Consider the following 72,089-nt stretch of genomic DNA (forward strand, 5'->3'; position numbering starts at 1 on the left):
TGTGACCAGTCGGCAGAGGATGCTCACTCCTCCATGGCACCTGATCATAAGTAATTGGTGATAAATATGGTAACCTTATAATAAGTAATAGTTCCTGTTCTTTAGATTCCTTCGTAGTCCCTTTTGATCGTAAGGTTGTGAATTCGAACAACGGCTGTGACTTACCTAAATCGATTTAAAAAATAAGTATTGCTACTTTTCCTTCGCAGAGTATTTCAAAGTCAAAGTTGCGGGACATCTTGACGAAATCTTAAATTCCGAGATCCAGTGTTCGTTGGCACGAAAATGAACCTTTCCTGCTCAATGGTTCTGAGCCTTAGTCAAATTTCCCGGCCGGTGGCATAGACCGATGGTTATCGGTGGCAATCTGTGGTGTGAGCGATGCCCCAATCGGCCTAGTAGTCCTAAAACTATCAGTTACATTAGCCATCGGTGGGGTATACGATGGGCGACCAATGCGTTTTTTGATAAAAATGGCGTGGTTGCCGACCGGACTTACAAAGGACGAGCGATGTATTGCTCATCATAAAAAGATGTTCCAGGGTAATCGGCCGATGTATATTACATCGCTAATACATTGGCGAACATCGGTCGTACGTCGAACTACTATGAGCCAATGTTTGGTCAAACATCGATCGATGATCGGCCGAGGTCTGTTGCCCACCAATCAACCCCCCGATGACCTCAGATTCAATGGACACTTGACGATGCCATATAACGGCCAATCCCTGAAAGATGTGTTAATGATGGGTTGCCGGTTTGGATCGATGTGGGGCATCGGTGGAGATATTGGTGATTTTTAATTACAACTTATTTACTACCGATGACCCCCACCGATTCGCCAAGTGGCCTCAGTCACCGTCCGATTACTATAGGTGCCCGGCCGGTAACCACGTCATTTTTATCAAAACCCGCATTGGTTTCTCATCGTATACCCCATCGCTGGATAATGTGACTGATGGTTTATAAAGTATCAGTCACAGTATCCAGCGATTGGGGTATACTTTTTTTGATTTGACGAATCGGTGGGGGTCATCAGTAGAAAATAAGTCGTAGTCAAAAAAAAAAACAACGATGTCTCCACCGATGCCCCGGATCTCTCCTCATCGGCAACCCATCATTAACACATCTTTCGAGGATTGCTCGATGTATGGCCGAACATCGTGTCCCTTGAATCTGAAGTCATCGGGGGATCGGCCGATTATCGGTCGGTGTTCGACCAAACATTGACCCATAGTCGACCGACCTAGGAACGATGTTCACCAATGTACGAGGGGTGTTAGAAAAGTTCGCGGACAAGTTCTATTGTGAGCGCGCTATTTCCATGAAACCGGTCAAACTTTCCAGATATAATCTTGACATTTTTTCCAATAAATATACAAGAATTTGGTGCTCTCCGGTCATTATTGAAAAATATACGGCATTTTTATTTTGATAAATCTTGCTTCACGGAGCATGCTGCATTGTGGCACGTTTACATCACAAAGACTCTATATTAAAATTAAAAATTGCACAATTGTAGTGCTAAGAGATTTATGATATTTTACCTGCCGCTAAAGTATGCAGGAAACGTCATTGGGAAAAATGTTGAACTAAATTGGAGGGTATATGGCTATTTTATAGCTGTTTATAAATGATCAACGCGTAAGAACACAGCCAAAAATCGGAACGTCATTGAGCGTCATGGAGCAGTGCACTACGTAAAAATTATGTGTGCAGACAGGAAAATGTCTAAAAAGAGACTAAAATGTTTAAGATGCTGCCGGGAATATCCTACACATACAAAGAACAAGTTTTCAAGTGGTTGTAGCTTCATAAGAAAAGGAGAAACATTTTAAATGATTAACTACATCGATACTTCAATACCCCTCTATCGCATGGACGTTGCGTTGCGCCTATGTTTTGCATAGTTTCCATACCTGATCGATTGAATGCATAGCCTTTTTATTTTTTATTTTTTAAGATCTCAATAATATCCGAAACAGATAAAAAGACATTATAGTTGAAAAGTAACATGTCTTGATATAGATATTCAATTTTAAAGTAGAAAAAATATGAGAAAAATATAAAGAAATTAAAGATCCATAGAACTGCGACAAAGCTTAAAGGGTTGAAATCTGGTTGTCACGTCGCCTTACGTCAAGTGATTGCTCCGTGAATCCCATGACCCCATAGTAAAAATAGTTGTAAAATTTTAAGATTTTATTATATTGACCTGATTTTTTACATACCAATAAACAAAATGTAGGAATTCATTCAGTCATAGGTCATACTTCACAGTAAACAATAGATTTTCTGTAATTCAATGTGTCCGCGAACTTTTCTAACAACCCTCGTATGAGCGGTGTATTATTCATCGGCCGATTACCCTGAAACATCTTTTTATGATTAACAATGGATCGCCAGGCCTTTGTAAGTCCGGCCGGCAAGCACGCCATTTTTATCAAAAAACGCATTGGTTGCCCATCGTTACCCCATCGCTGGATAATGTGACTGATACTTTAAAGGACTTCTAGACCAAAGTTTGGGCATCGCTCACACCACGGATTACCACCGATTACCACCGGTCTACGGCCACCGACCGGGGAATGTGACTAAGGCATAAAGGTCTAAATTTAAAGCTCTTCAACGGTATATGGTGACTCTATTTCAGTGAAAAACTTTGAACGGGACAAAAAACAACATACAATCCATTCATCATCAATTGTAATCCCTTTGAACATTAATCATTTTAAGATGAAAGATTATTCTTTTACTGCTTTTAATTTATAAAGTTAACATTCAAAGACATAATCCATAAAAAAAATTTTTGAATGTACTTTGTATCTATGTATATCAACAGCATGTATATTCTACAATGAGACTGAAGTGTCCATTTCATATCTAAAAGCATAGACGTAAAATTTGACCTTTAATAAATAAATAAATAGCAATAATTAATAAATAGAATGATTTAAAGTAGTAAAAAAAAGAAGTAATTAGGAAGTTGATTTTGTTCTGAAACAACAAATCTTTCGCTCTTCTACTACAGTTACAGGAATAGATTTACAGAAATCTGATTTTTACTGATTCAGAAGAAAAAAAAGACTTTCCTTATCTTTTCTTTAGATTTTAACAAATCTTATGTGGAAATAAAAAAGGTCTAAAGGTATCAACCAGCATTGCACAAAAGAGTCATTTTTAGCCTGGCTGTTTTGTAGAACAAAATCTTGATTTCGTGATATTTCTTCAACGTTGGGTCTCATTTATTCTATTAAAAAGATCATGTTTTTGAGTTGATTCTTCTAAGGTGATTCAATTTATCTATATTTGTCTTAAGTTTTGAAGATGGAAATAAATGGCTCTGCTGAGTATAATCCATTACGTACTCTTTGTGCGATTCCTCACAATTATAAAGATTTTCCCACACATTTCAAATTCCCACACGTTCTATCGATGGCTTATAATGACAAATCGACGCTTACGTTCACAAACCTCACATTTTATGACATTCATTCTCTTTTCTAACTTCAGATCTTTTAGCATTGTTTCTCTTCATTTTGTATGACTACACATGCGTATCATCATCTTCCTCAATGTCCGTAATGAAGTACATGGGGTTCTCTTTCGTGACTCCAGAGTTCTGGTCAAACGCTTCATCCATTGTCAGGTATTGATCTTTAATGTTAGGTTCCTTACTGTGGCGGGCGTTACCTCTCCTACAATATTAACACAGACTTAAAAAGTTATGGACTGTAACTAAATGCAGACAGCTATTTTTCAAGAAGAGGTTGAAAAGTTTGTCATTTATCTCTTTGAATAAGAAATATATGTAGATCTACCATTTATAGTATAATTATTATCTATATTATACTTGAGATGTTGCAGATAACACGCCAAATTTGTTATGTCTAGTTCAGTAAAATTTTGTTTGAAAAGTTTGAATAAATACAGGTGTACAGAAGAACTCAGGGCATTTTCTTGGATTGGTCAGACTTTCTTTATCAGTAAGTGTAGATGTAATTCAAGAGCGAAGAATGTCGGTGAAAAGATTCGTGATATTCGTAGGGGTTCTAAAGTTGGTGATGAACTCCATTAAATTTAAACAAACCCTGTAATTAATGCAGAAATACTGCAGATCTTTATTCATACGTACTTACTTCAGTTTTACCACGATAATAATGATGATAACCAGTACGAGAAAGCCACCTCCCGCCCCGGCAAGTATAGGAATATTTTGTTTTATCCAGCTCTAAAAGATTAAAGAAATTAATGAAAGGCGTGTAAGACCTTTTATTTTGTATTCTATTTCAGCCCGATTTCACTTTTAATAATGCAACAGTTAACATAAGACTGCTGTGTTTCTTTTTTTGTTTGAAAGTCAATATAAAAAAGGTATCATGACAAAAACTTGAAAGACAAAGCATTCTTATAATTGTCTTTGTTATCATTCTCAATGCATTTCTTTATTTTCAATACATTTCTTTCATTTCTCAGATTATTTTTGGGATACATTGTGTTTCTATTAAATAGAATATAGCTCCAATGAAATGTTCTTTTCAAAACGCTTTCATGTCTTAAGCATGTTTTTCATTGCAGTCTTTATACAGACTACAGAAGTGTAGGGTTTGAATGTGCTCTGATTTAATTCTAACAGATATTGTTGAAATAAATGATTAAAACAGTTCAATGTCATGGTTCTTTTGAACTGCTCACATGCTTATGTGAGTGAAAATCATTAAATCTGAATTTGTCCAGATTAAGTGGAAAAAATATTAAGCGAAAAAAAAAAATGATAAAACCTTATTATTTGCATCATCTTTGGCTTTCAATCTTGATAGCTCAAAAGGAAAAGCAGCCTTCAGTTGCGTGTTTGACATCTCTTTAAATTTTGTTTCTAGTCGGTCCCGTGTGAGGGGTTTTCCATCACAAATGACTGGAACTTGAAAGTCCGTATTCCCGTTGCTTATTGGAAAGAAACAGAATTTATGGTAAAAGAATAGAATTCTGTTAATATACGATAAAGATTTACACATGTCTTAGATAGAATATTTATATACTAGTAACTATGCTAAATATAACTTGAATGTAAATGCATTTACATTTTACGATATTTGTGGGATATCATAAATATAAACATAGAATATTGACTAATTTTAATTTTACCTGTATGACAAGGTATGATCCTTTGACAAAACGCTGACGTCATGACATAAAGAGGAACATAAGACCTGTAAGGAGCTTTCTATTTTATTAAGATCTTGGTCTGTGATATGTCCTGTAAACTCTAGCATTATCTTCTCCACTCCGATTAACCCTATAAGAATAGAACAATATTTATAATTTAAAACACTTTTTATAATAATAAAACTCGGTATTTATATATTTCTGCAATGAAAGCATCGTATAAATGGAATAGCAAAACAAAGAAAGATAATTTTTTGTATATAATAATTTTTCTTTCTGCATGTAACTGTTTCCAAGAACGTCTGAAATAGTTCTTTGGGAGTGATTGATCTCCTTTCTGTCCTATCCAAACCTAATTTTTACAATGAGGAAAGCAATAGTCTTTGAAAAAAAATAACATATACATGTAGTTCAGTTTAAAACTTTGAACCATTTCTCGTGACCCCGTTTCTGTTCTCGGGATCACAATTAACCTGATAACTGCAAAACATGAGACCAGATTTGCATATGTATATTTGGAGTTTATGGTATTTGAGAGGTTTAAACAGGTTTTTGTATGCATTTCCTGCCGACTTTGGGTGAATAATTTTGGTTTCAATTTCGCCACAGGAGAATCTGGGTGAAGAAATCAGACTTATCTTTAAGATATTTGAATAGAAAAGGACAAACTATGGCTTTGCCTCTCAAAAGATCTTTTTGTTCTTTTTACAGTTCTTTTTACAGGATGTTCTTTTTTCTTATAAGAAACTTTGCACCATTGTATGAGTTTTTGGTACTACCATAAGACAGTTTTGATACATTCAAAATATATACGTATTAATCTAAAAGTTTAAAAGTTAAATATAATTAACTGAATCAAGAAAAAATAGGATGCATGCCTACTGTAGGTTTTCCATTCAATATTTCACAAGTTCTTCCCGAATGTCCTTCTTGGCAGTTGCACCTAAATGACCCAATAGTGTTAACACATATTCCGAATCCGGAGCATTTTTGTACTTCGCATTCATCTATATCTTCATCGCATTCTTCTCCTTTCCATCCATCTAAACACACACACTGGAATGATCCCGGCAGATTCCGACACGATTTAATATGTTTACACCGGTTCTCTTCGCATTCGTTTACGTCATTATTACATTGCTTTCCCCTCCATCCACGTAGACAGGTACAGTTATATCCACCAACGAAATTACGACATGTTGATCCGTGAAAACAAACATCATTGTTGCATTCATTTACGTCATTCTCACAATGTTTGCCCGTCCAAGAAGACGGACAGTTACAGTGAGCACTACCACGCGTATCTATGCAAGTTCCACCATGTTCACAAGAAAGAATATTGTTTTCGCATTCTTTTATATCTTCTGTGCAAGCTGTACCACCCCAACCTTGTCTGCAGTGGCAGGAATAACTGCCATCAGTATTAGTGCAGTTATAACTATTTCTCGTCGAACAAAAGTTATCAAACGTACACTCGTTTAGGTCTCTGTCACATGCCTCTCCTACCCAACCTTTCTGACAAGTGCAACTGAAGGATCCTGGAAAGTTAACGCACTGAGAGGCATGTTTACAGTCTCCTGTTGAACATTCATTTACGTCTTTCTCACAGGCAGGACCCGTCCAATATGGAGGGCAGATACAATGATAGCTACCGATGTTATCTACGCATGTTCCTCCATTACCACAGATATTATTATTTTTACACTCATCAACATTTATTTCGCAGTCCACACCAGTCCATCCAGGAAAACAATCACAAAGAAATCCGCCAACTTGATTTGTACAGTTTCCTTTATTATGGCATATATTTTGATCACATTCATTCACATCATTGGCACATTTAGGACCCGTCCAATTTGGGGGACATATACAAGAAAAGGAACCAAATATATTTTGACAAGTACCGCCATTCAGGCAGGAGTCACCGCCAAGGCATTCATTAACATCGGCCTGACACCTATCTCCCTGGTATCCTAAATCACACACGCACTGGAAACTCCCTGCCGTATTTGAACAGTTACCATGATCATTGCAGATACTTGGCTTCAAACATTCATTGACATCTTCTTGACAGTTTTGACCAGTCCAGTTCGAGGAACACAGACAGGTATAAGATCCTACATTATTCTGACAAGATCCTTCATGACGACAGGGACTGTACGCCGTACACTCGTCTACATCTACATTGCAAGTAGTCCCGTTCCATCCAGGATGACAGGAGCATGTAAAAGCTCCTGGGATATTTGAACAGTTTCCATGACTATTGCATGCATTCAGGAGACATTCATTTACATCATCTGTACAGTTTTTACCCTTCCAATTTTTGGGACAGTTACATTCATAACCACCTTTGACATTATTACATGTACCCTGATTTTTACAAGGCTGATAGTTTGAGCATTCATCTATGTCTGCATCACAATTTATACCGAACCATCCGCTTGCACAACTGCATTGATATGTACCATTAAGATTAGTGCACGTCCCATTGTTTTTGCAAACGTTTAAAAGGCATTCGTTAACGTCTTCTTGGCATCGTTTTCCCTGCCAACCTAAACTACAATTACAGTTATATGAATTGTCTGCCAAGTCCGTGCACGTGCCTCCGTGTTCGCATGGTGCTTTCGTGCATTCGGGAATCCTGCTTTCACAGTCTTGTCCAGTATATCCTGTAAAGTATTTTATGTATTACAGTCAAATTTTTTAGAGGAACAAAATCCAGCATAGATAATGATCACTACACTCTCAATTGTGTAATTTGATTTGTTAACATTTAAAGAATGTTGCCTATATTTGGCATTATATAATATTCCATGACCTTCAATATCTAAATAAAATTCGACAATTTTTGCTTACCATCCTGGCATTGTAAATATCCTTGATTAGTACAGTTTCCGTGGCTAGTGTCAACACAATACCTGGAACACTCATTGCCAAAGAAATGGGTGTTACAGATTAATTCTCCATAATCATTACATGTTCCATTGTTCGTGTCAACACAGTGTATATTACATTTTGGTCCGAAATAGTTGTCATCACAGATCATGGTGCCCGTCATATTACATCGGCCGTGGCTCCCAGAGACGTGAGAGGAACATCTGCCGGAACAGTCGACTCCATAGAATTCCACATCACACTGGACAGAAATAATCATACTCACCCTGAATTTGGAAGAAAAAAAAATAAATATTTCTATCTTTATTTACGTCAAAAACCATGTATACGACCACTTATTTTTAATACCGTATTTTAGAGGGTTGAATCGGCACCTGTAGCGACAGGAATGAAAAAATAATCATAACATTACTCATCAAGAATATTTTCTGTAAGGTTAGTGTACGTTCCCACTCTATCACGATTGAACTACTGAAATAATAAAAAGCCTTAATAGTGTAAAATGTTTTCAGATCCTAGGACATTTTTTTCTGATCTTGATCGTTGATTTTTTTTTTTTACAATCGTGTTATATTTTTTCTACGATAAACACAACCCTCACATTTTTAATCGTAATCTTCACATCACAGCATACTGCATCGTAACATAGGCAAACAAAACCCCCAGCTATTCCGATCGTGAACAAATCGCAACCATAATCTTATGTTATCGTAATATAGCAAATGAGTTCTTCATAAACACATTGAAACCTATATACATGTTTATGTAAAGGCATAGAAGGTGACGATAGCTTATTCTCTGACTATCCGCCCCAAGACTTTGCTATAAATTAGTTTTACTGTATTGTGAAACAATAAAATATACATCTTTTATGTAGCTTATACCTTGTCAAATAATTGTAGAGTATTGTGACATTCTGGTTCAAAACATTGGTGTATGCTATCTGGAAGAAGTCCCGTATCATAGTACGATTTTTGTTGCCTCCATCAAAGATTAGGAACTCAACAAATGTGTTATTCTGCAACGAAATTGTAATTAAAATTTCAAATATTACGGATGATAATTCTTAAGAATCAGATTCCTTAAGTCTACTGATTTTTATCCTTATCCATATGATCGAGAAGTTACTGTATACAATGTTATTTTTGGTTATTTTCGGCCTTTAACACTTGCAAACCATTTTTCCCGTTTTAAATTCGCCCATTCAATTTTTTTTCGTAAGAGATCATGTGGTGCATTTTTTTTAATTTCGTGACCAAAAGCAACGAGGCAAATAACAAAGGGATGAAATGCGCCTCTCAAGGTGTTAGAGGTCCATGTTGGCTTTTCCCCGATTTCTATTTCTCTAATGAGTTTTTGAGCTAAGTTACTGTTCTTTATCTTTATATTTTATAACATCGAGACAATATCCAGCATAATGTTGCAGCCTGAATTTTATATTGCAAAAATGAAACGATAATGCAAAATGATATAAGTATAGAAAAAACATAGCATTCCACACCACAATTTGGAAGATATCTGTACCTGAGTAGATTATATTTTGACTGTGTGATAGTGTTTTAATTTGAACCCCTATTTATACTTTAATTTGTATTCATTAATTTATAATACTTACATTCCATTTTGAGATTTCTACTTCCAGCGGGTTTCTCAGAGCACCAATAGTTGGCACATTCCTGAACTCGATATGCCTATTTTTTCCCAGTCGTCCAGTTTTTAAAGAATTCAAAACTTGCCCATTTCTTCCAACTCTGTAAATTTGCAAGAATTAGAAAACTATCTGCTTACATAAAACAAACAAGTTACACTTTTGATATACATGTGTACATGTCTACCACTTTACAATAAAGGATTACTACATTTACCGTTTAATAAAATTAATGTATAAAATATTATAGTATATCATCTTTTTATAGATCTTTTTAAAAGCACACGTATACTTAACTTAACATTTAAGTATACTGATGAGAAAAATGTTATATTTTATTAAAGACAGGAATATCATAATCATCATCTTCTTCAAAACCCCTTAGAGTTCTGGTTACGACTTTCATCAATTACGTGTAATACCAAATTGAAGATTTAACAAAAATTAGCATTGTTTCAATCTGATATAATTTTTATTACTTCTTTTTTTTGGATACCGATTTACAGTAAGATAAACCTAAAAACCAAGGCTTTATAGCATCATGCTCAAACTTTTTTTCAGATGGTTGATAATCCTGCAGAATCACATTATTGATACATAACGATATTACAAAATCACTCATTTTATTGGAATAAAAAGGAATATGGATATTTCCAATTTAGTACTCAAAATACATGTACTTCTTCGTAAGGTCATAATGAATCAGAAAAGTTTGTTTCCCCAATTAATCTTTCAATAAAATGAAATCCAACAATATTAGTCAAGTTAAGTTTTAAATGATGTTAAAAAAATTATTTGGTACAGTCACGATCTTTTCATATCATAGCAATTATGAGTTTTGGAGAAAAGCTCAATATTGTATCTATTATGCCTATGTCACAGAGAAAAGACCAACATGTGAAACAAAATTGAAAATAAAAGCCAGAAAAAGCAATGCCCGACAAACTTTCACAATGAGCAAACCAGTCTGAAATTCCAGTACACTATAAGTGAAAGCACAATGATCCGATATAAATATTTATTTATAAAGATATTTCATACCTGTATTAAACCAGTGCTTTTCTACGAATTAGAAACCTGTCCAGAGACTAACAACCTGGAGATTAATAGCAGAACTACAACAAAAAATCCAGGTATTTACCGACAAATGTACTAAGTAATATCTGTAAAGTGACCCAGCCAATATGAATCAAAATCTTCAACAAGAAAGGAGCACGCCAGTGGATTGGGAATACAAGTAGAAAGCCCCAACAGAGCATAAGTAAAGAAGCATTGGACTGGAATCCAAAAATATCAAAGAAAAAAAAGATCGAGTCTTGTACAGTTGGAGGAGTACAAGATTGAAAGAACTAGAAAACACTGGACAGACCTGGAATAAGGCAAAAAAGAACAGCCCAAAACAATAGAAAACAGTGGGCAGATCTGGAATAAGGCAAAAAAGAACAGCCCAAAACAATAGAAAACACTGGACAGATCTGGAATAAGGCAAAAAAGAACAGCCCAAAACAATAGAAAACACTGGACAGATCTGGAATAAGGCAAAAAAGAACAGCCCAAAACAATAGAAAACACTGGACAGATCTGGAATAAGGCAAAAAAGAACAGCCCAAAACTGAGTTAAGCGGAGAGCGACTGACAGTAGTAGCCCTAGGCTCTATAATGAACGAGGAGGATAATCTAGTAGAAAACACTGGACAGATCTGGAATAAGGCAAAAACAAGCTGTGTCGATTAAGGCAAAAAAGGCCCACTTCAGATCTGGAATCCACCTTGTCCTGGGTGAGAGAGGCAAAAAAGGCCCAAAACGTGCTGGAGGTTTTTAATAAGGCAAAAAAGCAGCCAGGAAACTCTGGAATAAGGCAAAAAAGAACAGCCCAAAACAATAGAAAACATGGAGCACAGCTGCCATGTTTGCGTTCCTAGCCTCGCTTTGGATTCAAAATGGCCGCGGTGAGAATAACAAGTATTACAATCATCGTTCGCTTAACGGTTGTTTGATTTTCGCCTTCGGTAGACATTGAGCAAAACCGAATTCCTAAACGTCGATCGACCGACGACCGCTAAAATTGTTTGCCGAAGGTGGGATGATGATCAAAGGTTGATCGATGTACTGTCCAACGTCTGCTTCATTTGGAGGAATTGATCACCGAATTGATCCGACTGACATGAAATTACACAGCCGACGAAAAAAAGAGGTAAAATGAACTGCAGACTGTGGCCCAAGAAATCCTATAAACTAGTATTTGCTTAAAAACCGTCTGCCGTAGATCGTTTTCGCGAAAAGTATTTTAGAAAACTGACCTGAGGTTGACTTCTATGGAAGGATTACAAGGTTCCACACATCTCTGGGTACTGGCTAATGTGTTTGTTCCACAACAGTGGTGTAGGGTATCGTTGTCTTGGTCCAGATATTGGTTTGCGTTGTTTGAGTAAGTTAGTAGATTAAGAGTGACCACTACGTTACCCTGTACCTAGAATATTATTATAAAGACTGTCAGAGGAAGAAACAAAACCATATTAATCTCTTTGGGTTTGTCTTTTTTTTTTGCTTCTGTTTTTCCTTACCAGTAGTAAAAGACTTGAAGAATTTTCCAATATCCACCATAAATACTTACAATTAAGTTTTCCACCACTAAGAGTATACCAACATATAAAAATTGTCTCGTGAATCCAGCCATGATAAACGTATGTCAATTAACAATCATAACGAAATATGTTTGAGTATATTTTGATTTCATTGATAGAACAATAGATATTCGCATGCTTCTGATTTAATTGTTATCCACTTTCATCTCGATAACAAAACAATGGGCGACGGTTAACCTTTGTGATGATAATGTATTAACAATAACTTCATACGATAAAGGGTGATAGGTGTTAACTGGTAAACAAACATTATATAATTACTATTTTTAAACATACTCAGCAAGAAAATAATGGGTAAATTTCTGAACCAATATAAGAATTTAATACAGTCATTCTTTTGAAATATATTCGAAAATTCTAAAGTTTTGATGTTAACCCTACATCTAAATTAATAATTTTATTCCTTACACAATTATTTTGATTCTTTTGATATAATTTAAGCCGCCAAAATAATATGTCTAACATATTGACGGTCCTCGCGGCGTTAAGCAATTAATATATTCGCAATGGTATATACGGATTCGATGCTTTTCACTACATATCAAGGCCGCAGAACAGTTTTGTGAGTGATTCTAAAATATCAATATGAAAAGAAAACAAAAACTCTTGGTATTTCATCAATGTTCGATATATAAAATTTCTAAAAGACTTATTCGGCCAAACACAAGGCAGATTGTCAGACATTGATAAAATTTGAATTTTAAACTTCCTATTGTCTTACAACAATACAACTACGTGTATAAACGAGGGGCGTTCAATAAATAATGTCACTGGAGCTCGGAGAGAAACAAAAAACAAAAACCAAAAAAAAAACACAACGCTTTTCTATGATTAAGTCTGAATGATTTAACTAAAATATTCTCTTTTAATTAAAACACATGTTTGTAACATTTTTATTCAATTTCTAATTGTTTTTAGAACACATTTTTGAGTATGACCCTTCGTATAATGGAATATGGCAGATCCTATGATTTGCTGTACTTGTTTTTTTTTCTTTCTGATTGATGTTTATCTAAGTTTGGGAAATAAAACAAGTCAAAGGTTGAAAGATCTGGCAAATTTTGTTGCCATGACAAAACATTAACTTTCTGTTTATCCCCAAAACTCCTTTACTCTTTATGGCCTGTGGGTTTGGACGCTGTCATGAAGAAATTTAATGTAGTGAATGCCTCATTCTGTTTCCTTCCTCTCATAAACCTTTCAATTTTTTGCAACAAAATTGTTTTCTAGACTCCTCCAGAAAATGGACTTCCTTCCCGAATATGAATTTGATCAATAAGACCGCTGATATATAATGAAATAGCATATAAAACTGTTTTTGTGCTCTTGCAATTCTTTGTTTTTTTTTTTAGGCCTTTGCAGTTTTGTCAAGTGCATCTTATTGTAAATTTGTTTTGAGGATTTAAAGCAAATTGGATTCAAGCTTCATTATCTGTTTGAATTTCAGACAAACGTGTATAAGTACAATTTTTGATTTTTTAAAAAAAATAATTGTTTAGATATTCCTACACGCTGTCGTTTTCACTCATTTTTCGAAATATAGGGTGAGCTTTGAGTATTAAACCTTTTTACTATCAAATGTTTCTTTAAAACAGTGTGAACTACCCCGAAAATGATTTCTATCAATTTTACTAAGTGTCTGTCAATAAAACATAATCAGTGATATTTTGTTGAATTTTCGCAAATAAACATTGATTGTTATAAGTCCTTGTTGCCAAGGACTATAACCATTTTTGATATCCATTATATAATTTTTGTCCCCCGCTTGAAAAGTGGGGGATTTTAATTTGGGTTTGTCCGTCCGTCTGTCCGTCCGTCCGTCCGTCCGTCCGTCCGTCTTTCTGTCTGTCTGTAACGCTTTCGTTTCCACACGATATCTGAACCCTTTGAGCTTTTGCAATGAAATTTAGCATAGCAACTCCCTGTGGACTGAAGAAGACCCCTATTGATTTTGAGGTCAAAAGGTCAAAGGTCAAGGTCATAAATAAGCAAATTCTGTCTGTTAAAACACTTTCGTTTCCACACGATATCTCTAGAACCATTTGAGCTATTGCAATGAAATTTTATATAACAAGTCCCTGTGGCCTAAGGAAGACCCCTATTGATTTTGAGGTCAAAAGGTCAAAGTTCAAGGTCGTAAATTTATACATTCTGTCTGTGTGAAATACTATTATTTCCAGGCGATATTTCAAGAAGATTTTGAGCTTATGCAATGTAATTTTATATCAAAACTCCATAGGACGTCTCTCGCCCCTCTCAAAGTGCCCCGCCCCGTTTGTTTTATTAGTATTTATAGTATTACATGTCGCTATTTTTAGCGCAGGGGCATGAGGAGAGTTATTGCGTATAAAACAGGTTCTCGGCGGACTTTATGTTCTTATTACATCTATTAGAACTGTTTAATAAAGGCTAAATAAATCAAACACCATGGATTGTGTAAAATTTTGAGAATACCGAACATGAATATATACATGTATGTGACTTCACTTCTGCATATACTTCACACCACATAAAGCGATTGCGTGGTGTAGTGGTTATGTCTCTCGCCTCAAGTGTGAAAGATCCCGGGATCGAATCTCGGTCGAACCTTCCTTTTTTTTTTTTTTTTTTTTAAATACTTTTTTTTTTTTTTTTTTTACTAAATGATAGTATTCAGCATGTGAAATGAAAAATTTATGAGGTTTTAAAATCATCATTACAGTGTGATAAAAATTCCATATAAAAAATCTTCTATACACATAATGAAGAATAAGCAATCAAATCTTTATATGCATATTGACATACATGCATTTTATTTGCTTCAGTATACATGTATACATTTAATAATTCTACAAATTCAGTCAGGGGGAGCCGACTTTTTCCCTAAGCGGGGGACACGAATTCTCTGAATTAGCTTGTTGTTTATTGAAATCCACCTGTTCACTTTTCTATAAAACAGACATTGGTTGCTTAAATTTCACATATTTCAGTTAATAAATTTTTGGGATATTAACAAGTTTTACAGCTGCTTTAATGAAGCGTTTAATTTTACTCTAGTTTAATGATTCTTGACCATTCATTTTTAATGCAGTGTCTCGAATAGCCCTTGTTTTCCAGCTTCCCACAATGAAATAAGGCAATGAAAAGTGGTCACATAAACTGTTATCATTTCATTAAAGATTCAATAATGAGAGAAAGCCAAGCTTAATGTCATATGATTTCTATGCTGTATGTCATCGAGCTAGTGACATTACTTATTGAACGTCCCTCGTACGCATAGAAGACGGTAAACCAAAAAAAAAATGGCAACAACGCTAACTTCTCTCTACAACTCAAAACAGAGCGCGCAGCGTATAAATTAAAATTTGGCGCGAAGAAATCATCGAATAATGTGTAGAGACCCAATGCAATGAGATAACAATCAGGAAATATGGGGGTTTATAAACTTCTGGTGAAAGGCGCCAAGCAAATCGTGACCATACGAAATGACAGCGGTGTACGGGTACTTCGAGGAAAGGAGATGGGTCATGTTGACGTCATAGAGGCAAAAGATGGAGACGGAGCTTGTATTCTTGTAAACAGGTGAGAATTGTACAATTATTTATACAGGTAACACATTGTCTACAGAGTTATCACCACGTAACGCAAATACACAAGCTTATCAATGCAGCTATATATAGGTCAATTGATAATGATTTACTTATACAATAATGGAAAAGTATGGCACACGGTGGCACAACCCGTCGTAAAAACATGCTTTTACTTTCAATAAAGTAGCAATCATAATGCATAAATGATATATCAACATTTATATATGTATTGAAAAAAAAAATACATAATTCAATATATCTATGAATCACTGACTTTTATTTTCCTTTAGTGACGGTAGAATAGAGTTTATTGGTTTGGACTCGGAACGTATATCAAGATATCCAACCAGTGATGAAGAAGTGAATCACGTGATTGAAGCTGACGGGAAATGCATAATTCCTGGTCTTGTAGACGCCCACACACATCCGGTGTGGGTTGGAGATCGAGTCCATGAGTTTGCTATGAAGGTTTTTTTAACATCCCATATCGCAATACATGAATAAATCAGTAAAAAAGTGGAAAATATGCTGCATGCTAAAAATTATACCGGTCCAGCACTTTATGTAGATATAAAACATAAATTCAAAATGAATGTAGAATAAACAACACAGACACAAATCCACACTAAATTTATATAAGTTATCAAAGTAAGGTACTTTTGCAATCATTGCAAATACCTTTCTTTAACATTTCAGACAAATGCTTATTTTACAGTATATTTGTACTTTTGTAGCTAGCTGGTGCTTCGTACATGGAGGTCCATGAAGCCGGTGGAGGCATTCATTTTACCGTAGAAAGGACAAGAAAGGCGTCCCAAGACGAGTTATATGTTAGCTTTAGCAAACGCCTTTATGATATGTTATCTACCGGAACCACGTGTGTTGAGTGTAAGAGTGGATACGGACTAGACACAGAAAATGAGATAAAAATGCTGAAAGTAATTGAAACTGCCAAACGAGAACACCCATTGACGATATCATCTACCTTCTGTGGTGCTCATGCTATTCCAAAGTATGACTGTAACTCTATTTCTTTTATAAGGGGAACCATTAAAACACTTCTGAAAAGATATTTGAAAATGTTTTCTAATACTCTTAATATTATGACTTAAAAGAGTCTTTTAATTTAGAGGATCGACAGCAGAAAAGGCAACAGATGACGTCATAAATAAACAACTTCCTGCCATTATCAATCTCATGAAGGATGGAAAAATTCATGTAGATAATATAGACGTCTTTTGTGAGAAGGGAGTGTTCGATTTAGAACAATCGCAGGCTATATTGAAGGCCGGAAAAGAGGCGGGTTTGAACATAAATTTTCATGGTGATGAGTTACATCCACTCGGTGGTGCTGAGGTAATGATTCGGCTTTAAATAACATAACTGGAGATCAGAATACCACAGTAATCTTCTTAAGTCCGTATTAAATTGTTACTTTGTATCTATCTTTCTCATTACATGACCATCGCATTATTTACAATCTGATCACTACAATTACGTGATTGTAGAATAGGATGATGATCAATATATAGAAAAAAACTATTCTTCTTTATAAGTATGCAATACTTCACCCAGATTTAACCGAGATCATGTTTGAAGAATGCATGACCTTTTAGATGGGATCAGAACTAGGTGCCCTTGCAATCAGTCATTTGGAGGAGATATCGGACAAGGGGATCGCCGCCATGGCCAGCTCTGGGTCAGTAGGCGTGGTCCTGCCCACGACAGCCTACATCCTGAGACTGAAACCTCCACCCGTCAGAAAAATGATCCAGGCTGGAATGGCGGTAGCGCTAGGCTCAGATTTCAATCCAAATGCTTTCTGTATGGCAATGGTAAACTTCTTTTAAACTTTACTGATGATGCTTGAATTCAAACTCTACCAATAGTGGAGGGGTTAGTTGGCAGAATTACTAGTATACTGGAATGTTAAATTCTAGTATCTAAAAGGTGCATATGTTACTAGTAATTTGACCAAATAAGTTACATCAAGATTAAAAACTTCATAAGAATTGATGTCTTAAATTGCATGCATCTTACATTAACATCTTTTGAGCAATCAATATTTTGATAACTTCCGAATGCAGACACTCCTAAGTCATACATTGCTGAAAACGTGACAATTCCTATAATTACAGAATGGATAACTAGCTTTCCTTCAGAACTTGGCGGATTAATAAGTCTTTTGCGTTCATTATCTTCTTCAGCCGACAGTAATGCATCTTGCTTGCGTGATACTGCGGATGACAATGTCAGAAGCTCTAATTGCCGCCACCCTTAATTCAGCATCCGCCCTTGGTTTATCTAAAGGTTATGGATCACTGTCACCCGGCAAATACGCTGATATGCTGATTATTGACGCACAAAGGTAAGGAATTTATATTCAGTAATCAATGAGCTCTCAAATAAAAATTACAGATTAAGCAACCTAACTATAGTCAGAATCTGGGTTAATATATTTTTGTAAATTTAAAATGATTATAACAAGCAGCATATAAATACCTCAAAAAGTAAACATTAGTGTACTTATATGAAATATGAAGATAAAAACAATTATTAGATCAAGAATATAGTGAAAAAATGCGAAGTGTAAGAAAAACAAACACTGACATCTGATAACAGGATCACGTGCTGTAGAGGTCTGAGCATCCCATACCTGGTGCACATTGTCATGGTGAGGCAAGAGGAAAAAAAACATGAAAATAGTGACCAAGAATTTTTAAAAGACGTCAGTCAGTACTCAACATAACGTTTGATTGTGTTTACAAGACAAAGGCCATACTGTATTGACCCATTCGGATTAAAATCAAACCCTCACTGACTGTTTTTTTTTATTCAATAGTACAATATTATCAAAATAGACAGGAGTTTAATCAGACTGGTAACGACGAAAGACTGCGAAATGTCAAATGAAAAAGAAATACTATCTATAGCCTAAAACTCGACAATTAGATAGTAGGGCTGTATCAATATATCGATATATCGATACGTATCGATATTCAAGAAAAATATCGTATCGAAAAATAACTTCCAATACATATTGGACAAGCAGTTTTTCCTCTAATTCTGTTAAAAAGATGGGAATTTCAATCACCAAAGATGATATTTCACTTTTTTGAAATAAAACTGTTCAATAATTTTTAATTATATAATTTGTAAGGAAATAACATAGTTTTTATAATTGTTACAAAATACAAAGAGAATTGAATTTGAATATGTTGATTTTACTATCATTAAAAGTTTTCATTTGAAGTGTTATTTGTAATGTCAATGAGACAAGAACTATAAAATGGGTAATAAAACACTTAATTGTTATGAAAATTATGCATTAAAATGATTTATAAGCCTTTTCTGATGGACTTGTTTTAGAATCCAATATATCGCATATCGCTTTAAAAAATATTGTATCGTATCGTATCTAAATTTTTGGCTCAATACACAGCCCTATTAGATAGTGGCGTAGCGCCCATTACGCAAAAACGCAAATGAATACACAGATTTTTCACCGAAAAATAAAAATAAAGAAAAAATTGTCGTAAGTTCAATGAAAGATTAAAATAAAATAAGTTATATTAAAAGATATTTTTAATCCAATATTACTAGTACCTGCTAAACAGATTAAAAGAATATATTCAGCTTCTATCTAAGATCTTTGATACAGAGTATACATGTACATAGTTTATTTTTTTTTAGAATTTCGAGGACGAATTTCTTAATTGTGTCAATTCAAGCAAAAGCAAATAATAATCCAAACTAAATGTATTTTATTTACTAATTCCCCTAATGATCTCTTTAAACCAAAGGTTACCTGCGTTGTATATGTACTTTACATGTTATATCAAAATAATTAATTTGTACCATGTAACATATTGAGAATATTCAAGTACCTGTATATATATAATTCATTTCGCGCTTATCATTAAAAAAAAACAGGGTTAATTGAGAAATAAATTTTATAGCAATTACTACAACATTGAATTTTTTGTCAAAAATTTTTCCAAGGTTTCCCTGAAGTCCATAATAAATTCTCTTTCGTCAGTAAATTTCAATATAGTTTTTTGTAATATAATTAAAAAGTTGCTACAAATAAGGAGAAAAAAGTTCGAAAAATTAGCCAACTTTACGAAAAAGCGAAATGTTCTTGTGAAAAATTATTGTAAAAATATGAGTTATAGCATCTTCACAAAGTCAAGGTTTTGTGAGTTCGAAGCCCCACACATATTACAAGATTTTCACTGTTGAAATTTTATTGACTTATTTCATGAAAACAAGAAATGCTTTTAGAAAAAGGAAATTTGGGGAGTTGTAAGTATTGTCAAAACTTGGCAATTTTTTGTTAATATTTAGTATATTAGAACTACGATAATTGTAAAAATTGAACTATTTTAAGGTAGTTTTCTAATGTATAAAACCCTTAAAATGCGGAACTTCCGGGGGCTTCGCCCCCTTGGCCCCCACCAGGGCCCTGCCATGGACCCGCTGGGGGCCTAAAGGCGGCCCCCAGACCCCTTGCCTTTCTGAATACGGTTAATAATTCGCTAGCTACGCCACTGGATACTAGTATGTTGATGACATTAATCAATTAATGTTAAATATTACCATTCATGTGTTGACTCCATGTATCCAAATGAACTCGTAAAAAGAGATATTTTATATAAGGTATTTTATATTTGATATTTTACCCACTGAGGACAAGAAGGGTCAATAAAAAGATTAGACGACCCATCGTAAATTTTCCTTTTTATTCAGTGATATTCCAACAATACCAACATGTATACATATATTATGATGTTTTCCAACTGATTCTGTACTCAGGAGCGTGAAACATATGGAGATAACAAAAAGAATTCAAGATAAAAAGTCCATAAAACAATACAAAATAGGAGTGGAGCAAACACGGACCTCCCAAACATCAGATGTGGGTCAGGTGCCATGGAGCAGTAAGCATCCCCTGCCGACCGGTCATACCTGCCGTGTGCTCCTTGTCATGATCAAGAAATAAGGGAAAAATCCGTCGTAAATTCAGTGTAAAAATAATAGACTAACAATTGGTACGAAAAAATCCAGTCAGACTTTGACTCAATGATAAATCGTATTTGTTGACAAGCATGGAATTTTATACAGATGCAGGCTACGGACAGATAATTGATATTACAGGGATTTCAAGAACTTTTATAAGTCAGCATTTCTGGAAGCAATATGAGCTGTATCTTTGAAAATTTTATTTTGCTGGTAAAATGTGCTATTCTGATTAATTTGTATGTAATTTAAACCCTTATGACCAATAAGCCCAAAATAAAGTTTAAAAAATTTTCAGAAGAAATATTTCTTTACAAGCGAATATACATTTTTATATAAGAAATCATTATTGTACAGGACGACAATAATTCAATTTTGCTTCAATCAATGCTAATAAAAAGTTTTTCATCGCAAATATGAACAACAGAAGTTTATAAATAGTTTATTTCTCTGTCATTAAATTAGTTAATCACAAATTTGCAATAAAATTTTCCGATGTCAAACATGCAACTCATATTGCTTGAAATTCTATGATCGACATAATGACCTTGTTAGGAAGCACTATTTATCATCGGGACGTATTTTACCGATATATGTAATTCATACAAACTGTATGACCTTGGTTTTTATATTGGATTAATTTATTGAGTTTTCCATCTACCTGATCAATGTGTACATATATATGGCTCATGACAGATGTGGTCAGTAGATAGGGGATGCACGTATACTCCTCCCGATCCCATCTCTGAATTACCAGGGGTTCCGTTAATGTCCTCTTCACTATTTTCTAATTGTTATCTTAATTATTTTTATCCATCACTTTACTCTATCTTAAATTCTTAATCCTTTTCAATTTGGACGAGATTTTTTTTCAGGTGGGAGCATTTAATCTACCAGTTTGGAAACCACGATAAAATCATAGAATACGTCATCAAGGAGGGGGACATCGTTCACACAAAGTACGAATGTTGTGGATAGAGAAGTGCACGATTCATGAATAATATCCACCATCTCTGTTTACTGACAAGTTTATAATTAAGTTTTTGAATGTATATAATAACTATCATATTTTCAATGCAGGTAATAAAAAGCATAGGAAAAATCGATGTTTTTATTTTTTTCTCTCTCCTTTTTTATCATTAAAATTGCATCATCTTGCAGGTTTAATATATTTGAATTTCAATATCCCTACCTATTCGTAAGAACCTGCGGTCATTTCACCGTGTTGCTTTACATTATAAAATTTTGCCTAATCCACTCAATTTCTTACTAAGCAGGTAAAATAACCTGTCATATAAATATTCATTTTTTTTTACACTAGTATCAGATGCAGTGTATGTGTAAAAATCTCAGATAGGCAAGCTTGTGCTCACTGTTTTTCGAAGAGAAAAGTATCTCAAATATGATGAAATTCCACCAAAATTGAGGAAATTCTGGAAAATGTTTTTCTATTGCATCCTCTAGTGACTTCCATGTCAGCTTTGAATCTAAATTAGTGCTGGTTTTAAAGTAAGCATCATTTTAACTTCTTAACTACAAACTATCACAATTTTACCAGTGTTCTGATTTTTACATTAAATAGGGGGCCAGATTCGGCCATTACCCTATCTTGTCCTTTGTAATTTAGCCTGCTACTGATCATTGGTATAACTATATGATAATCCAGTTTAGTGCTTATTTTATTGTCCATGACCTGTTAAATTTAAATAAATATAGGGACATAGCAACTGAAAGAAGCAGCCCAATCTCAAATAATTCCATAAATAAAACTCCATTTCCTTTGTTAATATCACTTTATTGTTACATTGTATAGATAGTCAGTGTTTCTGGTTGATTCAAAAGCATGTTTAGTGATTCCATTCCCTGACATTTGTTCACGATCTCACGAAATGCTTCTCGCCAAGACAGTATGAAGAAAAATATCATCAAATCTGCTTGACCTAGATAAGTTATTTTTAGTATTGGAAGAAATAAGCCAGCTCCTCCTCCTCCCTGGAAGCTTGATCCGCCCCGTCATCCTCCCGCTTCTTGTGCCGTGGGGGCTCTGATCGGAACACGAGTTTTCGGCCCGTCTGTAAGTAATGATCAATGTAAATTTTGAAAAGTATATACGAAACTGTATTCAAAATATTTTCGTAGACTGTATCATTCCAAATCATGAAATCAGTTAATATTTATTTATTTAATGTGTCGTAATAAAAAATAATGCCACCTAAAATTATATTTTTCCGTATTCAGGCATGTCCACCAACTACATTGGCCAACATCGATCTTGGTCAGATGAAAACCAGTGTATAAGTCTTTCATGATTTTATACAATACTTGTATATATTCTTTCAAGTCAGCTTCATGACATCAGTCTTTTTAAGATATATCTACCTGTTTCTTTGGCTCGGCCTTCGCCCTCTCTAATGCCTTGCGTACTCTCTCCTCCTGGTGTAGTCTCTGCTGTTCTATCTTTTCCTCTCGTAGTTTTAACCGCCTCTCCTTATCCTTGGCCTTTATGTCAAACATTCATATATAATCAACTTAAACTGCATGCTTATTTTTTTTATTTCCAAATTCAAAGTTACATTTAGAATTTCGAAGTTAAAAAATAAAGACAACTTTAGCTTTAAAACTATCTCAAACAATGGTAATCATCCTTTGCATATCTGCCCGCAAACGCATTTTCTTGATTTTAAAGATCTATAAGTTTTCGAGAAAATATATTTTTAACATCACAGAAAAGAATCCTCCTTATGACAAACAATGACATTAGAAATGCCGTACATTATTTTTCGCGTGATCTGACATACCTTTTCAGCTGCTTCCACTTTATCTTGCGGCATTGTTTCTATCATTTCAAATAATTCCTCTAACCTGTTTTCTATATTAGTTAACATCTGTAATGTGCTACAATATACATTGAGAAAAAATGCAGTCACTATTATATAGGCATCATATTATATGACTATACACTCCGTATCCGTAGAATAAGCCATGTCTGTAAACCTCTTGATCAACTGTGATGGGGGCATTGAGATTCAAACTTTGATTTTTTTTTGGCCCGATAGTTTTCGTACATACTTAAATTGTTGCAAAAGTTTACAGAATTAATTCCTTGTGTTTTCTGTGTTTCTTCATTTTTAGCACTTAGAAACTGTATGATGATTACTCCTACTTGAAAACCTTACTTCTAAACGTTTTATGACAACACCTCCCCCATATATTTTACTTCAAAAATACGAATAAAATTCTCAGGTTTTCAATCACAATACATATGTCTACTTCACTAGAAATAAATAAGACTTTCTGCATCCATTTTGTTTGTTTAACGTCCCTTTCCTGAATTTTTCACTCTTTAGGTAGCAATAGACGCTGATTCATTCACAAAATGGCATACATTTGACTAAAAAAATTTACATATCTTCCACCTTGTTATTAAATTCACCTTGTTCAACCTGCACCATAGAAGCCAAAAAAAAAAGTATTATAAAGAAAAAATTACATTATGTTTCTTCCACCTTGATATTAATATGTTTTTTTTTCAACCAGCACCGTGCCTCAAATATTAAGGAACTGTGTTACCTTCTCCCTTGGATTTTGAGTAAAATAATGGGTGTCAAGAAAGCACAACACAGTAGGATACTGACAGTCTGTTAAGGCAACCTTCCCCAGATCTCAGAATATATAGGCATGCTGTCCAGATATGTAAGAGTTATCTCCCTTTTTCAAAACAAAACTAGCGCTATTAATTTTATCTATTAGTAAATTAAAGCACACACATCTAGTAAATGTATTATAAAATGTTTTAGTTTATGAAAAGACATCTACCATTGAGACATGCTGAAGACATTTTTTCAGCAGTAAATTACACATCTAGAGGGAGATAACTCACTGTTACGCAAAAGCAGAAGCAGAGCTTATAGAAAAGGAAGCAAATATATGACAATAATGAAATGAATATTTAATAACATCGTAATGTCTATATTTTTTTAGTAAAAGAGAAAAACTGAGACATGTTTTTCTATTAGAAATGATTTGACAGATATTGAATAAAAATGATATGAAATTCTCTCAGAGTGAAGTCAATGAATAGCACCATAAAAGTATAAATATATTTTAAAATTGAATTGATATCATGGATAGCATATGACATTGCTGTTGAAAAGAATGAATTTAGCAAAATAATAAATAAAAGAAATGAATCTGTCATAAAATGAAAACGCTATTAGTCATACATTTACAAGTCTGGACAAAAGAAGCACAGGTTGGCTCCAACACCTTGTCACTCAGAGACCTGTACGGAAGGTTGCCATGGTTACAGACAGTGCACTAACCTAATGTTTGCCTCATTGTCACCGATACACGACCGATACACCTCCTCCACTCTCGAGTTCAGGGAATCTAACATCTTCTGTTGGTCCTCTGCCTTAAATTCGCCATAGGAAAATAACCTAGGTAAAAAGAAAATATAGCCTTAAGATCTAACAAATAAATTTAAAGTAGATTACAAGTAATTCTTTTACACTGTAACAAAATTTTAACAAAAGAACACATGATGAAAAGAGGTAGGATACTATTCATTCCTATTTTATGTACAATTCTGTCAAAAAATCACACATGACGATTCATACATAAAGGACCACATTGCACATTATTTGGATAAGTGGCCATTTCTCATTTCTTTAACTGGTATGAGGATAGAAGGTGAGGGAGAGAGAGAGAATCAGAAGGGGACAAAGATGTTTGTTTATAAGGAACAACATATGGTCGTATACTGATAATTAAGTCTTATGGTGCATAGTATGGTTTGGATCCTTGGTCTTTACACACATATATGTGACTAAAAATGAATATACATGTATGTTAAAAGATCATGCTTTAAATTTACTATTGTGGTGCATATAAAAGGTTTTCCAAAGCATGCATTACTGCATGGAAGGACTAAGTACAAACCCCAAAATTCCTACTGTCTTAAGCATTTCACTGAACAAAACAATATAATCAAATCATGTACAGAAATTATGATAGGAAAAAAATGAGGGAAGCTCTGGCTTTTTTTAATGTGAATATAAAAATATTTCATTTTATTAAGTTTCAAATGTTGTTTTCAAGAAAATTTGAAAAGATTTTCATGTATCACAATGATGAAAAAATTCTTTGCACTATATCACACAAAAACAAATAAAAATGACTCAAAGAAAAATCTCTATATATAATGTTTAATTACCTAGCTTTGATCTTTAAATCTGCTGCTTTTGACTCCTCTTTTGATATCTGTGAATTTAATTTGTCTATTTGTTCTTTTAATATTGAAGTTTCTTTTTCCCTGAAAAAAAAATCAGAAATAGAATGAATTTCATGAGCAATGGTACATAACATGATAATTGCTTGATATTAATATAAAACTGTAAAATGGCTCTAAATTATAATAAATCAACCCATTTAAAATCTGCTCAGATTTGGCATCTGTGCATTATAGAAACCAGCAATATAATCCAATGTGCTGAAAATACTAACTGTTCCTCCAAGTCTGTAAAAATAGATGATTTTTTAATATTCAGACAGACAAACTTCACTAATATAATGTTTGATCGACCGAGACCATTTTATGGTTTGTATCATCTGCATTATTGTTAGTTACATAAATTTTAACTTTTGTCTGTTTTATAGTTTGCATTATGGTATTACAAAGTTATTTTCACTTTTATCTCTTTATGTTGTTACATGCATTTTAACTTTTGTCTGTTTTATGGTTTGTATGTTGTTATATGCATTTTAACTTTTGTCTGTTTTATGGTTTGTATGTTGTTACATGCATTTTAACTTTTGTCTGTTTTATGGTTTGTATGTTGTTACATTTTAACTTTTGTCTGTTTTATGGTTTGTATGTTGTTGCATTTTAACTTTTGTCTGTTTTATGGTTTGTATGTTGTTGCATTTTAACTTTTGTCTGTTTTATGGTTTGTATGTTGTTACATTTTAATTTTTGTCTGTTTTATGGTTTGTATGTTGTTGCATTTTAACTTTTGTCTGTTTTATGGTTTGTATGTTGTTACATTTTAACTTTTGTCTGTTTTATGGTTTGTATGTTGTTACATTTTAACTTTTGTCTGTTTTATGGTTTGTATGTTGTTACATGCATTTTAACTTTTGTCTGTTTTATGGTTTGTATGTTGTTACATGCATTTTAACTTTTGTTTGTTTTATGGTTTGAATGTTGTTACATGCATTTTAACTTTTGTCTGTTTTAAGGTTTGTATGTTGTTGCATTCTAACTTTTGTCTGTTTTATGGTTTGTATGTTGTTACATACATTTCTTTTACTTTTATCTGTTTTATGGTTTGTATGCATTTTAACATTTGTCTGTTCTATGGTTTGTATGTTGTTACATGCATTTTAACTTTTGTCTGTTTTATGGTTCGATAATGTTACATGCATTTTAACATTTGTCTGTTTTATGGTTTGTATGTTGTTACATGCATTTTAACTTTTGTCTGTTTTTTGGTTTGTATGTTGTTATTTACATTTTAACATTTTAACTTTTGTTTGTTTTATGGTTTTTTGTATGATGTTATATTGTTTTATGGTTTGTTTGTATGGTGTTACATACATTTTAACTTTTGTCTGTTTTATGGTTTGTTTCATTTCTTCTAACGCTTCCTCAGTTTCTTGACTGTTTTGAATTAGAGATAAATTCTGCTCTTCTAAATCTGCAAAAATGTCCAGCAGTTCCTGTGGATGTGAGAAGAACAATTCCAAATCCTGAAATTAAAAAAAAAGTATGTAAGCTACTTATAATTGATGAAAGGTAGGTACATTAAAACATGATCATAACAAACAGGCTTCATTAAATAATGTTTACAATGAAATGATTTTCATTCTCAATAGCTTACAAAATATATTGCAGTTATAACAGATATTACATGTATAATGAATTATGTTTATGACAAAGCAATATATCGATTCCTTGGAACTTTACTATAAGTGCGGTACGTATTCTGCATTAGGTAGATGATAACATGATATTTTGATAATCGGTTGAAAAAAGAGAAAAATCCAGTTTATGGAAACTCATAAAGATAATAGTCTCCTTGCTATTTATAGACACTTCTCCTATACAATGTACCTCATCACTCTCTTCATCTTCTTCTTCATCTTCCTCTGGTCTAAATGAGAAAATATCAAAAAAATCTTACAGCTATTATATCTTTCTATGCATGATATTTTCATTGATGGTTTGACTAAATTCCATTTGATTTATTCATATTTGATTTCTTAAAACAAAAAATGTTATATCATTGACATCAAATACTTTTTGTCACAGGGTTTGAACAAAAATGAAATTCAAGTAATGTTACCCAGTAAGCCCAGTATAATACTTGTTGAAATTGAACTTTTGGTTTGAGATTGTACTTACTTTTTGGCTGGGGGTTTTGAGACCGGTGGGGGAGGGGGTTTTGGCATCGCTTTCTTTTTGCCCTTGAAATCTTTGGGATCTGATTCTAAAAGACTCTTTTTGTAAGCAATCATCTCTTGTTCTTTTGCCTTCTTTCTCTCTTCACGTCTCTTCTTTTTCTGTTTTTCTTTTTTGTCTCGCCAATCCTGTTTTAGTTTTAAAGATTAAATATAAAACATGCATTTAAAAATTTTCAGTGTTTTTGAAAAAAAATTCACAAATTCTAAAGGTTATCACAACTGTGTATCTGCTTTACAGAATATGAGAAAAATAGGGGGGCATACAAGAGAAAAAGATAAGCATAATTATATAAATAATAATTGATGATACAGCTAATAGAAAAAATAAAATTTAGAGGAGCATGTGCAGTACCCTCTAGAGGTATTTATCTTCCTGTAAGCAGAATATGTAGATAATAAGCTGTGCCACCATAGCCCACAAACCTGAGGTGTAAGATTGTCCAAAAACTTTCTGTACATTTGATATTCTTTCAGTGTGTCTTCGTATTTAGAAATCTCCGATTTGATTGCCATCATTGCTGCATTAACCTTCTTTATCTCGGCTACCTTTTCAAGTTTAGCTTTTGTTTCATTCTCTGCCCTGTTGTTATAAATCCAAAATATTACTTATATGATTATAAATGTTCCATACCCACCATAAACAGTTGATTTTAAAAAATGTTGATTGAAAACATCAATCAAAAACTGTGACATTATATTTTTTTTCAAATTATTTCATCAACAGATAACAAATTGAAAGTCTAGGCCATTTCAAATTATCTCCATAATACACATATTTGGCAACAATCTAAATGATCCCAAATCATAATGCAGGCCTCTCAATACTGCTAAAAATATGGAAAAAACAAGCAGCTTAACTTTAAAACCATCCTGCCTACTAAGTGCATATAACCACAAATAGGTTGTAACACTGGTGAATTCAATATACTAGTAGCACATGACCAACCCTTTGGTGTAACCTCCACCCAGGGACTTTAATATGCCTTTACCTGATTCTCTAACCTGCATGCTCATAAAGCACACTTCACTTCATGCTACACAAACCTTGGGAGTAAGTCTGTCTAAGAACTTTCTGTACATTTCAAACTCCCTCAACATATCCTCAATTTTTGTGATTTCTGAGCGAACAGTCATGATAATGCTCGAGATTTGTTTTATCTCTAAAACTTTTTCCATTTTCTCCCTGCTTTCCTTCTCACAACTAAATTTAAATAGATGTCAAGGTTTTCATTCTTTATTATTCTTTTCCTTGATCGAAAGGATTCAGGAAATTATAATTATATGCTCCACAAAGTTACGCATATAAAACTTTGTGCTATGCAAATTCCATCACTAAAAGATGCATTTCAGTAGTTAGTATTTTATTTCAGTTAAATTTGCTAACATAAAATATTCTCTTTTTTTATATAAGAAAAAAAGTTTTGAATAAGGAAAAAGACTAAACATGGCTTTCTCTCGAGGAATTAGTTTATACTTACTCTCGAACAGCCTCGTTTGACCCATGGTCGTTTTCTTTGAGGAATTCATCAAACATGGCGGCATCCTCCTGTAAGTAGAGCTCCGCCAGGTCCAGCTTCTTCTCCTCCGCCTGCGAGATCTCCTCCAGTTTACTCATCTCATTTCTCTTTACTCCCAGAGAGTACTAAATAAACAAAATATTATTGCAAATACTAAACTAAAGAAAGACCAAGAAAATTGATTGAAATAAACTTGAGGAGGTTTTACATACTTGGACTAGAAACATCTCCCTCTTCTTGGCGATGTATTCTGCTAGAGATTCTTTTTCAACATGTCGGTCTACAACAATAAAAAATAAAAATCACATAAGCAAAATATCATATATTTCAAAGATTATCCAGGAGAGGACCCTTTTAGTTTGTTCACAAAATAGTGTAAATTAAAATTTAAAAACCTCATTATTTTGAACTTGATGGAATCCCCCCTCCCCTTTCAAAAAGATTTGAGATAATTGTGGACTTGAGATGGTAAAGATATAATGTTTAGAACTTCAAATTCATTTCAACATATCCTTTGTATTTAAGATACCCATGTTTGAGATGCCACAGTTCAATTGTATATTTTTCTATTACATAATGAAGCTTCAGATAGGTTTGCATGGTAAGAAGAACACAAGCATTGCCTTGTATTTAGCCTCACCTCTGGTGACTGCAATAGTGTGTTCTGGATCATCTTTTACTGCAATGGCCTTATCTGAATCCTCCATTTCCTTCTCTTCATCGGAATCTACCGGTTTGATCATTGATGCTGTGCGAAAATTTACTTTTGATGCGTATGTTGTTTTTTCATGGACTCTTAGTTTACGTTGTTTTTCCCTTTCCTATTAAAGTAATCAATAAAAAATAATAAATTACTTATAAACAACATGGTTCTTTAAGAATATTGATTTTATTATTGTATTGAAAACACAAAGTGGGAAGTAAAATTAAATTAGATTTAAAGAGAAACTTTACCAAACCAAAATTAAATAATCAATCAATGAATAATTACCATCTTTTTCCTCTGCCTTTCCTTGTCTCTGAGAACAAAAATATCACTGTCTGCAGGCATTTTGAAAGGATTTCCTTGAGGAACAAGTTCATCTATGAAAGACATACAAAAAAAAAAATTAAAATACCCTTAGTAGTAAGTCAAATCTCCATGTACTATAGTACATACATTTTTAAATATTTTTATGCAAAGTAACAAAGCACTCACTAAAATTCAATTTCAGATCAAATTAGATGAAAATATCAGGGTGTCCCATTGACCCAAGGACCATGGAATTTCCCTGCATATATTGCCATAATCCCCTGGTTATTTGAGTATCCCCACTCAACCCCCTGTTTTGGGAGGAACCCCATACATTCTTCTACTTTTTGTAAGCTACATGTATTTCAGTTCTTAGGGACAACTCTGAGATATTAGGACTATAGCTATCATAAGAGTAAAATAAAAGACTATATATTTACATGTAACACTTTTTTTTTAAGTCGAAACAAATAACATGAATAATGAGATAAATATGATAAATATATAAATTATCAGAATGCCTAAAAACATTGACAAGTTCTTAATCATATTATACTCATATAAATTTACAACATTATATTATATGATTATAAAAACAATACCTGACAATACAGTTGATACAGATTTGGCAGAGTTTGGGAAAGTAACTCTCCCAGATTGCCTCGACCCATCTTGTCCTATAAATATAGATCAAATCTGTTTTAAAAACATAATGGTTCAAAATATATACAACAGTAAAATTTAAAAGTCTTTCAATAAAATGTTCATATTCATCTTGCCATACAAAAAGTTCCCATAAATACCATATGTTTTTGTTTTTTTAGAACCAATTTTAAAGGTCTGTGTATTGTTATTTGAACTTACTAGATTTTTTCCCAGAAACCTCTGAGTTAGGTGAAACTGCATTAGATCTGGTCGGTGAATCTGCCATTGTCTTGTATTATTGTTAGTTTTGTTGGAACTAAAATTCGAGGAAATTCGAATCGTAAATAAAGATTTTGCACGAAAAACTACAATAATATTTTGCAGTTGGCTAGTAAATCAAAAGATTTTACAAATTAAATAAGGTCTGCACAAATGAATATATATCTCTCTGAATTAAAATATTACAAAAAACATAGAATACGTGCGTATTTTTTATCACCTGCCTGCAATCTTCAAAGGCAACAAAGATCCCTCTCAGGCCTCTCTGTTTACAATATCCGTGGTAACAATATACTCGGAACACCTCGCACCCTTTCGGTCTAAACTTCCGTTCAGCATTGAAGTCGAGCCCGCAATCCATAGAAAATGTCTTACGCAGACTTGAGTGTACAGATTTGTGACAGGAGAGTATTGCTGGAAAAGGTTGGGCTAGCAATAAAACGTAAATATGTCTTTGTTTTTCCATTTCCATAAATATGTCAATTAAAATGTTAACAGAAAGCATAGACGTAAAACGAAGGGACTGCCGACTTATGACGTCACAATCACTATCTTCTTGCGCTTGCAGCGCCCTCACCGGGATGTATAGAAACAGACTTCCTGTAATGAAATCAATGTTGTCGCATCATGATTTTTCGCATTCTTTAAGGAAATACATGTAACAACAAATTAGAAAAATCAATCACTTATCTAAGCTTTCCATGACGAAATGATCTCGATTGACTACTTCGGAACTTATAACTTTACGCTGTGGAGTCGATGGAAACGTTTTAAATGCAGACATCAGCTGACTATGACTTGACATCCCTTGAATGCTGTCGATGATATTTTACGGTAGTACATAATTTATATTCTTATTTAATTTACAAAATAAGGAAACAATTTTCTACCAATATTTTTGAAACAACGACCAATTTCATATCTATGCTGAATTCATATTCAGAACTGATAAATAATAAATATATCGTGAAGTGCCGTTCAACAACTTAATAAATAGAGATGTTCCCGTTGGCCATTAATGATCTACATAATTATGTATTTTTAAAAAGTTAGTTATAACTCTTAAAATATTTATTTAATCATGTTTATTCAGGATTACAGCATTGTCAGTGATCAAAAGATTTTCTAAGAGATCTTTTTTGATTTTTCCCACAGGATTTGTAGATAGCCTGTCCACTTTTCAAATGAAAATAGGGGTCTGCCTTGCACACCAAACTCTATGGAAAATGTTTGAGAACATGTACCATGCCATGTACCATCTGGTATAATAATGTGAAAGAACAATGATTGGTTACAAAGCTTCACAGGATTAAATCAACAAAAGTGCCATGTGGAGTGTCCCATGCATGCACGAATGAGTGGCACATGACTGGAATTCAATGATTTATTATCATGTTTAGAACTCAAATTTTTTCAACTATACTGTGTATATCCAGATTGTGATTATTATGAACTTTTGTATATCATAACTCAAAGACAAACTGCATCAATATAAATATTAAATAATTTAATATGACTGAAATGAAATATTATTAAAATCATTGTTATATTTTAGACTTTTCCACTGTTTTATTTATTAAAAAGGTTATTCAAATTAAAGCAGTGAAAAGCACTGATAATTAACATTAATTATGCATGTTTTAAGATTGTATATGAGAGTTACTTCTTGAAATTTTTGATTTTACAGTATAAAAAGTTATATCCCCATTTTCAAAAGTGAGTTATCTCCCCTCAAAATCGGAACTCTTCTACACTAGCCTAACTTCCGCGGACTACGCAATACAAAATAGTCATCAACTTACACGCTGTATTTAAGAATTTTAAAAGAAGGAAACGGTTTGAATTTTTCTTTAGATAATAAATTATTTTATAAAAGGTCTGTTAGCCCCCCCCTTTAAAGAAAGCTATACGAATTAACCAGGCACGTAGCATCGTCTTTAAAAGTGGGGGGGGGGGGTAGCCAAAGAAATATTTTTTTTTTACCTGGAAAAGTTGACAAGCAAAGAAAAACCTTGCCCAAAGTTGAAAAAGCTACTTATTTCAGTACCAGTTACTTGGCATACAATACTACATTTCCCTTATATAACTTACCGTAGTATTAACTGTGTGCGTGTGTGTGTGTGGGGGGGGGGGGGCAACCTATCTATCAATGAACATTTTCAATAGAAAAAGTAATATTGGGAAAAAAACTGGGGGTGGGGCTAAGCCCCTTGACCCCCCCCCTTCCCGTGCGTACAGGTACAGAGAATGAATATGTAAATGGGTTGAACAGTTGAATGTGAACCATAGTTGTGAAAATTAAAAATTATTAGAATTATTAATTGTGGATTCAATAAAATTACGGTACATATATTTTTCACAGATGTACATGTATGTCAGTTACACGGGGTTACACGAGTCTCTCTCTCTCTCTCTCTCTCTCTCTCTGATATTGTTTTTTTACACACTTTGCAAAAAAGAATAACTTATAAAAATAAATAAATGTACTTACACTGAAAGGATTTTAAAAAAATAAATAACACTTGAGAAAAGAATGTTTTCCGTTAATTAACGAGAAATACGCAAGGAAATTATTGTATTAATTTCGTGTTTCTGCTCTCAATTATCTGATCTAAAACAAAATGTGTATTTTACTCGGGAATATACATGTACATATGCTTAGATCCTACACTAAAACTCTGATTAAATGCAGCTCAGACTTTATACGACATATGTAACACGAATTCAGGTCAATACTATTTAATTAGTCTTTCTTCGTTACATGAGGACATGAGATTAAATTATTCATTTAGAATTCCATTCAAAGTTTTAATACTATATAGTAAATTAATTATTTTACAAATAAAAAAATCTAGAAACACTGTTAATTCAAATGAAATAGGCCTTTAATTGTCACCAAATGTGTTCTTGTAAGAAAAAGTTCTATGTTATGACATACAATCGAGCAAAAACACAGTTTCTTGGCATCGGTCGCGGAAGACGAACTACTGCTGTATATGCAGCAATTTCAGAGGTAAAACTGTAGATGGACATGTCATCAGTCTCCAAAAAATTCCTAGAGATTCAAAGAAAATATGGCTGCAGCAGGCTAGATTAATTCGTAAAAACTTTATAACTAAAAATTTGTTCCGCACATTTTGTAAATAATGATGACCCGTCTGCAGAACATCCACTACCGAAAATTAGCTTATTAGCTTTTTATAAATAGGCCTATTCGAATATGTATCAGCATTTTATCAGTAATTTGTTTCGTTTTTTTTGTGTTGTTTTTTTTTTTTTTGGTTTTTTTTTTTTTTTTTTTTTTTTTGGTAAGGGGGGGGGGGTGTCACACAGCACCTTATTATAGTACTACACAGATTAATACAAATCCAAAAAGAGACTATGATCATGAGTGGGCAATTTAAAAAAAATACGAGTCAGTTAAGATTTCTTTTTATTCACAAACACAATAATATTTTCCATATGACAGAGGCATTACACCATGAACATGTTTACATCAAGAACGTCCGCGGAAGTGACTTTATTTATAGCGCATGCGTATTAAACACAGTAAAAGAGTTCCCTTCAGGGGAAATAACTCACCTTTTGAAAATGGGGAGTTTGTATAAGTGAGCACTGCTTTAGATGTACATGTATGGCATATTTAATGTCTTTTTAAAATAATTATTTTCAATGTAATCAATCACAACTGCAAAGTACAAAATAATAATCACTGAGCATCATTTTCAATCTTATCAGCAGCCTTGAAGAACAAACACTAGTAAGTAATTATTTTATATATGCAGGTTCTACTGCCACTATGATTAAACTGTTTGATCTTTAACCCACTGCCTAAATAGAAGTTTTAATAACTTATTAACTTCTGTAGCTCAAAACACACAGGCACTCGTAAATCTTATTCTTTTTTTTTTGTCTTTTTATGAAATTATACTCCCTATACCTTGTTATGTAGTTAAGGAAAATGTTCTTTTTTTATTAAAAGAATCATATTTAAATGGGATCAACTTTTCTTTCTTTTTTTTATTTAAAAGATGCATATCAAGTTTGTGCGCATAAATATTGAACTACCTTTTAGCCCTATGCTAAATTTCAAACCCATAAAAAGTTTGACAAGCAAAAAAAAGGGGGGGGGAATGTGTCAATTTCGTACAATTTCGAAAATCCTGTCGGGGGAGGGGGGGGGTGTTGTTGTTAGGATCAGACTTCTTCCAGTACCAAATTTTTATCAAAACACTACCACTTTGGCACTTACCCATTTGTTGGCTTAAACTATAAAGTGCCTGTCGAAATTGGGGAGGGGGAGGGGCTAAACCCACGCCCCAATGATCAATGCCTACATCATATCTTTGTGAAAAAAATGGGGGGGGTGCTACAGGCTTGTCAAAGAATACTCGTATTGATTATAAATTTCTACCTCATTACTCGTGTTACTGTACCATAGTCATGATAGGTGCCACATGAGGGGTCTGTTGCGAACTATCAGCGTTGTCAAACACTGCTATTAATCATAAGATCTTTGCTCTTTAAAAAATCCACGTATTAATAGGCCTATCTGTTTCTTATATATGAACTTTTTTTTCATCGAGCAGCATCTTGAGCAACCTCGCATGCATTTTAACAGCTTCTCTGTGATCATGGTACTTGATCATCTGTCATGTTAAATACTCAAATTGTATAGTTTTTTACACATTAAAAACAAGATATATACCTCAAAAGCTGCTCAAGGAACTCTTTAGTGTATAAGTAAAAAGAATTTGGTACATTCGGCAAAAGTTTAATTCATTCTATGCTAAAATATCTCGACAATGTAGATGTAAATAACGTTATCTTTGTAATGCCGGATGTTTTCTATGCATCCCGGTGAGGGCGCTGCAATCGGAGGGAGATCGTATAGTGATATCTATTGTGACGTCATAGGAGTCGGCGGTCCCTTCGTTTTAGGTCTATGCAGAAAGTTAAATAACAGGGTTGGCGGTGCTTTTCCCACGTGTTTATAATTACAGAATTCCGATCCCGTTTGGAATATAATATTTTATTTATTTTAGTTGGATATGAAGTCATTGCTATAGACGTTGTACATACACCCTCAAAAAATGTTACGAAGAAAAAGAAAAAGCAGAAAGACCAGGTATGTCACACAATAGGTATTAATGAACAAGTGTAATTTGAGAAAAATCAATTTATGACTAAAACTAAAATTCACTGTGTTATAGTTAATAATTGAATATAATAACTAATTTATTCATCTAAAATGAATAATTTTCATATATCATATCCCATTTATGTGCTAGCATACATATACATAATAATGTAGCCTCTCCAACCCCCCCACCCCACCTCCCCTCCCCCACGCCCCCAAAGAGGGGTACATTATTGCAGCATAACTCGATGATAATTTTATTGGAACTTAATTCCCTTAAACACTGGGGTTTTGATCATGTCGATCTAACTTTACATTTTTATGCTGTTATAGGCTGGTGATGGAGTTATGAAAGCTTGTACATTAAAACTTACAGATGAAGAATTAAAAAGTCTCCAAGTAAGTTTAATATATACATATCATCATATGTGTGCATTTCAATGTTAATGTCAGGTTTGTTGTGCCGTAGAAAGGGACATGTAAATTTATTTTATTATTACAGGTTGATACGAAGCGTGTTAAGATTCTTAGCCGAGTGACCTTGAATGTGTCTGACAGTGACCAGCTGCAGTATTTGGTATTAAACAATTGTAACTTACACTCAGTTGTTACATACATTTAACATCATATTTATCAATTCAAAAGACATTCAGTAATTTTTTGTCTTTAAATTTAATTGTTTTTCTAAGCATTAACTATTAGTATTTATATGTAGTGGTTTTTTTTTTAAGTTCATTTTATATTATGAATGTACCCAAAAGTATCCCTATAAAGAAAATCCTCATTTTAAGTAAGCCATATGATGTATTCTGAAGTAGTTGGGCATTTAGCTACTTGTAATGTTACACTACCTAACATTCTCATAGGAGAGACTTTCAGAGGGTGGGGCGGGGGGGGGGGGGGGGGATACATTTTCAAAGAGGAGGGAGAAACACTTGAGAAATACCTTGATGAGCAGAAAGTCATTTGTCAAGGGGTGCACCCATATAAAGTGTCTTTGATTTCTCTAGAAAACTGAAATGTCTTGAAATGGTACAAGACATTAATTTTTATGCAACACTCTTCATAAGTTGCAAAAAGTACAGTTGCATAGGCTGTAAAAAAAATTTGAAGTACAGTACATTGTAATTTAAGGTTAAAAAAATTACCAGCTGGCTTTGAATACTCAGTATTTTATGTGGTATAGGAAAACATACAACATACATAAAAATAAGATATGAAAGCAAATTTATAAACGTGTAATACATGTGACTTGATTAGACTTACTATTATCCTGATTATGCTGTAAGTTGATTGGTACAGTTAATTATTCTTTAGATGTCCCCAGAAGTCCAGGAATATGATATTGTTGCTGTTAGACCAACCTCTGCTGAAATCTTTGCTGTAAGTTTTACGTTTAAATCACAGTATTCGTATATTTCATAAATGCGTTTTATTGCAGATTTGTTTATACCCTTTTTTAAAGGTCTCTCTAATAGGGTTAAACAAGTTCTCCACATAAAAACAAAGCAATATTGAGTGTTTCCTTTGATTTTGAAGATTTTTAAACATTTAAATGAAGAACCAAGATGAGTCAGTTTATTCTTTTTTTTAGAAAGCTGCTAAGTATGTCAATTTAGATATTATACAACTAGAAATGGAGAAAAGCACCAAAGTTATAACACCTGGAGGACTGAGTGAGGTGAACACTCTTAGTTAGTATATTGTAAAGTCAATTTTATAATGCGAATTAAGGTAAGTACCAATGTGGACTTAAGATACCTGCAGTTATGTTTTTGTAAAAAATTTGGGAAGAGTATTAAAAATATGCATTTTCTTTTGGTTAATTTAAATACCATCACAGTGTAGAATGGGTTCCTTCAGTTCCATGGTGTCTGTTTAGCAATATTTTAAATCTTAAGAAAAAGTCACTAAATTGATTGGCATTTAATTGTTAATCCTAATTATTGGAATATTATTGCATTTGAGAAATGTATGGATACCTTACCATTATGTCAGGTTATGGAGGTCTCATTATTGTGATACTCTTTGAGCGCTTGTCATTACATGTATGTCAGGTTATGGAGGTCTCATTAGTGTGATACTCTTTGAGCGCTTGTCATTACATGTATGTCAGGTTATGGAGGTCTCATTATTGTGATACTCTTTGAGCGCTTGTCATTACATGTATGTCAGGTTATGGAGGTCTCATTATTGTGATACTCTTTAAGGGCTTGCCATTACATGTATGTCAGGTTATGGAGGTCTCATTATTGTGATACTCTTTGAGCGCTTGTCATTACATGTATGTCAGGTTATGGAGGTCTCATTATTGTGATACTCTTTGAGCGCTTGTCATTACATGTATGTCAGGTTATGGAGGTCTCATTATTGTGATACTCTTTAAGGGCTTGTCATTACATGTATGTCAGGTTATGGAGGTCTCATTATTGTGATACTCTTTGAGTGTTTGTCATTACATGTATGTCAGGTTATGGAGGTCTCATTATTGTGATACTCTTTGAGTGTTTGTCATTACATGTATGTCAGGTTATGGAGGTCTCATTATTGTGATACTCTTTAAGGGTTTGCCATTACATGTGTGTCAGGTTATGGAGGTCTCATTATTGTGATACTCTTTGAGTGTTTGTCATTACATGTGTGTCAGGTTATGGAGGTCTCATTATTGTGATACTCTTTAAGGGCTTGTCATTACATGTATGTCAGGTTATGGAGGTCTCATTATTGTGATACTCTTTAAGGGCTAGCCATTACATGTATGTCAGGTTATGAAGGTCTCATTATTGTGATACTCTTTGAGTGTTTGTCATTACATGTGTGTCAGGTTATGGAGGTCTCATTATTGTGATACTCTTTAAGGGCTAGCCATTACATGTATGTCCGGTTATGGAGGTCTCATTATTGTGATACTCTTTAAGGGGTTGTCATTACATGTATGTCAGGTTATGGAGGTCTCATTATTGTGATACTCTTTAAGGGCTTGTCATTACATGTATGTCAGGTTATGGAGGTCTCATTATTGTGATACTCTTTAAGTGTTTGTCATTACATGTGTGTCAGGTTATGGAGGTCTCATTATTGTGATACTCTTTAAGGGTTTGCCATTACATGTGTGTCAGGTTATGGAGGTCTCATTATTGTGATACTCTTTGAGTGTTTGTCATTACATGTGTGTCAGGTTATGGAGGTCTCATTATTGTGATACTCTTTAAGGGCTTGTCATTACATGTATGTCAGGTTATGGAGGTCTCATTATTGTGATACTCTTTAAGGGCTAGCCATTACATGTATGTCAGGTTATGAAGGTCTCATTATTGTGATACTCTTTGAGTGTTTGTCATTACATGTGTGTCAGGTTATGGAGGTCTCATTATTGTGATACTCTTTAAGGGCTAGCCATTACATGTATGTCAGGTTATGGAGGTCTCATTATTGTGATACTCTTTAAGGGCTAGCCATTACATGTATGTCAGGTTATGAAGGTCTCATTATTGTGATACTCTTTGAGTGTTTGTCATTACATGTGTGTCAGGTTATGGAGGTCTCATTATTGTGATACTCTTTAAGGGCTAGCCATTACATGTATGTCAGGTTATGGAGGTCTCATTATTGTGATACTCTTTAAGGGGTTGTCATTACATGTATGTCAGGTTATGGAGGTCTCATTATTGTGATACTCTTTAAGGGGTTGTCATTACATGTATGTCAGGTTATGGAGGTCTCATTATTGTGATACTCTTTAAGTGTTTGTCATTACATGTGTGTCAGGTTATGGAGGTCTCATTATTGTGATACTCTTTAAGGGCTTGTCATTACATGTATGTCAGGTTATGGAGGTCTCATTATTGTGATACTCTTTAAGTGTTTGTCATTACATGTGTGTCAGGTTATGGAGGTCTCATTATTGTGATACTCTTTAAGGGCTTGCCATTACATGTATGTCAGGTTATGGAGGTCTCATTATTGTGATACTCTTTGAGTGTTTGTCATTACATGTGTGTCAGGTTATGGAGGTCTCATTATTGTGATACTCTTTAAGGGCTAGCCATTACATGTATGTCAGGTTATGAAGGTCTCATTATTGTGATACTCTTTGAGTGTTTGTCATTACATGTGTGTCAGGTTATGGAGGTCTCATTATTGTGATACTCTTCAAGTGTTTGTCATTACATGTGTGTCAGGTTATGGAGGTCTCATTATTGTGATACTCTTTAAGGGGTTGTCATTACATGTATGTCAGGTTATGGAGGTCTCATTATTGTGATACTCTTTAAGGGCTAGCCATTACATGTATGTCAGGTTATGAAGGTCTCATTATTGTGATACTCTTTGAGTGTTTGTCATTACATGTGTGTCAGGTTATGGAGGTCTCATTATTGTGATACTCTTTGAGTGTTTGTCATTACATGTATGTCAGGTTATGGAGGTCTCATTATTGTGATACTCTTTAAGGGCTTGTCATTACATGTATGTCAGGTTATGGAGGTCTCATTATTGTGATACTCTTTAAGGGCTTGCCATTACATGTATCTGTGGTTATAAATGAGATGTCATTATTGTGATACTCTTTGAGCAGGGGATACAGAAGGGGATTCATTTTGAGATCCAGTATGGCCCTGCCATCAGAGACAGCTCAATAAAGAGATATCTCATCTCCAACTCCCAGCTCCTGGCCGGCTTCAGCAAATCTAGGGTACGAATACATATCAAAAAATAAGACATATTTGTATGATGGAAAGGTTAGGGGAAAAATGCTCATATAGGTATTCATATCCCTCAGGCGATGATAAGTACTAGTAAGTATTAAAGTCACCATTTTACTTTGAACATGTTATTAAAAATAACTACTTGCTAGTGTTGTCACATTTTTTTCTTAAAGTATATGTAAAAAACGCTATTTTTAAAAGCTTTTCTTTCTATTTATAATGTAACCATTTTTAATTTCAGAATATTATAATTTCCAGTGGAGCAGAAAGGGTATGCAATTTCTAGAATTAAAAGAAAGATCAATATAAGTCAAATTTGTATACCTTAAAGATATTTTTCTAAGAAAATGACCGGTAATAAATTGTTGTCTTTAAAGTAAAACACTGTATTTGACAAATTTTATAAGGTTTAATAAAAAAATTTCAATTCAATAGTTGAAATGAATATCTATAAATTCTTAATGTCTTTCTTGTTTGATAGGCGATTGAGCTTCGAGGCCCACATGATGTAGCCAATTTGTATCCTTCAGAGATTAATATCAGGGCATATACAAAACAGTATATTACCACATTCCTTTAATCACATTCTGACAAGTAATTACTCCTACCAATATCACCACAACACAAATACCTAAAACACCCATATATTACATATAAATATATTACATATAAATATAATCAGATATTTTTTTTTGTAATTTTAAAGTAAGTGTAGAGAATATAAACTGTGTTCCTGAACTCTTGTCAGAGGCTTACTGTTTGGACTCAATGAGGCCCAAGCCAAAAACTCGGTCTCCAGAAGCTGTAGAAGTGTGCTCCTCCACGCCGGTAAGATCTTCATCTTATTTGTTTATTTATTTGTAACTGCTGTATGTAAATAAAGATATTACACAAAACTAGTAGAATCTAATTCCTGAAGATTCTTTTGTTTAAAAAACCCCAAACAACTGTAAACCAACTTTTATTTGCGTCCGAGAAATTTTTGCAAGATTCGCGAGAGCCTCACCATTGCGAATATTTCTCACTCCTAACCAGTCCTGAAAGTCTTCATGTCTATAAATAACAGATCCAAAATAGGCTTGATAGCAAAAATTAATCGTCACAAACTAGTTTACCCCCGGTTAATCACGAAATAAAGTCGTCGCGAATAAAAGTTGGCCAACAGTATTAGGTGCTATCTCTGAGTGATGTAACCACACCCTCCAGAAAAAAAAAAACTATTGTTAACTGAGGCTGTCAAGAAAACCATTGTCTACCCAGGATGCCCTGCAAAAATAAATAACTAAACATTTATTGTGTCAACCCTTTGACTCAAATTGTTTGCTGTCAATCAGCTTCAGGCACACTTCTTGGTATGATGAAATGCATGCTGCTTTTGAAAGCAGTCAATAAATTATTTTGTTACTCTCGACTATGTGCAGTACAGTAAAACAAACAGCAAGCACAAGCACCTGTGATCACTGGCAATTTGTTATAAGTATGTTTTACTGTATTTAAAGGTTATAATATAAGGAATCATTGCTATCAGTGCAACATTTTCTGGATGTAAGGGCTATTATTTTTTTTAACAGATTTATGAGCAGTCAATTTATAGCAGTTGTGTTTCAAAACTGTTATAATTGCTCAATGTTCTTGTCCTTATTTTTGACATATGAAAACTTTCATTTTCCACTGATGAATAAATTTCTTCTTAAAAAACTATAATAAAGACAATTTCTGTTTACTTTACAATGAAAAGTATAGGAAAAATTTTTATCTACATGAAAAAACTGTGTAAATTCAAGAATACCCGGTACTAATTTAGAAGCTAGGAAACTTGATTAGTTTGAAGTTGTAGAAGATTCTTAAATTAAAAAAAAGTACAGTATTACTTGGAAAGAAAAGTTCTTTGCATAGTGACACACATATTACAGAGTCATTTTCCCTTCATTAATGTTCAAGTTTTTTTTCTGTTGTAGAAATCATTACTGTTATATTTATGTAAACAGCATGAAGAATTTGTTATTGTTATTCAATCAGAGGAAAGACGGGCCTTGAAAGCTGCAGTGGCACTGTCAATCGGTGACCTTCAAGATGATCAAAAGTGGGTCAAGAACAAATTGAATGAAATTAACTCAGTAGAGACGACAGAAGAATCATCTCCAAAGAAGCGAAAACTTGAATGAAATTCAAAAGTGTTTTATTGATGAAAAAACCCCCAACAAAATGAATGATAGACTTGTAATGTTTTATTCACATTACATAAAAACTCTACAATGTATTGTAAATGATGTGGGCATTGATATTCCGTTATCTGTAGAAAAGGAGTGAAAATGAAATAAAGAAGAATATAAAATTTGATGGAGAAAGGTTTGTCATCAAGTTAGGATTTTTAAAATTATTGACTACCTAATGTTGGGCATTCAATGATGTTTTGAATTACTGTGAACAGACAACACACGTAATTGGTTTATCATCAATATAGGGAGGGCATTTCAAACTTCCACATTTGGCCAGCACACTGTAAAACAGGTAGCCATCATCATTTCTTGTCCCTCCTCCCATAATCTGCTCGGGGTTGTCGTCCACGCACGTGTAGAATCCCCGTGACTTGTCGTTGAAGCGACTCTCTGATGATATATATCCGTGATATTCTTCTGTCCATCCCTTCAGACATTGATTCCTTCCGGGAATCATGAGTACGTGTGTTCTTGTTTTTACCTGACAGACTGCACAAGGGACGTCCGTATTATGAAAGTTTGTTCCCCAAAAGTTAGTTTCGTACTCGGCACCATGTAAATTGGAAGATGTCGTGGTTTTTGTTCTGTTTCCCCACAACACATCAAATGTTAGACATAAAGGATTAGCGGCTCCTCCCTTTACATTGTACTTTGTTCCACCCACTTGACCTATGTGTTAATATATGAGCAGTAATAAAGAAATCAAAAGGACGAGGTGACATAACTGCTATCTGGGGCCCCCTTTTCCACGACGAATTATGTTTAATCTACAACGATGGACACATGTAGGTAGTTTTCAAACATGAGTGAATAAATACGACGCCCTTTAAATAGTTTCAATAGTTCAGGGGCACATTTTAATTAGAAGGAATACTGCATTATCTTTGATTTTTTAAGACCCTATTATAGCTAAATTCGGCCAGGTTTGTGAGAATATGTTTTTTTATGGCAAGAGAATGGGCGGGTCTTAGTACAATAGAGGTATATGCGTGTCCGAGAAGACTTTATATGGCTATTGTTATTATTTCGCACATATATAGTCATTGTTCAATTCGATGACAGAGCAACAAAACATGATGGTTTACTATGTTTACATTTTATCACAGACACGTTTAGGTCAGTTTACTTTTTATCCTTTTCTAAATTTCAAATTTTTATAATGGTCAGCTAAGGCTGTTTATACTTTAATAATGCGCATGGATTTTTAGCATATACGGTTTTAGGACAATAAATGTACATGAAACTTGTATATTCACTGATACTAGGAAATACGTGTAGACCTAGCGAATTGCTCACCAAACACGCTACAAAACTTTAAACTAATGTATATATATATTTATCAGTTGTTTGTAACTGTTTTACTTTGATCTCGGAAATTGTACATACGTAGATCTGTGTCTGATCTGTGACCCAAATGCATGAAAAAATTATCGGAAAGCATTAAAATTCCAAGCATATTTCCCTAGTATTATTGTGGTAATCACATTTAGCTGATTGTTAAGTTAGAAAGTATCGCCAGTGCCTCGATTAGCATATGAATTTATTTTTACGTCAGAAAATCTAGTTCCGTTGATCTGCTCATGATGGGAAAGGCCAGCTAGATTTTACAATAAAAAAATTAGCATGTGAGCACAGTTGGGTACAATTTTCCCCTTTCACATTAGGCAGATTTCAATTAAATACAGTGACCAACCAAAGGAGAAAATTGTAGCTACGTGGGCTCGTATGTTTTAAGGGCATCAAAGAGGGGGGCGGGGTTAAAATGCAATGGGGTGTAAACATGATACCCCTACCCTACCCCAATAAAAGAACTATATCTTTCAAATCACGTTTCTATTTTTCAAAGCAGTATTCTATAAAGGTACACATATCAGTGATTAGTTACATACAAAAATTTGAGTAAAATATATACATTTAATTTTTTGTCAATATACCGGGGACCACAAGCCACCTCATCCTTTTATTGCAATGTTTCGTGTAAGTAACATGGTTAGGAATAGAACACTCTTCAGGTTTTTTTTTTAATCTTTTTATGAAATTCATTGTTGCCTTATCATGAATTTATCCACATAGATGTAATTGAATATTGATAGCATGCTAATAAAAATTATATAAATGATCTTTCTGCTCATCATATCAAATATTTTGTATTTTCTTACCAGCATAAACTAAAGTTGATCCATTGCTGCAGGTACTTTTCCCCCATCTCACATAAGTTGGATTTCCATCTAAAATATGTACAAATTTATTTTTGTTATGTTTATTAACACGTAGTACTCAACGAAATTTTAACATAAATTTCTTATATATATATATATATATATATATATATATATATATATATATATATATATATATATATATATATATGAGTATCCTTGTAAAAAGTGAATTTCTCTGTGCTTTCTATATTAATATTCCTTCACTTAGGGCAGTTATATTAGTTTAAGAGTTGTTGTAATTTGTGCTTTATATATATATATATATATATATATATATATATATATATATATATATATATATATATATATATATAAATTTCTTATATATATATATATATATATATATATATATATATATATATATATATATATATATATATATATATATATATACACTTGTAAAGGATTGCTACTGTAGTTGTCAGTCAAATCATTTCAAACGATAGAATACAACTACAATTTTTCCACCACTGTCATGCAGAAAGTCATAGTTTCTAGACCACCAGTCTCTCAAGTGACCTATTATTACTACATGTTTTTCTCCGTTATTTGTTTGTTGTTCAACATCCCTCTCGAGAATCTTTCACTCAAGTCCTGAAGACGCCGCAACTTGTCGGTGGAGAATTGCAAATTTTGTCCTGTACTCGGCACTCGGGGTGATCCTTGAGCAGTGAGGGATCACTTTCGTGCCAGCACTTACTGCGACACGGGGCCTCGGTTTATACGGTCTCATCCGATCGACCAGTCTCCATGACCCACATTGGGGTTCTAAACCGCGACGTAAAGATCGACTCCTCACTTTGCGACTCTAGAGCAGAAACGATTTTTCTGTGCCACAAGGGCGATTTTTGTCCGTTGTAGTGGTTGTAGTGCGTAATGCAAATGCTCGTACTGCGTCGGTTTTAACGTTTGAGCATTTTCAGTTATTCACAAAGTTTAAAAAACTTAGGAATACCCCAGTATTTTATATTTTACGAAGGTATACCAAATTTCTGGTTCCGAGAACAGAACCATTAAAAGATGAATAAAATTGTCAAAAATCTTCTTGAATCCAAGAAGTCTAAGTTTTATCACAGTTCATCTAAATATTTCTGAGAAACATTTTTCAAATATTTCTTACAAACTTATAATTAGATTATAGACACTCACTTGTACTTTTTCTTGTATCATAGTTGCTTTTATAATCCGGAGTGATCGTTTTATTGACGCAATCATTTGTCTTCTTCCACTCTTCCACCTCTTTTGTTAAATCTTTTAAAGACCTCTCAAGCGACATTCGAATCAAAGTTTCCTGGTTTAGTAACTGTCGGACAGCATCGAGTTCTTGCTTCACGTCAGAATACTTGCATTTCTCGGTCGTTACGCTGTTTTGTACAGAAAGTTCCCCATTTATGACCGAAAAAGAGCTCAGATAGAGGAGAATTGGAATTGTAATGATAATCTCCATGGTGATTCGTATATTTGAAATTTTATGGAAAAAATCCTTTACACTTGACAATGTATATCTCGATTTAGTGCAGAATGAAACTACTTCGCAGTATTTCAGATCAGAGTGCTTTATAACGTACATTTAAGTATACGTCTAAGACATGATGTAATCTAGAAACGATGGTCCGTATCACTCACCAGAGTAATGAAAAAGTCTAATGGCGAAATGTGGTAGTCAGAGGCGTTCATCCACAGGTGACTTCAGCTTAAGATGCTTCATAATCCTGGGGCCTGGAGACCAAAAGCTGAGAACAGACTTAGGTCAAAATTTTCAATTTTACATAACTTTTGAAACCTTCATTATTTTCATTAATGAATAAGTAGGGATGTCAAAATAGTCAATAATTGATATTCGAACATTCGATAAAATAAATACATTTTGCAAAAGAAAAAATATATTTTTACTCTCCTGTCAACCAGTATACATATTATGTCATTATTATGGGATAAAATTTTAGGTAGAGTTTTGTAAATGCAAAGTAATTATTTTTAAAAAATGTTTCAGAATATACGAAGAGTACGCATCCAAAATGAAATGATTTTTTTTGGAAAATTCAAAAGTCTCTTTAATATGTTCCAGATTAATTAATTGATCGTCTTACCAAAGTCCACACTACCTACTCCTACAAATTTATACCACGCTAAACAATTATCTACAGAGAAAAAATTAAAGTCAATTAATTTTAGCTGATTAATTTCCTGATAATTATTTTAATGATATATACATAAACAAGGGATCCATGTGTTTTCTGTAAAAGTGTGTCATTGCAACGATACAACCTTACAGCAATACATACTGATTGTAATTACTTGACACAGTTATACCACAAATTAAATGATCAAAGAATAATTTATTTTAATAGTTACACTCTTCACACTTTTAAAGTAATCGAATAGGGGTATCTTTTAAAAAAATCAAATCTTATGCCTTGTCACCGGTACGACCTTGATTCAATTTCAAAGAAAAAAACTTGCCAGATTTTTCAATCTATTAAATGCCTGTATACTTAAAAACCGAATATTCGAGTCATATATTTATATTCGAATATCAACTCATCGAATGAATATTCGAATATTCGTTGACATCCCTATAAATAAGGTATTAAAAATCAAAATTTGGACTTGTAATAAGCATGATGAGTATGTTCTTAGTTAATGGTCTCCAGGCCAGAATTATACTTATATAAAGAAATTGACAGGGGATTTACTATATATTCCTAATGTAATTTAAAAGCTACAGCCACTTAAAAACGGTAACTGGTTTAGGAACAGTTTTCAGACAACACCTAGCGGCTTTAAACATCAGAAAAAGTTATTGTCTTTGGTGAGCTAATATTCAAATCTTTGTTATAATGTTTATTGAGTGGAGCACTTGAAATGATTACAGATTTTCAACTTCTGCGATGTTTGTTTCCGGTACGGTGTGTCAACTTTTTACCCATACTTAAGAACCCTCTCTACACTGCGCATGAAAGAGTTCTGATTCCAAGGTATTTTTCTGCAGTTAGAGTGATCTGCCCTTAGATTTAAATTCTGAAAAATAGAAATTTACAATATTCATGTTATACCCAATTTGTAATCAATTCAAGTATTCTTAACATTTTAAAAGGCTAAAATACATTAAATGAATGTATTATGTACATGTATTTTCTCTACTGAAATAATTAATAGCGATTTCTATTCACTGATATTGTGTTGTCTTTCAACATTTTTCCCGGGGGTAAATGCCAAGCCAAATACATTGAAAATTGAACAAATAAGCTCAATATTAACACCTTTATACAATATATTTTTTTCAATGTCCAAAAAAAAAAATTTGCACTTGTGTAGAGAGGGTCCATAAGTTGCATTTATACATGCATTAATACTGTAAAATCACATATTTTCGTGGGGTCAAATTTTCGTGGTTGAAGAAAAAATGTTAGTTTGTAGGGATTTGATTCCGTGGATGAAAAACTTTTTAGTAGTTGTGTATATGAAAATTGCATTTCGTGGTGGACAGGAATTCGTGGATCTCTTCATACCTCGAAAACAACAAAAATTAGACCCCCACGAAAATTAGTGATTTCACAGTATAAGAACATGCTCTACATATGAAGAAATTCTGAAACGAACTACCGGTTAAATTATTTTCAATTACTTCAACAAAGAGCGATATATGGTTCTTGTGTCTCAATTGGCCCCTTAAAATGAATATCTTAATTTTACTTTATATGTAGCTTTAAATTGTACAGCTATATATGCGACCTTTATTGGTCATTTTCATTTTGATATAAATGCCGTTATTTTAGAAATATGACATCATAAAAATCACGTTTTCCCGCCATTTTAGCATATTTTGTATAAAACTGCTTATTTTCAAGCAGTTTTTCTTCCTGAAAATATAGAGCGCAGCCTAGAACAAGCTCTGTATTTTTACCGAAGATGTATCTAAAAAATTCTCTGCCATCATATTTTTTCGAGCTCTCGTTATACAGCTCAACTGATTAGTGACACAAAAATTATGTATGTTCTACACTGTGCTGTATGTTTCCCATAAGAAAAAACATCAAGAAAAGGGCATATTTTTGGCTTTTTTGTTAAGATAGCAAAAATAGCATTATTTCTCATGTCATTTACAGCTAGTGAGTGCATATAAATATGAAAAATATATTGGAAATATTTCTGATATAATCTCTTCTACAAAGTAAATATCAATTAAACATATCTGAAAGTCATTCTACAATGTTGATTTTTAGGGGGCCAAAATTGGACCTTATCATATATACTCCTTTCTGAAAAAAAGAATATCAGCAGTCTCGTTTAAAGCCATCATTTCATAAGTTCTATGATCAATACTGTGACCTTGTCAGCAAATGAAATTTTCCATTAAGTCTTATGCTGATTGACGGTTTTTTTTATACTAACTGTTTGGTCATTATACACACCGTTATTTCCCGGTCATGACAAGGAGCACAGGGTGTGGATGTGACCGGTCAGCAAGGAATGCTCACTCCTCCATGGCATCTGGTCCCACCTCTTGTTTTGGAGGTATGTGTTTGCTCTGCTCTAATTTTGTATTCTTCAATGGACTTTTAAACTTAAAGTTGAACACAATTTGTTAAAAAAAATTCTCTGCCATCATATTTTTTCGATCTCTCGTTATACAGCTCAACGCACTTTTCTAAGCTCACATGGTTTTTCGCACAAATTAAAGGTACTTGGACACAGATTTGAAGTTAATTATTTTCTCTATAATATTACGACTTATATATTTTAATAGCATTTCACACAAAAATTAATTAAAAATCATATTTCATATAAAAGATATTAAAATTTCAAATTTTTTGGCGGGTTTGATTGACACATCCTTGCACTTTTACAAATTAATTTTGTTCTTAATTCTTAGGAAAAGTGGCAATCTCGTTGTGTATAAATGAAAAATATTAATACTATAATCCAGAAAATTCAGAGTAGACATGTTGGAAAGCAAAACAAACACACAATATAAAAATATTAAAATATATAAGTCGTAATATTATAGAGAAAATATTGACTTCAAATCTATCAAAATCAAAATCAAAATTATATTTTTCATAATGTTGAAAGTATATGCATCTTCCTCATGTTCATTCCCAACACAACAGAATTGTAAAGTATCAGAATTCGGGAATTTATAATAATTCCACATCAGCACGACAAACATGAACAATTTGTAAATAATTCAAATTATACGGAAACACATTTCACACACAAGATATTATGTCATGTATAAACAAGGGATTGTCTATCGTATCTAATTATGCGTCATTAATTGCATTCACATTCATCTTGTGCATAAAATCAAATTTATTTATGAATGTATAAATAATATAATGATAAAAATGTCTAAAATTTCGACTAAAAAACCCTCTCTCTCTTTTTTATCAATTCATACATATTTGCAGAATATGTCTTCAACATTTTAGCAGAGACAATGATAATTTCAGGATTACAGCTTATGAGAGAACGTAGCTGTTGATCGTTTAATTTCGCTAAGTCATCAATATTTTACCATTTCTTGGCGACTTCAAAAGGGGGGGGGGGGGGGGCTAAAGGCTCCTTGACCACCTCTGACAAAACAACCTCGACTGTGTTCTGCATGTGTCCAAGAGACCTCTCCTTTCACAATCATTGAATTAAATGTTAATTTAAGTTTTTTGCTATACGTCTTTGAATGTTACGGTCAGTTAAACACGGTTATATATTTTTAATTGTAGGGAAGATTTATTCATCAAATAAAAATTACATAGGTATACAAAAAGCAACCTGTTATTTTCTAACACAATATGATACTACAAGTATTGAAACTAAAACACACATGTAATATTGTGGATGTCAGAAGTGTTTTATACTTAACTTATAGCATAATTGTTTTCAGAAATAGTTCCATATAACTCTTAAACTTACGCTTTTATCAAATTTCACTTTGTTGAGTAAAAAAGTGGAAAAGTCTTAATTCACCACTAAGAATTTTATAATAAAAATTTGCACTTTATTTGTATGATGTAAGAGGTGATAATGACGAACGGTTACCATTCATAAAATATCCTGCCCACAAAACAAGAGGTTAAAACCACGTACCCCCTTGAACAAAGTGAGTGGGATTATACTTGTCGAAGCGAGTAAAAATCTTTTACACTGGTCGTGGTATAGAGTAAAACTTGGCTATATAACGAAGTTGCTGACACTGTTAATTTACTTCGCTATATCCCTGAATTCGTTATATCCGAGTTCGTACTGAAGGAGTTTTACTGTATAAGTGTGGGCATGGTGTAAATATCTCCCAGCTACTTTTCTCAAGAGCGTGCTCTAATTACAACTACAAAGTTTTAAAAATCCACTAGGCTACTCAAAGATAATGTTATTTCGTCAATGTTAAGGGTTTCCGTTTGCATTTATTTTAATTTCGTACACAACCCAGTCCATATAATTAAAGAAAAAATATATTTTGTTAAACATTGTTAAATTCATCAAAAAACACTCAAATAAATAGAGTTGTATGATTGATTAAACAAATTGATGACTAATTTTTGACCACGTCTTTAACAGATCGTGAACAGCAATTAAGTACTGGTAGTAAATTTATTAATTTATTGGAAATGTATTGTCCAAAATAGTTTCAATTAATGGAAGATTAAATAAAATTAGGACGGCGTTGATAGGTTAATTGATTACTTAAAAATATTGTATAAACTTTGACATTAAGAAAATAAATTCATTGCTCTTACAATCCTTGATTCTATGAAGACGATCTCAAAAGGAAAGTGGAGTGAGCTTTTTATGCCCCTGGATCGAAAGATCCCACCTCTGATATTCTGGAGGTCCGGGTTTGCTCTGTATTTTGTATTTTTTATGGACATTAGTTCTTGAATATTGTTTGTTATTTCTGTTTCATAAAAGAAATAAACAAATCTTGTTACATTCGTAGTGTAACAAGTAAACATAGATCGATCAACTAAAAACTATAAATGAAGACGGCATAAAACAGGGACTCTTAGAAATTCCGAGGGTAAGATCAGGTGTCTACGAGTATTAAGCATTCCCTGTTGACTATTTACCCGCTGTGAGCCCTATGTTTTATAAGGTAGACGGAACTTTGGAGTCAAATTCAGTTATAACGTAGGAGTAACAATGTCATATTCTATTCATCATTAAGCCAAATGCTGGCTGACGTTTATCATATTTATTGTAAAGCAATTTTAAGGCAATTATTTGCACACTGAATTGTACACAGATTTTTCCTTTACTTCCCGGCCCGATTACAAGAAGGAGCACATGGCGGCTCTGACTGGTCGGCAAGTGATGCTCTCGCCTCCATGCATGATACCTGATCCCACCTCTGATGTTTTTTTTATGTCCTTGTCTGCTCTGCTCCAATTTCAAATTGTTTAATGGACTTTCGAGCTTGAATACTATACTTTAGATTGGAGATAACCAATGAATCTTACAGCAAAGTAATTTTCATTTCCAGTGAGTTTTAAACATTGTGAAGCTAACGGATATAACAAATAACATTGAATTTTATAATGAAAAACAAAATCACCCATCATCGGCAATTTGTTAGAAGAAAGTTTTACTGAATGTAATGGTTACAAGAATTTATTGCTATCAATGCAGCATTTTCTGAGTGTAAGAGTAACTAAATTTTTTTTAATCAGATTTATGATCAGTCAATTTATAGCAGTCATGTTTCAAAACTTTTATAAATGCTCAATGTTCTTGTCCTTATTTAACATATGAAAACTTTCATTTTGCAGTGGTGAATAAATATCTTCATTTACTATAAAAACAATTTTCAATCAAAAGTATAGGAAAAAATATTGAATCTACATTAGAAGAACTGTGTAAGTTCAAAAATATTTAGAACATATACAATATTTATAGAATATTTTCAAAGCAGGAAGCTTGATAAGTTTGAATATTTTAAATAAAAAGTTCTTTGCATAGTGATATACATATGACAGAGTTACCGTATTTAGCCTTCGTAATTGTTCAATGCCGTACTATTATATTTATGTTAACAACATAAAGAAGTTGCAATTATTTTTTAAACTGTTATTTGATCAAAGGAAAGACGGGCCTTGAAAGCTGCAGTATCACTGTCAATGGGTGACCTTCAAGATGATCAAAAGTGGGTCAAGGACAAATTGAATGATATTCACTCAGTAGACGACAGAAGAATCATCTTCAAAGAAACGAAAACTTGAATGACGTTCAGAAGTCTTGTATTAATGGACACAAACAACAGAATGAATGATAGACTTGCCAGGTTTTATTCACATGACGTAAAAACTCTACAATGTATTGTAAATTAATGACTCTGTGGGCATTGATATTCCGTTATCTATAGAAAAGGAGTGAAAATGAAATAAAGAAGAATACAACATTTGATGGAGAAAGGTTTGTCATCAAGTCAGGAATTTAATTTTTGTCTACCTAATGTTAGGCTTTCGATGGTGTTTTGAATTATTGTGAACAGACAACGCACGTAATTGGTTTTTCATTAATATAGGGAGGACATTTCAAACTTCCACATTTGGCCAACACGCTGTAAAACAGATAACCATTATCATTTCTTGTCCCTCCTCCCATAATCTGCTCGGGGTTGTCGTCCACGCACGTGTAGAACCCACGTGATGTGCCACTGGAGTGACTCTCTGATGATAGATATCCGTGATACTCTTCTGTCCACCCCTGTAGACACCGATTTCTTCCAGGAATCATGAGTATGTGTGTACCTGTTTTTAATTGACAGTAACTGGCAAGGGACATGTATTATTGTTTTTGTAAAGTTTTGTCATCAAAGTTTGTATTAATTTCAAAGCAAACATGATTTGAAGTTGGTAATGTCAAGACAAAAAAAGAGAAATAAAATACTAATTCTTTTGCACCATGCAAATTGGCAAACTCTGAGGGTTTTTTTCGGTTTCCCCACAACACATCAAATGTTAGACATAAAGGATTAGCGGCTCCTCCCTTTGCATTGTACATTGTCCCACCAGCTTGTCCTATGTTAATATATAAACAGTATTTTATAAATCAATTTTTTACTACTATAACTGTTTCGTGTAAGTAATTGGTGTAGGAATAGAAAATTCTTTAGTTTTTCATTATATGTCCAATGGAATTGCATTGCATTCAGACTATAGCTTAGAATTTTATCATGACAGTATTCCACATCCTTTTTAAAAACTTTTAATGGCAATACTATCCTTCCATCACTAACAAGAGTTGATCATACGAATTGAATAGAACTTCACTATTGTTAAGCAAATAAAAAATAATCCAGGAAATCATATGGATATGGAAAAAATATGCTTCATACTAAATGCTCAAAATTCACATAAAATATTTAAAGTAATTGACTTGAATACTATTGAAATCTAATTTTTTTCAATGAAGTCTATCAGAGCCTTATGAATTTATCTTCAAAGATTTAACTGAATATTGATAGCATGCCTAGAAGCAACGGAAAGTAATAATAAATGCTCAGTAAATGAGAAAATGACAATTAATAATTAAAGTTCTTTTTAAAGATGACATATCTCTCTGATAAGAGAGATAATTTTTAAAGAAAATTACGTATTCAAACCAATCAAATGGATTGTCTTTCCAGAAAATATTATGGTGATATAAAAAATTAATGATCTTTCTGCTCACCATGTCAAATTTTATATATTTTATTACCAGCATAAACTAAAGTTGATCCATTGCTGCAGGTACTTTTCCCCCATCTCACATAAGTTGGAGTTCCATCTAAAATATGTACAAATTATTTTTGTTATGTATATATACACGTAGTACTCAACGAAATTCTAACAAAAATTTCTTTTAAAAAGTTAATTTCAGCCTGACTTTTTAAAAGAATTTCTTTTTCGCAAGAAACGCAGTGACTTATAATTAATGACTGCATGTACATGTGTGTACTTGCAAGTTAAGTAGTCAGTCAAATTATTTCTAGCTGCAGAACTGTAGCTCTCCAAAAAAAATATTTTGTCTCCGGTCTGACAAAATCTTTTTTTCGGAGAGCTACAGTTTTGCAGCTAAATCATTTCAAAAGATAGAATACGAACACAATTTCCCCGCTACTGTCATGCAGAAGGACAGTTTCTAGACCACAAGTCTCTCAAGTGAACTATTACTACATGGTTTTGTCCGTTGTTTGTTTGTTATTAAACGTCCCTCTGGAGAATTTGTCATTAATGGAGACGCTGCAAGTTGCCAGTGGAGAGCTGCAAATTTTGTCCTATACTCGCACTCGGGGTCCGTGAGCAGTGAGGAATCTTTTTCGTGCCAGCACCTACTGCGACACGGGACCTCGGTTTATACCGTCTTATCCGATGGACCAGTCTCCATGATCGACAGTAACGTACCCGCGACGTAAGGTTACTAGTACTCACTTTGCGACTCTAAAGCTACTACTGCGCCACACGGGCGACTTTTTGTCCGTTGTAGTGGTTGTACTGCGTAATGCAAATGTTCATATTACGTCTGTTTTAAAGTTTGAACATTTTCAGTTATTAACAAAGTCTTAACAACTGAGCAATGTTTCAATATATTTTACGAAGGTACAAGTATTTACCAAAATCCTTGTTTCTAGCTTTCTGATAACAGAACCATTAAAAGATGAATAAAATTGTTAAAAATCTTCTTGACTCCAAGAAGTCTAATATCACAGTTGTATTATGTAAATATTTCTGAGAAACATTTTTCAAATACTGGTATTTCTTACAAACTTACTATTAAATCACAGGAGTTCGCGTACCTATCAATTTCACCGAAATTTTCAGTAATTCTTTTAAAAAAATACGTCATACCTATAATTAGACATTTTTTTATGTACTGAAAATTTCGGTTAAATTGATAGGTACACCAACTCTTCTGATTAGATTATGGACACTCACTTGTACTTGTTCTTGTATCATAGTTGCTTTTATAATCCAGAGTGATCGTTTTATTGACGCAATCATTTGTCTTCTTCCACTCTTCCACCTCTTTTGTTAAATCTTTTAAAGTTCTCTCAAGCGACATTCGAATCAAGGTTTCCTGGTTTAGTAACTGTCGGACAGCATCGAGTTCTTGCTTCACGTCAGAATACTTGCATTTCTCGGTCGTTACGCTGTTTTGTAAAGAAAGTTCCCCATTTATGACCAAGAAAGAGCTCAGATAGAGGAGAATAGGTATTGTAATCATCTCTATGGTGGTAACTCTCTACTCAGTGCAGTATGAAACTACTTCGCATTATTTCAGACCAATGTATTTTATAAGATGCATTTAAGTATACGTCTAAAACATGGTGTAATCTGGAAACAATGGACTGTATCACTCACCAGAATAATGGAAAAAGTCTTCAAACGATTTGTAAAGATTGATAATTATATAATACTTCAATTTATGATTTGACTAGGAATGAAATTGAGTTAAAAAATCCCCATTCCCCCAACTAGCATGCGCATTTAAATAAAACATAACGAATTCAAGATCAAACTCCATAAAACAATACAAATTAGGAGCAGAGCAAACACGGACCTCCGAAACATCAAGGGTGGGATCAGTGCCATGGAAGAGTGAGCATTTCCTGCCGACCCGTCACACCCGCGCCGTGCGCTCCTTGTCATGATCGGGAAATAACGGAAAAAAACCGTCGCCAATTCAGTGTATAAATAATGGACTAACAATTAGTATGAAAAATGTAAGTCAGCATTTGCCTCGATGATAAATTGTATTTGCTGATAGGTTCATTGTATCGACCATAGAACTTACGAAATGATGACTTTAAACGAGGGTTCTGATATTCTTGTTTCATCAAGATTTTCATATATTTTAAATTAATTTTATACCTGATAAAGCTGTGTGTCCTTCATTATTCTATAAACATGATCAAGATATTGACAGGGAATTTCATTTTTATCCCTAATTAAAATACAACCACTCAGAAAAGGTTAAAGTGTTGAGAAAAGAGTTTTCAGACAGAACACCAGAGGCTTTTAACATCAGAATATTATATTATCTTGTGGCTTTGGTGAGCTAAAATTCTAATCTGTTATAATGTTTTAAAAGTGTTAACTGAGTAAAACACTTAAAATATTTACAGATTCTTGACTTCTGCGTCAATGTGTTTGTCCGGTACGGTGTGTCAAAACTTCCTTTATTACTCTGCTTCGGAAATTGGAGCATTCGACGCTAAAGAAAAAAAATGGAATTACTCATATTTAGTTGGCATACATATGCAAGTACGATCGTGATGATTTAAATTTTTCAATGGTAAACTTCCCCTACTAGTGAAGCAATTTACCTGCATTAATATTGCCTGCATAAAGAATTTCTATCTCTCAGCTGATTCTCAAAAACATGCTCTATATATGAAGAATTTCTTAAACGAAGTACCGGATAAATTATTGGCAAACAAGTTGAATCAAGAATATCAGAAATCTCGTTTAAAGTCATCATTTCATAAGTTCTATGATTAATACAATGACCTTGTAAGCAAATGTAGTTTTCCATTGAGTCTAATGCTGATTGACGTTTTTAATTCTAATTGTTAGGTTATTATCTATTCACTGAATTGGTGACGCATTTCATTTCCTGTTATGTTCCGATCATGACAAGGAGCAGACGGCGGGTATGACCGGTCGGCAAGGGATGCTCATTGCTCCATTGCATCTTGTTCCACCTCTTATATTTTGGAGGTCTGTGTTTGGTTTGCTCCAATTTTGTATTCTTTGAACTCAAAGCTATTGATTGATTTGATGTTGTTGACTCATTTTCACTATATGAAGACGCCACTACTCGCCGATGGGGGGGGGGGGGGGGGCTGCAAATTTTGTCCTATACTTGGCACTCATGACATTAAGCATGGAAGATTTTTTTTTTCGTGTCAGCAACTACTGCGAGATGGCGCCTCGGTTTATACGGTCTCATCCGAAGGACCGGTCTCTTGTCCCACAGTGGGATTCAAACTCGCGAAGTAAAGAGCAGACGCTCTAAGCACTGCTCCACGTAGGCGAACTCAGAGCCATAGAGAAATTAGGGATCTTTTTCGTGGCAACACCTGCTCCAAAACGGGACCTGGGTTTTATGGTCTCGTGCGAAGGACCAGTTTCCATGACCCGTAGTGAATTCGAACCCGCGAATTAAGGTTGTGTTAATATCTTCCACGCATCATAGGTAGAGAATGAATCTAGAAATAAAACCTTGAGCAAAAAAGTGCAATTTTAAATAGAAAAACTGTTCGTTATCTCCACATCTTTCATTTGAACTTCAAGACTAGTTTATATAATATTAAATACAGTAATGTTGCCAAGATGTAAGCTATGACATCTACCTTTTTTAAAGAAACGTTTCCCTGATCCAGTTGGATTCTAAGAAATCGTCAATTTCTACAAGATAACCGCCCTATTTTTCATATACAATCTGTAAAGGTTATCAATGTACATCTCTGACATCATCTGTCCTGTTGTATTTATTTCCTTATTTTAGTTCATTACATATTCAAATATTATAATATTCAAATATTATAATAACAACAATACAAAGTTATGATTTTGTTATATTTTTACACAAGCATTGTCACATAAAGAATTTAATAAATAAATTAAGGTAATTCCACCCTCCTATGATGTCATATGTTTTTGCAAAAACTGTAATTAGTTTAAATTTATACCTAATAGAACAATATCTTTTGGAGAATGCTTAGGCACAATAGGTGTAATGATAAATATTGTTAAGTAAATTTTTTTTTAAAAATGCATATTTTCTTTATTTAATCAATTATTTAATCTTTAAAAATGTTGACAAGGTCAATAACTGCATCTAAGGTCTCTTCATTCAGGCATTTGTTTTATTGTACTTCTAATGTAAAATAGTTTCCCTGATATTTACAATTCAAAACTATCTTATAAGAAGGAAGTGTTTAGGAACATTCAGCATCAAAATTAAGCATTTCAACCAGTTTTTACATATTTTTCATAATACTGATTACAAAAAATGTGCGATTTTTTATGTTGACATACACTTCTGTTTATTCATGTTTCGCATCTTAAATAAAATGGTGACCTTTACATTTTTTGCAACAACTGGAAAATTTAAAGTATATTAACTGAAAAAAAATGCAGTTTTTATACTTTAAACCATTAAAATTGTGAGGGTGGAAACACCTTTAGCCTGTCTGATGATTTTTTGTATATTGCACACTCGATATTGTTTTATTGTTGCTAACATCCTTGGTGATCACTTTGTGACACAGTCATTGTTCTTCTTTAATTCCTCCACTTCTTTTGTTAAATCTTTTAATGTTTTCTTTTGCGACATTCGAATCAAAGTTTCCTGATTAAGTTACTGTCTGACAGCATCCAGTTTTTGGTTGACATCAGAATATACTTATAGTACAAGTATTGGATCACGCGGGTTTTTATTGAAAAATCACAATTTATTGTGGACAAACTGATCATTCGGATTCTAAACATATCGGTTTTTATCTATGTTTAGATAACTAACAACTAATCCTACACATATTTAGATAAAATACATTTTTAGAAAAAAAAATCATAGGTATCCACACATATTTAGTAATAAAAATCATAGATATCCAGGCTTTTGAAAAAATTACACAGTTTTTATACATATAAAGTACTTTTTATTAATTCGATTATTTTACAATGCCTAGTGTATAAAGATTTTCCTATCATTACAAAACACCATTAATCACTTCTTATTTCATATCATGTTAATAAACATTGGTATCTATGGTAAAATTAAAATAAACCTCAATTTCTCTAAATATGTAATTTTATAATACGTTTATGAGGTAAAAATTTTGACTTTTTATAGGACCTTTTTGAGAACTTCAAAAAAACTTTGAAAGACCTAAAAGAAAATTATAGAAGATAGACACCGAAACACAAATGTTTATAAATACATATATTAAATATTATTTTGACATATAGATATTTTGATCATTTCATTTCATTATAACGATAATTATAAAGATTTAACAGTTTATTGATATCCACCCCCTACCAACCATCCTTTGTGCATGTATTATAAAAGATATAAACACAATATTTATATGTATTCTTAAAGTAAAACTGTCTTATAAGAATTTAACACAAAATCACAATTTAACGTAAGGTAAAGGTCACGATGTGTAAATATTATTTTTATGACTCAAAAGCATACCTAAGATAAATAATAATTTAAATAATTCATGATCGAAATTAAGAAATAATGCTTGCACTTTTTATTCAGTAGATATGTAAGATTTTATGAACTTTATCACTGTTTACGACATTTCACTAATTTTTCAGGTATCTGACATTTCCGGCAAACTTTTGCACGAAGAGTTATTCGAAGTACTCAGACTGAAAGGCAATGGTTCTTTTTCTTTTGCTAAACAGTGTAAACTATCGAAAATAATCAGAGTTTTTAGCTCACCTGAGCCGAAGGCTCAAGTGAGCTTTTCTGATCAAAATTTGTCCGTCGTCTGTCGTTGTTGTCGTTGTCGTCGTCGTAATTGTTGTTGTCGTTGTAAACTTTTCACATTTTCATCTTCTTCTCAAGAACCACTGGGCCAATTTCAACCAAACTTGCTACAAAGTATCCTTGGGTGAAGGGGATTCAAGTTTGTTCAAATGAAGGGCCATGCCCTTTTCCAAGGGGAGATAATTATCAATTAGAGAAAAATTAATGGCATTTAAAAAAAAAAATCTTCTTCTCAAGAACCACTGGGCCAGGAAAGATGAAACTCATGTGGAATCATCCTCAGGTAGTGTAGATTCAAGTTTGTTCAAATTATGACCCCTGGGCTAGGGTGTGGCCAAAATGGCCGACTAAAGTTTTACATAGGAATATATAGGAAAAATCTTTAAAAATTTTCTTCTCAAGAACCACTGGGCCAGGAAAGATGAAACTGACGTGGAATCATCCCCAGGTAGTGTAGATTCAAATTTGTTCAAATCATGACCCCCGGGGCTAGGGTGGGGAGAAAATGGCCGACCAAAGTTTTACATAGGAATATATAGGAAAAATCTTTAAAAATCTTCTTCTCAAGAACCACTGGGCCAGGAAAGATGAAACTGACGTGGAATCATCCCCAGGTAGTGTAGATTCTAAATTGTTCAAATCATGACCCCCGGGGCTAGGGTGGGGAGAAAATGGCCGACCAAAGTTTTACATAGGAATATATAGGAAAAATCTTTAAAAATCTTCTTCTCAAGAATCACTGGGTCAGGAAAAATAAAACCCATGTGGAATCATCCTCAGGTAGTGTAGATTCAAGTTTGTTCAAATCATGACCCCTGGGCCTAGGGTGGGTCCAAAATGGCCGACCAAAGTTTTACATAGGGATGTATAGGGAAACCTTTTAAAATCTTCTTTTCAAGTACTTCAAAGCCATGATTAGTGATATTTTTCTATTTAAATGGAATCATCCTCAGGTAGTGTAGATTCTAGTTTGTTCAAATCATGACCCCCTGGGGAGTTAAAATTCAAGCCCCCCCCCCCCCCCCCCAGTAAACTTTCAGTTCTGATCTGATATGTGCTTTTTTCTAGCTGATGTGCTCAGATGAGCGCTGTGGCCCCTGGGCCTCTTGTTCATTTTTTAGTTTTATCAGTTTAATCTTCATCACTTATATGATCAACATTTCATGTATTTTCTTCCAATTACTTGAAATGGAAATTCTCAAGATACATGTATGGTTGTCTTAAATTATATTTGATTTTTTTAAATACTCGAGTAAATTGTTAACTAGAATAAATTTAAATATCGGTACAAGTATGAATTGAAAATTGACGCAGGATTCTTGTAGTTATTTTCAATGTCAGGTAAATAGGACGTGATTGACATAATATGTAATTTTAATAATTATGCGTACAAACCAAATATAGCAGATTATATCCGGACGAGTTTAATATTAAACGTTTATTTAAATGTGACAAATAAAACCCCAATCACACAAATCAATTCGAATATTATTTTCAGTGAAATAGAATTAAAAGTGAACAACGACATAATGAGTGCTAGTTGATTTAATTTGATATTTTGGTTCAGCTTGTCCTATTTTTGTTATCAAACTAAACCACAGGTACCGAATAAAAGTACAATATTACATTAAAATGTCAACATTTTTTGATAAAACATAATCATTTATTTGTTTCGCTAAGATTAAAATTAATTTAAATGTTCGGTCATTTAAAAAAGAATTTAATACCTACCACTTGATGTTATCTTGAGGTTTTCTCCATTAATATTAACAGTATAATTTTATTAACCGTGTATGTTTTGCTTGTATTAAGGATAAACACAGTCACATGCAAACCATAGTTCTACTAAATTTTTAAGGACTGTGAAAATGTGAACTTCACGTGAAACATAAAAATGAATAAAATCTGTCTTGGATTTCTAATTTTCACAAGGGTTGTATTCAAGGTCTCTTGTATTTTGTAAAAAGAGCTCTTTAGTTTTTATTTTGTTTATTTCAAAAGGGCACACCAATCTTTCATTTGGCGAAATCATTTCATAAATATTTATTATGTTGAAGATTATGCCAAAGGATGGACTAAACATGAAAAAAGACATTGACACTTTGTCAGAATGGATAAAATGCATAAGATGTGTTTTGAATTTCTTCTCGCATTTTTAAATTCATTTCTCGCTTACAGCATTTAGGGCAAAATGTAAACCAACTATCCTTATGTGTTCAAAAATTCTGGAGTGAAAAGAAATTGGAGGAAATACACGATCAGTATGTACTTATCCAAGTTATCGAACCAGGTAAAACATTGTCTTTATATTAAGGAGGAACTAGGATTTAATTCGATAAGTGATAATCCACTTTATACTAATCGCAATTTTCGAAGGAGGAAATTCCTCGAAACCTCACGTCAGTTTAAAATACTTTTGGTATTCCCAACAATCAAAATTTGTTAAATTACCACACCAACAATGGATTCCAAAACTGCATAAAAATCCTTTCAAAGATACAAAGCGGATTTCATTCAATTTTCTGCCAAGCCTCTTTCCTTACTTCTCACTAAACATTGAGGTAAAAAATTTTCAGAAGCCCTTTTCAACAATATAATGGAGTAATGTTATAGATTAGATACAATACATAAAACTCGAGGGAACTTTTTAAAAAATGATAATCATAAGATTGTACTAAAAAAATAACAAAATTTTATTCGACTATTCCTAGGTTTGTTGACATCATAGACAGCTACTTAAAAATGGAACTGGTTAATATACTAGTCTTACCTTTTCATTTGTCATTTGCAAAAATTATTTTGTAAAAACAAATTAGTTGTACACTCAAGTACGCTGAAATTTATATTAAAAAGTTGCGTGAGGTTTTGATTGAAAATATGCAGTTTTTGGAGATAAGGTCTTCCAACAATCTGGTGGAATGATACAAATTGCGCCGCTTTGATAGCAGACATATTTTTGTAATCATATAGAATTATTTAATAATAAAATTACTTTAATCAAAATTTCTGCTAAAAAAATATGCTGACTTTCAACTTGACATTGGATACATTATCCAAATACTTCAATTCATATTTCGATTCAATATAAAATAGATATTACACGGAGGTTACTTACAACCAATCTTTATGATCAACGTAATGTCTTCAACTTCTCTTAATTACGCAGCAATGTATATCCTTACTACCTGCACATGGAGTTAATGTCTCTCTGTTCATTCAATACACAAGAACATTCTTTACGCACATGTATGAACTAAAAAAAGCAAAGTATTGGATTCCGAAACTTCAAAAAAAATCCTTACAAAAATGCATTGCGGGTTCCAACAAATGTTCAACCAAGCCTCTTTCGTTACTCCTCACTAAGATATTGACAGAAGTGAAGGAAAAACTTCAAAAGAACTGTGCAACAATACATTCAGGAAGTGGTGTGAATCAGATGTGGATATTCAAAATTCCAAAGAACTCTTGGACATTTTGAAATCACAAGATTTTACGAAAATCAACGACTTAAAAACTTACGACTTTTCAACTTTATACATTGTACACAACCATTCCCCACGGTAAATTAAAGTCCAGGCTTTTCGATATCATTGACAGCTGCTTTTTCAATAAAAAATGGAACTTGGAAATTTTCTTACCTGATCATTGGTCATTTGCAAAATCATTTGTTAAAACACATTCTAATTGCACACACAAGTACTCTGAAGTTGACCTCAAAAAGATGCTTGAGTTTCTGATTGACAATATACATGTGGTTCTTGGAGACCAGGTCTTCCAACAAAGTATTGGAATTTCCATGGGTAGCAATTGCGCTCCGTTATAAACAGACCTATGTTTGTATTCATATGAAGCAGCATTTGTGCAAAATCTTATGCGTGAAAAGAAGAAAACACTTGCTGTGGCCTTTAACTCGACATTTAGATACCCGGTATATCGATGACGTATTGTCAATATAGTAATGTCCATTCCTATCTCGATACGATATATCCTGGTCAGTTTGAGATAAAAGGCACCACAGAGTCTAACTCATCTGTTTCATACTTGCATATTTTACTTGAAAAGACGTACATGGTAATCCAACAACCAAGCTCTGTGATAAATGTGATTACTTTAACTCTTCTATCGTCAACTTCCCTTACTTATGCAGCAAAAGACCTTTATCACCTGCATACGGAGTTTATGTCTCGGTTTATTCGATACACAAGAGCATGCTCTACGTATGAACAATTTCTAAAACGAGGTAAATTATTGGCAAACAAGTTGATGAAACAAGAATATCAGCAGTCTCGTTTAAAGACATCATTTTGTAAGTTCTGTGGTCGATACAATAACCTTGTCTCCAAATACAATGTAACTTTGAGTCAAATGCTGATTGAAGTTTTTCATACTTACTTTTAATCCATTATTTTTACATTGAATTGACCACGAATTTTCCCGTCATTTCCCGATCATGACAAGGAGCACACTGCAGGTGTGACCGGTCGACTGGGGATGCTCACTCTTCCATGCCACCTGATCCTATCTCTGATGTTTTGGAGGTCCGTTTGCTCTGCTTCAATTTTATATTGTTTTATGGACTTTGATATTGAATACTGTTCGTTAACTCAATATCCTTCATTGATAAACAAGTTAATGAAATAAAAAGTAACAACAATCTCGTGAAAGTAAACATTTCGCAAAGTTCTTTGGTCGATCACGATGCAACGACCTTGTCAGCAAATACAATCTATCATTGAACGAACGCAGAGAGTTAAATGTGCGAACGCAATCTCCCATGCAGAGTTGTCGTTCGTTCCTCTCTCATACACCTCTGCGATGGGCTCACATTTCAGATTTTTGACATAACGTATAAAATGTGATATTTGAAGGATTGTTTCAATTTAAATTAATAGTTTTGTATTAAATAAATACAAAACGACATAATCATAGATATTGAATTATAATGAATTAAAACAAACGCAGATTTCTCGTGTTTAACACTGTGTATACGCGAGCCAACCAGAGGTGAATGTATGACGATGGTAGAGAGGAGCTGAACGCAACTTGGTGAACGATGTGTGAACGGTGAACGGTGAGTGAACGCAGAACGCGAACGGAGCGCGAACGCGAGCGCAAAGTGAACGATTTCTTCGGAATGCCTCCGATCTTTTCCTTGCATTGAATTATTCTATTATTCTACAATTTTAATTTCAGGTGCTAAAATATAAATAAACAATAGATAAATAAATAATAAAAACAATTTTTTCTGCACATACAAATGTTTTAAATCGATATTTTAATAACACGATTTTAATTGCCGTAAAACATGTGTATTTGTTGACATTAAATATAAAATTTAACTACTTATATATAAATATGCTTATTCTTTTAACTAATAAAATAATACTGTAGAAGATAAAACTACTACACAAATATAATTACATTGTAGTGAAACAACTATAATGTAGCTGCTAAAATATTTTTTAAATTTATTAATTTACTATTTTAAAATTCTAATGCAAAATATTAAAAATTTATGTGTCATTTCTATTCTTTTATGATGATTATTTTAGCTAACTTCTACATAAACAGCCCAGCCGTGATTATTTGTGACAAATTAAAGAGCAATCAAATTATTTGTAATAGATTAAATTTTCAAAACTAAATAAGTTATGTGCTGTCATAGATTTTATTGAACAGAGAAATGCGAGAGAGAGAGAGAGAGAGAGAGAGAGAGAGAGAGAGAGAGAGAGAGAGAGAGAAGAGAGAGAGAGAGAGAGAGAGAGAAAAATATCTGTATCAAATAAAAATTCTTATTATAGATATTCCAAGCAGTAAAATTAATCAATTTTTTTAAGATTAACAAATCCATTTGACAGTATTCATCGGCTTTAATTTCCCATCAGTTCGAATTCACACGGTTCACAGGAAGTCCACGTGCTTGTCCTGTCAATCAAAATCATTTGACACAGTGGAGGTGTGGAAATCTCGTTTCACCGAACATGCCGAAGGCAAAGAGTCACTTAGTATTTCCAGGAAGTTTTAATATTTTTTTCCTATCATTTCTAGATCTGATTTTCGGATTTCTGCAGAAAATAAATAAATAAATAATGGGAATATATACTTGAAAGGATTAAGTTTGAAATTGAATTTGAAACATATTCCCTGCCAATTAAGAATACTACTGTCGGCACATGTATATTTTGAAATACTATTGTTTAATGACTGTTCTGATGTTCTTTTTAAGACTGATTTTCTTGTGTTACAATACACATTAAATATTAATTAAAATATACTGAAAATACTGACTAAGAATTTGATATAAAATTCAAACATACATTTAGGTACGGTGAAGGAAGGAATTTTCCCTCTCTAATAATAGACTTAACGTAAAATAGATAAAAATTCTAATGTATTACATTTTAAACAATTGGTCTTTTATAAATTTTAAAATCACACTATTAATTTAATTAGCTGTAAAGAAATTTAATTAACTGAATATCTGCAGTACTGTTCATAATTCTCAGACCTACATGTAGTTTTAATATGTTTTCGTGCATTTCTTTTTAAAATACGTGTTAGAAATTTTTTTGTGTGTGTGTATTCTTGTCTTGTAAAAGACTTGGATTATTATCCATCCGTTAACGATTTGTCGTCTTTTTCATTATTACAAAACGTTGCCGTGCTTGACATACAGCTTAGAATTAACCTTTTGCATCGTTCTACATACATGTAGGTACTTAATGGATTATTTTCCAGGGATATTTCATGGATAAAGTAACAGCTAAGTTATAATAATAGAAATATAAATGTAGTTACAGTAGATACTTTTTGCAATGAAATAATTATTCTTCAAACACGATATCTTAGTTATTTAATCAAAAAACGTGTAAATCCTTACCATCAAAATGATAAGTCCTTTCACTCCGGAGTTCCGAATGACAATGAAGACTGAACGATAAGTGAACGGTGAACGCATGGTGAACTCAAAGTAAACGGAACGAAGAGCGAACGGTGAACGCGAGCGCACGGTGAACGGTGAACGCAAAACTGTGAACGGAGAGCGAACGGTGAACGCACGCTGAATGAACGGTGAATGAACGCTGAAAGAACGCTGAACGAACGGTGAGCGAACGGAAAAAATGGGAAAGTAGAACGTTTCAGGTACCGTATCATTGAGTTACATTGTAAATGCTGACTGATATTTCAATTGTCTTTGTTAGTCAATTAATTACACGCGTGCATTACATTGTAAACTAGTTAAAGTAGCTGTTTATATTTATTGATTTACTATAACTGGGATTAAATATCGCGAAAGTTTAAAAAAAAACAGCCCAGTAGTTTTGTAAAATTAAAAGACAGCTACTGAATAAAAATGGTATCACTATTATGTGTTTTAATGTACAAATTGAACTTAAATACACGTTTAATGTATTTCATTTTCAGATGTACAGTATATTTCGAGGAAGTATCGTTAAATTGTGTACAAATTGAAATTCTACACGTAGTGATTAATGAATAATATAGTTTTTCTTGAACTTATTATCACATCTAAAAAAAGGTTTGGATGACAAATAGAATTCTTAATTTATTGTTAAGAATGTGTTTTATCACTAAACAGGGTTTCTATATGACTTTTGTTGTCTGCATAAAGAAAACGTTAATGGAAAATCAATGTAAATATTTTTTAAAAAAAATAAGGGAAATGACATACAGCAGAATTAACCTTTTGGTCGATAAATAATTAGGGGTCTTAACAGAAGGAACGTTAAACTGAATATCACAAATAATATAAGTCCAATAGAAATGGGAATGTGAAGGTTACTTATTCATATTATGTACAGAGGAAAAATCACAACATAAGAAATGTACAAGGGTATAGAAAATGAAAATTTCATCAATATGTTTTCTCCAAAACAATTATTTTGTTTTGGTTTTTGTTTTGGAAATAAAATATTATGAATTGGTTAGATTGTAAAATCTTCTGGAATGGAAACAATCAGGTTAACTTTTTCTTTTTTGAAACTATCGAAAACCAACTTTTATAAATGTGCAAGGAATAACCGCGGCTCTCGAGACTGCGTTAACTCCTGAATAATGTGATAGTTGCGAACCATTTATTTTGCTTTGTATTTATAGAAAATGTTTCCTTAATCACGAAATTTAATCGTCTCGAATTTATTTCTTACTGACAAATCGCGAATCAAAGATGACGCCAATAACAGTTGGTTTACAGTAACTTGTCATTTCTTTAGGAAGTGTCTTTATCTTCTCAAGCATATGTATCTATCTATTTTTCACTTTAAACAGCTTACTAATAAACAATAAAAACAATAAAAAGAGATTTGTGACAGGGTTTAGCAATTACCATATGAAAAGTTTAACATTGTATTAATTGTCTCAAAAATGAGGTCTGAAGTTTTATCAAAACATTTTGGCAAAAAAATTTTAAAAGTAATATACAGATAAACAGAATGGAATTTGTTTTCTGGAAAAATTTACAGACTTCAATTTGCGATTACATGTATCAGCAATTTTTCTCTAAAAATTACAGAAAATGTAGTAACATGTATGAAATATTTATGCTAAACTACTAAAAACAATCAAGTGTAATAAGCTTAGACAACTTCACTGATGTGAAATCCATTGGTATAAATAACAGAATTAAATTTAACCGAAATTGCTAATTACACATCTAATCAGTTGGTCAGAATATTATATAAAACACCAGCAATCAACATACATCAAACAAAATAATTCAAGAATTATAGGCATTAATAATGATTATAGTACGTATTTCAACGGACATTATGCTTGAGTTTTGTTTTTATATTTTATAGGTATTGTAGAGTTTGATTTATAACAAAACCAGATCAGAAAGTTGCTGAATAATTCTGTAATTGTCAACTTAATAAAGAGATCTGTCGATCTTTACAAAACTGCTCTACTTTTTGTTTTTATCCATTTTGTTTTAACAACTGAAAATTCCTTAACTGGGAACGTTCACTGAAGACATGCAATCAATCTTTTATGATAATGTAATATTCGGAGTTTGATTTAAAGGTTTATTAAAAATTAGAATACTAACAAGACAAATTTGGAACAATTTTACGAAATGACTGATTATTTGTGTGGCCTTGTTTATTATTGTAAGTAACAGCGCCTCTCTTAATACACTTTTGTAAGAATAAAATTGATTTCGTGAACAATGTTTAAGAAAAATTACCTTGGAGCAAGTTGCACCGCTTCTAACAGCATTTGTCCATGCAAACCAAATTCAAATATGGTTTATCATAAGCAAATGAAAATAACAATTGAATAAGAGAGAATTAAAGAAGCGGGATGTGAAAGTACCCACTTTGTATCTGCAATGCTTTTGACTTTTACTCTTATAGAAGTTATCTAATTTCTGTTTTGTTTCAACTCAAATTAGTTTTAAGATATACCCAATGATACCTTTTAATTTGTCAGTAGCTTAGATATCACAAAAATATATTACTTAACATAATACTAGTACAAACTACTTTTCAACTATTTTAATAAAGATGAATATTTCTACTTTACAAACGCAATATCCTAAAAAAGTATAATCATATGCGGCAAATGTTTCATTGCCGTTTAATTGCAAAGTTCAACCCAACATTAGGTCATTGCTGTTTTAGGCGAATTCCAGTGCGATAAAAGTTTATTTATAATTTTACACTGACGATTGCCTCAGAATTTAAGGCTTAATGATAGTAAATGTCTTAAGATATAGCTTGCTAAACTTCTCCTTAGCGGTTGGTACTAAGGGGAAAAATGTCCTACCATCAAACTAATCAGATATGCTTATCTGTCAACACAAGAAACGTTTATGCGATTAAAACTCTATTTTGGAGTTGAAATAGTACATTTCAACGGATTACTGACATAGGATTTCTGTCCTTATGAGTAAATCAAATGATCAAAATGGTTTCATCCATAATCGTCAAAGTATAAAAAATAAACAAGGTTATAATAGTAACTGTTATAAAACATAACCCACTGCTCATAAAACAAAACATGAATATAAAGAACAGTAATTAGGTTTAAAAAAATCTTTCGATTCAATACAAATTGGAAGCAGAAAAAATACGGATTTCTTAAACATCACAATGGGATTAGGCACCATGGAGGAATAAAATGCAACCCTCATAAACAAGCAAGCAATAAGAAAAATCCGTCGGTCCGTTGGTTAAATAATGGTCTAACAATTAGTATGTAAAAACCTCAGTCAGCATTCAACTAAATGATAGATTGTATTTGTTAACAGGGTCACTGCATCGGCCATATGACTTGAAAAATTTGAATTTTCACGAGGCTGTTTAAATTCTTTTTTTCTTACAATTTGTGAATAGTGTTCCCGTTTTAGAAATTGTTCATGTGTAGAACACACTTTTTTGTATCGAATCAACTGGAGGACATACTTTATGATGCAGGTGCTACACATATATGAA

At 33.0% G+C, this 72,089-nt stretch overlaps 6 protein-coding genes across 8 annotated transcripts; 2 read left to right on the forward strand and 4 right to left on the reverse strand.

Annotated features, from left to right (window-relative positions):
• Positions 1-3,331: 3,331 nt before the first annotated feature.
• On the reverse strand, positions 3,332-12,392 carry LOC134273386 (neurogenic locus notch homolog protein 2-like). Its single transcript, XM_062755585.1, has 10 exons — positions 12,324-12,392; positions 12,010-12,179; positions 9,677-9,812; positions 8,946-9,079; positions 8,023-8,327; positions 6,045-7,835; positions 5,146-5,296; positions 4,782-4,944; positions 4,140-4,231; positions 3,332-3,698 (listed from the first exon to the last, which is right to left on the reverse strand). The coding sequence occupies exons 1-10, from the start codon at positions 12,384-12,386 to the stop codon at positions 3,548-3,550; spliced, it is 3,156 nt and encodes a 1,051-aa protein (XP_062611569.1). The 5' UTR covers positions 12,387-12,392; the 3' UTR covers positions 3,332-3,547.
• Positions 12,393-15,732: 3,340 nt separating this feature from the next.
• Positions 15,733-22,113, forward strand: LOC134273379 (probable imidazolonepropionase). The gene is made up of 7 exons (XM_062755573.1): positions 15,733-15,915; positions 16,214-16,391; positions 16,658-16,935; positions 17,054-17,279; positions 17,540-17,758; positions 18,131-18,291; positions 21,818-22,113. Exons 1-7 carry the CDS (start codon positions 15,764-15,766, stop codon positions 21,918-21,920), a joined length of 1,317 nt encoding a protein of 438 aa, XP_062611557.1. The 5' UTR covers positions 15,733-15,763; the 3' UTR covers positions 21,921-22,113.
• A 496-nt stretch (positions 22,114-22,609) lies between these two features.
• Positions 22,610-32,164, reverse strand: LOC134273387 (cilia- and flagella-associated protein 100-like). 2 transcript variants are annotated; one of them, XM_062755586.1, is made up of 16 exons: positions 32,080-32,164; positions 31,800-31,896; positions 31,538-31,612; positions 30,915-31,006; positions 30,564-30,744; positions 30,136-30,203; positions 29,885-30,048; positions 28,830-28,986; positions 28,348-28,532; positions 28,057-28,096; positions 27,541-27,692; positions 26,158-26,256; positions 25,265-25,381; positions 23,741-23,837; positions 23,322-23,441; positions 22,610-23,014 (listed from the first exon to the last, which is right to left on the reverse strand). In XM_062755586.1, exons 2-16 carry the CDS (start codon positions 31,864-31,866, stop codon positions 22,898-22,900), a joined length of 1,731 nt encoding a protein of 576 aa, XP_062611570.1. In that variant the 5' UTR covers positions 31,867-31,896; positions 32,080-32,164; the 3' UTR covers positions 22,610-22,897. The 2 variants fall into 2 exon arrangements, with proteins under 2 accessions (XP_062611570.1, XP_062611571.1); XM_062755587.1 differs by lacking the exon at positions 32,080-32,164 and having other exon boundaries at positions 31,800-31,935.
• Positions 32,165-32,180: 16 nt separating this feature from the next.
• LOC134273389 (ribonuclease P protein subunit p30-like) lies at positions 32,181-44,045 on the forward strand. Its single transcript, XM_062755588.1, has 11 exons — positions 32,181-32,301; positions 36,905-36,987; positions 37,333-37,398; positions 37,502-37,576; positions 38,317-38,382; positions 38,594-38,680; positions 41,576-41,692; positions 41,947-41,976; positions 42,187-42,224; positions 42,454-42,533; positions 43,725-44,045. Exons 1-11 carry the CDS (start codon positions 32,226-32,228, stop codon positions 43,868-43,870), a joined length of 864 nt encoding a protein of 287 aa, XP_062611572.1. The 5' UTR covers positions 32,181-32,225; the 3' UTR covers positions 43,871-44,045.
• Positions 43,919-47,651, reverse strand: LOC134273390 (short-chain collagen C4-like). Of its 2 annotated transcripts, none has more exons than XM_062755590.1 (3): positions 47,302-47,651; positions 46,084-46,152; positions 43,919-44,593 (listed from the first exon to the last, which is right to left on the reverse strand). In XM_062755590.1, exons 1-3 carry the CDS (start codon positions 47,591-47,593, stop codon positions 44,124-44,126), a joined length of 831 nt encoding a protein of 276 aa, XP_062611574.1. In that variant the 5' UTR covers positions 47,594-47,651; the 3' UTR covers positions 43,919-44,123. The 2 variants fall into 2 exon arrangements, with proteins under 2 accessions (XP_062611574.1, XP_062611573.1); XM_062755589.1 differs by having other exon boundaries at positions 47,296-47,651.
• Positions 47,652-54,724: 7,073 nt separating this feature from the next.
• LOC134273376 (uncharacterized) lies at positions 54,725-57,539 on the reverse strand. Its single transcript, XM_062755570.1, has 4 exons — positions 57,060-57,539; positions 55,843-55,911; positions 55,033-55,163; positions 54,725-54,913 (listed from the first exon to the last, which is right to left on the reverse strand). The coding sequence occupies exons 1-4, from the start codon at positions 57,346-57,348 to the stop codon at positions 54,725-54,727; spliced, it is 678 nt and encodes a 225-aa protein (XP_062611554.1). The 5' UTR covers positions 57,349-57,539.
• Positions 57,540-72,089: the final 14,550 nt, after the last annotated feature.

The sequence above is a fragment of the Saccostrea cucullata genome, unplaced genomic scaffold, assembly GCF_032062105.1.
Source record: "Saccostrea cucullata isolate Sc308-1 unplaced genomic scaffold, CSIRO_AGI_Scuc_v1 ctg195, whole genome shotgun sequence".
Lineage (NCBI taxonomy): Eukaryota > Metazoa > Mollusca > Bivalvia > Ostreida > Ostreidae > Saccostrea > Saccostrea cuccullata.

Bases quoted from the DNA above. Each gene is read 5' to 3' on its own strand.
- LOC134273386 (XM_062755585.1), bottom strand. From the start codon at position 12,386: ATGGCTGGATTCACGAGACAATTTTTATATGTTGGTATACTCTTAGTG. The intron at 9,813-12,009 runs GTCAGTTTTCTA...GCAAATTTACAG, and splicing joins TCCATAGAAGTCAACCTCAG to AGTTGGAAGAAATGGGCAAG. The intron at 5,297-6,044 runs GCATGCATCCTA...CTATTCTTATAG, and splicing joins GAATGGAAAACCTACAGTAG to GGTTAATCGGAGTGGAGAAG.
- LOC134273389 (XM_062755588.1), top strand. From the start codon at position 32,226: ATGTCTTACGCAGACTTGAGTGTACAGATTTGTGACAGGAGAGTATTG. The intron at 38,681-41,575 runs GTGAACACTCTT...CTCTTTGAGCAG, and splicing joins CACCTGGAGGACTGAGTGAG to GGGATACAGAAGGGGATTCA. The intron at 41,693-41,946 runs GTACGAATACAT...TTTTAATTTCAG, and splicing joins CCGGCTTCAGCAAATCTAGG to AATATTATAATTTCCAGTGG.
- LOC134273390 (XM_062755589.1), bottom strand. From the start codon at position 47,593: ATGGAGATTATCATTACAATTCCAATTCTCCTCTATCTGAGCTCTTTT. The intron at 46,153-47,295 runs GTGAGTGTCTAT...TACATATTTTAG, and splicing joins TGATACAAGAAAAAGTACAA to ATGGAAATCCAACTTATGTG. The intron at 44,594-46,083 runs GTAAGAAAATAC...ATTAACACATAG, and splicing joins ATCAACTTTAGTTTATGCTG to GTCAAGTGGGTGGAACAAAG.
- LOC134273379 (XM_062755573.1), top strand. From the start codon at position 15,764: ATGGGGGTTTATAAACTTCTGGTGAAAGGCGCCAAGCAAATCGTGACC. The intron at 16,392-16,657 runs GTTTTTTTAACA...GTACTTTTGTAG, and splicing joins TCCATGAGTTTGCTATGAAG to CTAGCTGGTGCTTCGTACAT. The intron at 17,759-18,130 runs GTAAACTTCTTT...TATCTTCTTCAG, and splicing joins ATGCTTTCTGTATGGCAATG to CCGACAGTAATGCATCTTGC.
- LOC134273387 (XM_062755586.1), bottom strand. From the start codon at position 31,866: ATGGCAGATTCACCGACCAGATCTAATGCAGTTTCACCTAACTCAGAG. The intron at 28,987-29,884 runs GTAAGTATAAAC...TTATAACAACAG, and splicing joins TCAAACGAGGCTGTTCGAGA to GGCAGAGAATGAAACAAAAG. The intron at 25,382-26,157 runs GTAATTAAACAT...CTTTTTACCTAG, and splicing joins GATTTAAAGATCAAAGCTAG to GTTATTTTCCTATGGCGAAT.
- LOC134273376 (XM_062755570.1), bottom strand. From the start codon at position 57,348: ATGATTACAATACCTATTCTCCTCTATCTGAGCTCTTTCTTGGTCATA. The intron at 55,912-57,059 runs GTGAGTGTCCAT...TACATATTTTAG, and splicing joins TGATACAAGAACAAGTACAA to ATGGAACTCCAACTTATGTG. The intron at 55,164-55,842 runs GTAATAAAATAT...ATATTAACATAG, and splicing joins ATCAACTTTAGTTTATGCTG to GACAAGCTGGTGGGACAATG.